This window comes from Vicia villosa, linkage group LG3 (genome assembly GCF_029867415.1).
Source record: "Vicia villosa cultivar HV-30 ecotype Madison, WI linkage group LG3, Vvil1.0, whole genome shotgun sequence".
In the NCBI taxonomy this organism is placed as follows: Eukaryota; Viridiplantae; Streptophyta; class Magnoliopsida; order Fabales; family Fabaceae; genus Vicia; species Vicia villosa.
This window is the reverse complement of record NC_081182.1, coordinates 69,120,495-69,190,889: the sequence shown is the minus strand read 5'-3', so window position 1 is coordinate 69,190,889 and position 70,395 is coordinate 69,120,495. Positions and strand designations below refer to the sequence as shown.

At 36.7% G+C, this 70,395-nt stretch overlaps 2 protein-coding genes across 4 annotated transcripts; one reads left to right on the top strand and one right to left on the bottom strand.

The window, feature by feature from the left end:
• Positions 1 to 31,451: 31,451 nt before the first annotated feature.
• LOC131661793 (E3 ubiquitin-protein ligase RGLG2-like) lies at positions 31,452 to 35,651 on the bottom strand. 3 transcript variants are annotated; one of them, XM_058931427.1, is made up of 12 exons: positions 35,332 to 35,450; positions 34,938 to 35,212; positions 34,589 to 34,673; positions 34,365 to 34,505; positions 34,158 to 34,271; positions 33,967 to 34,064; positions 33,437 to 33,516; positions 33,240 to 33,345; positions 33,010 to 33,137; positions 32,720 to 32,900; positions 32,451 to 32,507; positions 31,452 to 32,361 (listed from the first exon to the last, which is right to left on the bottom strand). In XM_058931427.1, the coding sequence occupies exons 2-12, from the start codon at positions 35,199 to 35,201 to the stop codon at positions 32,281 to 32,283; spliced, it is 1,335 nt and encodes a 444-aa protein (XP_058787410.1). In that variant the 5' UTR covers positions 35,202 to 35,212; positions 35,332 to 35,450; the 3' UTR covers positions 31,452 to 32,280. The 3 variants fall into 3 exon arrangements, with proteins under 3 accessions (XP_058787410.1, XP_058787408.1, XP_058787409.1); XM_058931425.1 differs by lacking the exon at positions 35,332 to 35,450 and adding an exon at positions 35,495 to 35,651 and having other exon boundaries at positions 31,453 to 32,361; XM_058931426.1 differs by lacking the exon at positions 35,332 to 35,450 and having other exon boundaries at positions 31,453 to 32,361; positions 34,938 to 35,322.
• Positions 35,652 to 43,417: 7,766 nt separating this feature from the next.
• On the top strand, positions 43,418 to 43,959 carry LOC131658269 (uncharacterized). The gene is made up of 3 exons (XM_058927581.1): positions 43,418 to 43,597; positions 43,676 to 43,822; positions 43,906 to 43,959. The coding sequence occupies exons 1-3, from the start codon at positions 43,418 to 43,420 to the stop codon at positions 43,957 to 43,959; spliced, it is 381 nt and encodes a 126-aa protein (XP_058783564.1).
• Positions 43,960 to 70,395: the final 26,436 nt, after the last annotated feature.

Sequence of the window (70,395 nt, the reverse complement as noted above, 5' to 3'; positions counted from 1 at the left end):
TAGGGTTTCATCCTCAAAAGTCAATGGACTCTTCCTACACTCACTTTCCTTTGCCTTTGTCAAACTTTTTCAGGGTTAGCAACAGGATTTTGCCTCCGACTACCAACCATATCAGATCAAAGCTAAGTCTTTTTTCAAATTTATTTAATTTCTTTTTTTTCCATTTTTATTAAAATTAGGGATAAAATTAAATATCAATGAACTGCCTGTACACTCACGCCTTATTTGTTTCTTTGCTCATTCCTAATGGTCAGAGTTGATGCTTTTGGCAAACCATTGCCCTCAACCCTGTCAGGCAAATGCCAAGCTAAGTACCTTCTCCCTATGCTATTTTTTTTATTATCCTATTTTCTTTTGTAGTTAATGAGGTTTGCCCTCGAATTTGATAATGCACTCACTATATGTTTTCTGTCTTGTCTTTTTCCTTTTCAGTGTTTATCAATTGCCAAAGCTACGTTGTTGGTAACCCTAAACCTCATTTTATTTTATGCCTCTTATTATTATTACTTGTGTCAAACCCTGATAAGGGATCCGCTGGTTACAATTTCCCGCCCCCTTTATTGCTTTATATTATTGCGTGGTTAGTAATCTTAGGGAGTGCAAGCCTTAAATCAATGTAGATAATTAATTATAAGATAATTTTCTGAATATAATCACGTGATTGTTGCACACACGCACGCTTTTTCTGTAACCTCTCTGTTGCCTTGTTGCCGGTTGCCTTTGTGTTTTTGCAGAATAAGCCAAGTCCCTCGAATTCGAGGATACCTCAGCCTGTTGCCTCGATAATTAAAAGGTCATACGACCCTAAATGATGCTGCCTTCGATACACTAACATGACCTCGACCCTCGGAAGTTGCCTACGGAAAAAGGCTGAGGTATCTTCTGGTTGCCTAACGAAAATGGCTTATTCTGATTCTTGCCTTAGACTACCTGCCCTTCTATGGCATGGGACAGTCTCATGGCAAAGGATGCTTCGACGACCCTTCAACCTCCAAACGAAAGGCTTCCTGCCCTCTTATGGCAAGGATAGACCCTTTCATTCTGAAAGGCTAAAAAGAGACCTATCATCTGAGTTTAAGGTAATTGCCCCCTAATTGCCTTGCAATGCTCATCTTTAATATTCTTTCTCACAATTCTTCGAAAATTGGCTACGCTCATTTACGAGCTAAAGTCCACTTTTTTCTTTCATCTACCTTTTTTAAAAAAAACAAACGAGCAAGCAAAGCAATTAAGAGCCCATGGAAAACCATGGATGCAAAGGGTGCCTTACACCTTCCCTTTGCATAAATTACCCCCCGAACTTAGATTTCTTTAAAAAGGTTTTTTTCTGTTTCTTTTTGCCTTTCCGAATTTGTTTGGATAAAATAAAAGTCGGTGGCGACTCTTGCTTACCGCGACATTTCGGTTATAAAAGTCAGTTCACCGTATTACAGAACTGGCGACTCTGCTGGGGAGAATTTTCTTATAAAAGAGGGGTTACCTTAAAAGCTTAGGATCACTTAATTGTATTCTTTTGTTTGCTTTGCTTGCTTTATTTTTCAGGGCTGTTTTGGGAATTAACTGAAGGACGAATCCTACACCCGGATTCAAGTACATCTAAGATAGGAAGTGGCATAGTCATGGCGACCTCCTTCATGTATGTGGAGGATTGGTCAATATGAGAGTTCACGCTTAAGTTAGGCCTCTATGGGTGTTTGCATGCTTCTCTTGTATGAGGGAGGTTCGTGCGGATGTCCGTGGGTGAGTCGGAGCTTAAGGACCTTTAGTTACCTTTAACCCATCCTGACTTTTAGGAACGTAGTGGGGGGACTACTCTTGATGTATGTTGAGAGCATAGTCGCTACCCGATACTACAACTCAGATAGGCCTTTTCTCAAAGTATCATTGCATGGTATGTATGTATCATGTTCGAGGGTGCTTTAGAGGGGCTGACAATTCTGGGTAACTCGGTAGAACCCGTTGCTGATATCATCCTTATCCATAGAAATACCCTTGGGAAGGACACCTGATCAGACTCCATGCAAGCCTTAAGCCAAAAATTGTGTGACTTGTGTGACTTGCGTGACTTGTGTGACTTGTTTGCGTTTGCTACTAACCTTCGCTCCTTGCAGGTTTTGTTAAAAGGACTTGTTTGCCCTTACTATCTCACACTATGCTTAATGAACTGCATTCGCATAACATTCATGACATCATGACATCATAAGCATAACATGATTTAACTAACCCTTTCAAGGATCTTAGGGATTTAGGGCGCACAATTTCAGGTACTCTTATCAAGGACTAAGTTCTATCAAGGGGCAAGAGGATTTATTTTCCTCTGGCCATTTGTCTTCCAAATCAAAGACACTGTACCTATCAAGGGGAAAGAGGATTTATTTTCCTCTAGCCACATACCTTCCAATCCAAAGGCTTAGCACCTACCTAGTGGCAAGAGGATTTATTTTCCTCTAGCCAAATACCTTCAAATTCAGAGAAATCTTGAATCAGAGGCGATGACCCACTCGATATGGTGAGCTTGATTCTAAAAGAAGGACTTCCAAAGACAAAGACCAAGATTCTTCAGACGAAGCGGTGACCAATCATTTCCTAATGTCGCAAACTAAATTTCCTAACGATCCTTGAACATTGCATCTACATTCATAAACATCGCATAAAACTAACTTTTCCTTTCAGGTCGACCAACCAGTCAGACAAATACCATCAACAAATCAATCCTAATCAGACGAACATTCCGGAAGCTCGAACCCCGGACATTCTGAAAGTTCCAATCAGATGAACATTCTGGAAGCTTGACCCCTAGGCTTCTGAAACATTCCAATCAGATATACATTCCGGAAGCTCGAACCCCGGACATTCTGAAACATTTTTTTCAGATACACATTCCGGAAGCTCGAACCCCGGATACTCTGAATCTCTACACCAGTTCCACAATAACAACGCAAGTCAGATGCACCTAAGTGTCAATTCACCAAAATCAATATATCGTCGGCTCAAGCATTACAACATCTGTTGAAGATCAGATTGATTACTCTGAGGGATGCTCCTAAGAATTCTAACACCTCCACTCCTGGCTATAAACTCAATGCGAGGTGCGCGTACCATCCCAACATTCCTGGACATTACACAAACAATTGTTGGACATTGAGGAATAAGATTCAAGATCTAATCAATAACGTGGAAGTCAAATTCAACATTCCCGAAACTCCTGTGGTGATCACCGCTCCTATGCCTAGTCATGACAAGACTGATTGACGTCTAGAAGGACGAACTTTTGGATCATTAGATCTACTTTCATTTGCAAGTTTCTTTTCTGTTTGTTTAAACATTTGACTCATGATAGACATTTTGTGTTTTAATAATCATCATCAGTGCATTGCATATGTTTGTCTTGAATTAATTATTTCGTTATCACTCATTTTAAATTATGTCTTTACTCTGCATATGTTTTGTGATACTCAACTCCTGCTAAGCTGTAAGCCTTTTAAGGGAGGATGACGAGAACGATACCGCAACCTCATATAGTATGCTTTTGAACAGACTATGCTGACGATGTACAGGCATTGTTTCAATTCCTAAACAGTGGAGATATAAGGATGTTAATCCCTCGTTAACCCCTTTGAGCCTAAGAAGTAGAAGTTTTCTTTCTTGTACTAATTAAAACCCTTGATCATAACCTGGGGCAGGGTAGTTCTCAGTTAATTTGGCTGTGCATTCTATTTTAAGAGAATCATTCAGTACACCTTTCAACAAAGGTTTCAATCATAAACGTTCAACCATACACATCAAAGAAGTGTTGGAGATGTCAATCAAAAGACAATGATGGTTCATCAATCATTAAGCAACGCAGTCAATATCTTTCAAAAGGAAAAACAATGAAAAAACATATATACAAAGAAAAGCCTGCTAAGTCAAAAATCAAAAAGGTGACTTAGGCAAAAATCAAGGCATCCCGCTGACTGTAAACTCAAAATAAACAGTTCAGGCAAAAGTTAGGGATATCAAAAAGACGAAAAAAGAGAAGTCAATAAATCCCTGAACAACACAATGCTGTGACTACTAAAAGAAGGAAGTGACTGCCGTCTCAAAAGTTCTCTTTGCTCGTGAACCATCGTCATTACCAAAGGTGTAAATCCAAAAGTCCCTTGGAATCTGAATGCATAAGACAAATCAACTGAGCTTAGGACTGAAGAACATCACGAAGAAGGGAATGGGTATAATTAAATTTTGAGCCATTATCCCTTGCTTCTTAAACCGTGAACCAAGCCACGTTACAACCCTTGAAAGTCCTAACTGAAGCATGGTTAGTTCGAAAGCATACTGTTACCAAAAAGGTATCCCGACTCCTTAAGGTTTACCTAAAATGCTGAGTTGATATTTCTCTTTTACAAACATCACATTGTTACAAATAGCATGTTTTTACAAATATCACGCTTATACATCTTCGGTTTTAATGTTTTTTCAAAAAAACTCGAGACAAACGTATGCATTGCATCTCACGAATACATTATTAAACATATCCTGCTACATAATTTCAAATGTTAGCATCAGAAAGAACTTGCACAGAGTACAACTAATGACTGAAAGTTATCCCGACAAAACAAAATTACTCCAAGAAGCCATGTCTCTTACGTATACAAGGGGCATGACGCGTTTGGCCCAATCAATCTGAGGCAATCAAGTCAAGATTCCGAGACTCTCTCATGGATGGTCGAACAATCAGAGGCATGCATCCAAGCAACGCGAGACATTGTCATGAGCCTATGATTACTGGGGGCATATTGCCCATAGTGTACATCTCACAAAGACCTCGTAAGGCGAATTTTCCCAAAGTTCCTGTTAACTGGGGCAAATCTATGCAAGTCCAGTTCAACATTTCGATCAATACTCAGTAGCGTGTCCTGAATCGAGTAGTAAATAACTATGATACTGGGGGCAACTTTCAAGACATCCACATCTCCCCACAGAGCCAAAAGATCATATCCCCTCAGAGTAATCATTAAGAAGATATCTTCAAATGTGCTCGTCCCGACAAAGACATGACTCCCCAACAGAGTTTACATCTTCGACACTATTATTTCTCCAACAAGTTGCTCTTCTTCAACATGGTCCATTTTGAAGGATAGAAAAACACTTAGAAAGGGGGGGTTTGAATAAGTGTAGCTTTAAAAACTTGACAGATAAAAATAAATTGCACAGTTATTTTTATCTTGGTTCGTTGTTAACTAAACTACTCCAGTCCACCCCCGCAGAGATGATTTACCTCAACTGAGGATTTAATCCACTAATCGCACGGATTACAATGGTTCTCCACTTAGTCAGCAACTAAGTCTTCCAGAGTCTTCTGATCACACACTGATCACTCCAGGAACAACTGCTTAGATACCCTCTAAGACTTTCTAGAGTATTCTGATCCACACGATCACTCTAGTTACAACCTGCTTAGATAACCTCTAAGACTTCCTAGAGTATTCTGATCCACACGATCACTCTAGTTCCTTACAACTTAATGTAATCAATTCTAAGAGTATTACAATTGCTTCTTAAAAGCTATAATCACAAACTGTGATATTTCTCTTAACGTTTAAGCTTAATCTCACTAATATATTACAACAGCAATGTAGTGAGCTTTGATGAAGATGAAGATTCTGAGCTTTGAATAGAACAGAGTTTCAGCAAGTTAATATGAGTTGTTTTGTTCAGGATCGTTAGAATCATTGACCTTGCTTCTCATCAGAACTTCATATTTATAGGCGTTGGAGAAGATGACCGTTGAGTGCATTTAATGCTTTGCGTGTTCCGTACAGCATCGCATTTAATGTTATACGCTTTTGTCAACTACCTCGAGCCTTGTTCACGCTGTGTCTACTGACGTTGCCTATAATAGCTTTTAACGTTCCTTTTGTCAGTCAGCGTAGCTTGCCACTTGTACTTCCTTCTGATCTAATGTTTGTGAATATAACGTTTGAATATCATCAGAGTCAAACAGCTTGGTGCAAAGCATCTTCTGATCTTCTGACCTTGAAGTGCTTCTGAGCGTGATACCATCAGAACTTCAGTGCTTCTGATCTCATGTTCTTCTGATGCTTCCATAGACCCATGTTCTGATTCTGCTTCGACCATCTTCTGATGTCTTGCCAGACCATGTTCTGATGTTGCATGCTGAACCCTTTGAGACAAAGCTTCTGAGCGCTGAATTATGCATACTCTTTATATATTTCCTGAAAAGGAAATTGCATTGGATTAGAGTACCATATTATCTTAAGCAAAATTCATATTATTGTTATCATCAAAACTAAGATAATTGATCAGAACAAATCTTGTTCTAACAATCTCCCCCTTTTTGATGATGACAAAAACATATATAAATGATATGAATTTGCGATCAGAAAGAGCAGACGGCAAAAGACAAATTACACAGCTATAGCGTAAGCATATGAATATGTCTCCCCCTGAGATTAACAATCTCCCCCTGAGATAAATAATCTCCCCCTGAAATAAATACTCGAAGAACTTTAATAAAAGACTTCCCTGATTATTTCGGTAGAGACGATCATATAAGCTTCTGTCTTTAGAGAATTCATAGCTTCTGACTTCTGCTTCCATTGGACAGCTTCAGAACTAGAATTTCTTTAGATCCTTAGAACACTCACAGCTTCTGATTCCTGCTTCCATTTAGGACAGCTTCAGAACTTGAATTTCTTTGATCTTCAGAACATTCACAGCTTCTGATTTCTGCTTCCATTTAGGACAGCTTCAGAACTTGAGTTTTCTGGATCTTTAGAACATTCACAGCTTCTGATTTCTGCTTCCCTCGAATAGCTTCAGAGCTTTGAATTTCTACCAACATCACTTCATGCTAGATTTGTATCAGAACATTGTTGAATGTACCAGAGCATCATCAGAGCATCTCTACATCCTGAAATGTTACAGAACAAAAACTAAACGACAAAAGTCAGCATGAACGAGTCAGAACATAAAATGTATATTCGAACACATGATATGTATTAGAGCCATATAGGCTAAAATAATGTATCAGAGCAAATAGAATTTTGTCAGAGCAAATAGACAATTATGGATCAAATTCTATTATCAGTGCTTCTGATTCATTCTTCTTTCTTGCTTCTGATTTCTGAAGCTTGACAGCACTCAGCTTGCTTCAGTTTCCATGAGTTTATTCTTTTTACAGAATAACACTTCTTATGGTTTTGCTTCTGTGTTTGCTTTGAAGATTCTCTTCACTTCTTTATACCTGCAAAACACTTAAACCATATAGAACTTGCAGTTCTTGTTAGTAAATGTGTGGGAGCTATACCCAGCAACTGATAGATTAATCAAATCATTTATCATTTATCTTCTCCCCCTTTTTGTCATAACATCAAAAAGAATGTTTCAAAAGATTCTTTTGAAGATAGAGAAGGAAAACAAAGACAGAGTGTAATAGAGAAAATATAAGAGGGAAGGAGAAGCGTTTGAAGAGTATTTAAAAGAAAATAAAATGAAACAAATGATGGATAGCATTTAATGTTACGTGACATGAGGAGAGATAATAAAGACAAATGAGGTGACTAGCACAGTTACCTATGGTCGGCGTCCCTTCAACAGTAACGTTACAGCTGTTTTGCTTTAAAAGAGGTTCTGAATCAACTTAGACAATGAAACGTTAGTAATAACCGAATCATAATTTCTAAAAGATTTCAATCAGAACTTCTGATTTAAAAAAAAATCCACATTCATTTCAGAAGATACTCATACGTAAGAACTTCTCATCTTCTCATTCTGGGCATAAATCCATACTGATGTTCTTCAGAATGAACTTAAACCTATCTTCAGCCAGGGGTTTTGTAAAGATATCAGCCCATTGATGGTCTGTATCCACAAAGTTTAAAGATATAACACCCTTCTGAACATAGTCCCTTATGAAATGATGTTTAATCTCAATATGTTTAGCCTTTGAATGAAGAATAGGATTCTTAGATAAACATATAGCAGAAGTATTATCACAGAATATAGGAATGTTACTCTCATATATCTGATAATCTTCTAACTGACTCTTCATCCAGAGCATCTGTGTACTGCAACCAGCAGCAGCGACATATTCTGCTTCTGTTGTTGATAGAGCAATAGTTGCTTGCTTCTTGCTATACCAGGAGATCAAATGACTTCCAAGAAATTGGCAACTTCCTGAAGTACTCTTTCTTTCAATTCTGTCTCCAGCATAGTCAGCATCGCAGAATCCTACTAAGTTGTATTCTTTAGATTTTCTGTAAACTAAGCCAACATTAGTAGTACCTTTCAGATACCTTAGAATTCTCTTAACAGCAGTTAAATGAGATTCTCTAGGATCTGATTGGAATCTAGCACACAAACAAACACTGAACAGAATGTCAGGTCTAGAAGCAGTCAAATATATAAGAGATCCAATCATACCTCTGTATAACTTCTGATCTACCTTCTTACTTACCTCATCCTTACCTAGGATGCATGTTGGATGCATAGGAGTTTTGGCTTCTTTGCAGTCTAGAAGATTAAACTTCTTCGGAAGTTCCTTCACATACTTGGTTTGGTGAACATACGTTCCTTCTGATGTTTGATTTATTTGTATTCCAAGGAAATACTTGAGTTCTCCCATCATGCTCATTTCAAACTCAGCCTGCATAGACTCAGCAAACTCCTTTCCAAGTGTAGCATTAGATGTTCCAAAAATAATATCATCTACATATATTTGACAAATTAAAATATCCCTTTTAAAGGTTTTACAAAAGAGAGTAGTGTCCACTTTTCCTCTAGTGAAACCATTATCCAGAAGGAAAGAACTTAAGCGTTCATACCAAGCTCTGGGAGCTTGTTTCAATCCATACAACGATTTCTTTAGTTTAAAAACATGATTAGGAGACATAGAGTCTTCAAAACCAGGAGGTTGATGGACATAAACTTCTTCATCTATATAACCATTTAAGAAGGCACTCTTAACATCCATCTGATAGAGAGTGATGTTATGTTGAGTGGCAAATGAAATTAATAGACGAATAGATTCTAACCTGGCCACTGGTGCAAAGGTTTCTGTATAGTCAATCCCTTCTTGCTGACTATAACCCTGAGCCACCAGTCTGGCTTTGTTCCTTACCACTTCACCTTTCTCACTGAGCTTGTTTCTGAAGACCCATTTTGTACCGATTATATTGAATCCATCTGGTCTAGGAACAAGATCCCAAACATCATTCCTTGTAAACTGATTCAGTTCTTCTTGCATAGCAATTATCCAGTCTGGATCTTCTAGAGCATGATCAACAGAAGTTGGCTCGATCAAAGATACAAGGCCTAATTGACAGTCTGCATTGTTCTTAAGGAATGCTCTTGTTCTGATTGGATCATCCTTCTTTCCAAGAATGACATCTTCTGAATGATCAGAGATGAGTCTGGATGATCTTCTGACAGATGGTTCTTCAGAAATGCTTAGATTCTCCAGAGAAGCTGATACTTGATCTTCAGATTCTTTGCTTCTGAGAAGCTCTGCTTCTGATGCGTTGCTTCTTGGCTCAACAACTTCTGATATATCAATATCCCAATCTGCAAAATTATCAAACTGCTTTGGTTTTTCAGAACCAAGCTTATCATCAAACCTGATATTGATTGATTCTTCTACAATCAATGTTTCAGTATTGTATACTCTGTAGCCTTTTGAGCGTTCAGAATATCCAAGAAGGAAACATTTTTGTGCTTTGGAATCAAACTTACCAAGATGATCTTTAGTGTTCAGAATAAAGCATACACATCCAAAAGGATGGAAATATGAAATGTTGGGCTTTTTATTCTTCCACAATTCATAAGGAGTCTTATTTAGAATAGGTCTGATAGAGATTCTATTCTGAATATAGCATGCAGTGTTTATTGCTTCTGCCCAGAAATGCTTAGCCATATTGGTTTCATTGATCATGGTTCTGGCCATTTCTTGCAGAGTCCTATTCTTTCGTTCTACAACTCCATTTTGCTGTGGAGTTCTAGGACAAGAGAAATCATGGGCAATACCATTTTCTTTGAAGAATTCTTCAAAGGATCTGTTCTCAAATTCACCACCATGATCACTTCTGACCTTTATGATTTTACACTCTTTTTCAGATTGAATCTGAATGCAGAAATCAAAGAACACTGAATGAGACTCATCCTTGTGTTTCAAGAATTTTACCCACGTCCAGCGGCTATAATCATCTACGATGACTAATCCATATTTCTTCCCTCTGACAGATGCTGTTTTGACTGGGCCAAACAGATCAATGTGCAAGAGTTCTAATGGCCTTGAGGTAGAAACAACATTCTTGGACTTGAATGCAGGTTTGGAGAACTTGCCCTTCTGACATGCTTCACAAAGAGCATCTGATTTGAATTTCAGATTAGGGAGTCCTCTGACAAGATCCAGTTTGTTAATCTGAGAAATCTTTCTCAAACTAGCATGACCTAATCTTCTGTGCCAGACCCACTGCTCTTCAGAAACAGACATAAGACAAGTCACCTTCTGACTCATAAGATCTTGCAGATCTGTCTTATAAATGTTGTTCTTCCTCTTGCCTGTAAATAGGATTGAGCCATCCTTCTGATTTACAGCCTTGCAAGACTTTTGATTAAAGATTATATCATAACCATTGTCACTCAATTGACTGATAGATAAGAGGTTATGTGTTAATCCTTCTACAAGAAGTACATTAGAAATGGAAGGAGAGTTACCAGACTTTATAGTTCCAGAGCCAATTATCTTGCCCTTCTGATCTCCTCCAAACTTGACTTCTCCTCCAGATTTAAGCACCAGAACTTGGAAGACAGTCCTTCTTCCCTTCAAGTGTTGAGACCAACTTGAGTCCAGGTGACATGACATGTTGATTTTTATCTTCTTTGTCGCCAAGAGAATCTGCAAAAGAAATAGTCTTTTTCTTTGGTACCCACATCTTCTTGGGTCCTTTCTTGTTAGATTTTCTCAAGTTCTGATTGAACTTGGGTTTAACATTGTAAGCAATAGGAGGAACAGCATGATAATTTTTAATGTGAGTTTCATGATATTTCCTAGGTTGTGTCACAAGCCTTTTGGTGTGTGTTATGTGAAAACTTTGAGCATGTGAAGTGTGCCTAATATCATGGGAGTGGCCATACTTGAACTGATCATACAATGGCTTGTATGTGAATTTCATTTCATCAACAGGTTCAAGTTTGTATGGGGTTTCACCCTCAAAACCAATGCCGACTCTTTTGTTTCCAGACACAGCATATATCATAGAAGCTAGCTGACTTCTGCCAATACTTCTAGATAAGAACTTCCTGAAACTTAAATCATATTCTTTCAGAATATGGTTTAGACTAGGAGTGGATTTTTCTGAATCAGAAGGAGATCCAACATTATTGGATAATTTTAAAAGTTTTTCTTTTAATTCAGAATTCTCCAACTCAAGCTTCTTTGTTTCAAATTCAAATAGCTTTTTCAGCTTTTTGTATTTGAGACTAATCTGAGACTAGAATTCCAGAAGTTCTGTTAGACCGGAAACTAACTCATCTCTAGTAAGTTCAGAAAATACCTCTTCAGAATCTGATTCTGATGTAGATTCTGATCCGTCATCTTCTGTCGCCATCAGCGCACAGTTAGCCTGCTCATCTTCAGAGTCTGAATCATTTTCTGACTCATCCCAGGTTGCCATAAGACCTTTCTTCTTATGAAACTTCTTCTTGGGATTTTCCTTCTGAAGTTTTGGACATTCATTCTTGAAGTGTCCAGGCTCATTGCATTCATAGCACATGACCTTCTTCTTGTCAAATCTTCTGTCATCAGAAGATTCTCCACGTTCAAATTTCTTTGAACTTCTGACGCCTCTGAACTTCCTTTGCTTGTTCTTCCAGAGTTGATTTAGCCTTCTGGAGATCAAGGACAGTTCATCTTCTTCTTCAGATTCTGATTCTTCAGGATCTTCTTCTCTAGCCTGAAAAGCGTTAGTGTATTTCTTGATATTGGATTTTAATGCAATAGACTTACCTTTCTTTTGAGGCTCGTTTGCATCCAGTTCAATTTCATGACTCCTCAGGGCACTGATAAGCTCTTCCAGAGAAACTTCATTCAGATTCTTTGCAATCTTGAATGCAGTCACCATAGGACCCCATCTTCTGGGTAAGCTTCTGATGATCTTCTTTACGTGATCAGCCTTGGTGTATCCCTTGTCAAGAACTCTCAATCTAGCAGTAAGAGTTTGAAATCTTGAAAACATCTTTTCAATGTCTTCATCATCCTCCATCTTGAAGGCTTCATACTTCTGGATTAAAGCGAGAGCTTTAGTCTCCTTGACTTGAGCATTTCCTTCATGAGTCATTTTCAAGGACTCATATATGTCATAGGCCGTTTCCCTGTTAGATATCTTCTCATACTCAGCATGAGAGATAGCATTCAGCAAAACAGTTCTGCATTTATGATGATTCCTGAAAAGCTTCTTCTGATCATCGTTCATTTCTTGCCTTGTCAGCTTTACGCCACTGGCATTTACTGGATGTTTGTAACCATCCATCAGAAGATCCCATAGATCACCATCTAGACCAAGAAAGTAACTTTCCAGTTTATCTTTCCAGTATTCAAAGTTTTCACCATCAAATACCGGCGGTCTAGTATAACCATTGTTACCGTTGTGTTGCTCAGCAGAGCCAGATGTAGATGCAGGTGTAGACTTTGCAGTTTCATCAGCCATCTTTTACTGAAGCGTTTTTCTCTTCCTGAATCTTTTCTAAACACGGTTAAGTGCTTGCACCTTAGAACCGGCGCTCTGATGCCAATTGAAGGATAGAAAAACACTTAGAAAGGGGGGGTTTGAATAAGTGTAGCTTTAAAAACTTGACAGATAAAAATAAATTGCACAGTTATTTTTATCCTGGTTCGTTGTTAACTAAACTACTCCAGTCCACCCCCGCAGAGATGATTTACCTCAACTGAGGATTTAATCCACTAATCGCACGGATTACAATGGTTCTCCACTTAGTCAGCAACTAAGTCTTCCAGAGTCTTCTGATCACACACTGATCACTCCAGGAACAACTGCTTAGATACCCTCTAAGACTTTCTAGAGTATTCTGATCCACACGATCACTCTAGTTACAACCTGCTTAGATAACCTCTAAGACTTCCTAGAGTATTCTGATCCACACGATCACTCTAGTTCCTTACAACTTAATGTAATCAATTCTAAGAGTATTACAATTGCTTCTTAAAAGCTATAATCACAAACTGTGATATTTCTCTTAACGTTTAAGCTTAATCTCACTAATATATTACAACAGCAATGTAGTGAGCTTTGATGAAGATGAAGATTCTGAGCTTTGAATAGAACAGAGTTTCAGCAAGTTAATATGAGTTGTTTTGTTCAGGATCGTTAGAATCATTGACCTTGCTTCTCATCAGAACTTCATATTTATAGGCGTTGGAGAAGATGACCGTTGAGTGCATTTAATGCTTTGCGTGTTCCGTACAGCATCGCATTTAATGTTATACGCTTTTGTCAACTACCTCGAGCCTTGTTCACGCTGTGTCTACTGACGTTGCCTATAATAGCTTTTAACGTTCCTTTTGTCAGTCAGCGTAGCTTGCCACTTGTACTTCCTTCTGATATGATGTTTGTGAATATAACGTTTGAATATCATCAGAGTCAAACAGCTTGGTGCAAAGCATCTTCTGATCTTCTGACCTTGAAGTGCTTCTGAGCGTGATACCATCAGAACTTCAGTGCTTCTGATCTCATGTTCTTCTGATGCTTCCATAGACCCATGTTCTGATTCTGCTTCGACCATCTTCTGATGTCTTGCCAGACCATGTTCTGATGTTGCATGCTGAACCCTTTGAGACAAAGCTTCTGAGCGCTGAATTATGCATACTCTTTATATATTTCCTGAAAAGGAAATTGCATTGGATTAGAGTACCATATTATCTTAAGCAAAATTCATATTATTGTTATCATCAAAACTAAGATAATTGATCAGAACAAATCTTGTTCTAACACATTTATATCTCTAAATCAGGGTACATCAAATTATTGATCATCCCCAAGCAGAAACCGTAAATCCCCAGCTGAACATCTTCAAAGATACAGAGATTTATTTTCTCAATCAAGACAACATGAATCATATTCACATATCACATGTCATAAACATATTCATACAATTGCATACACGTTCATACATAATACATAAAACAGCGCGACAATTGCATACATAACATACGAGGTCCTCATTTATTTTGAGAATCCCGTCACACAAACACATTGCATGCATCATGACATGGCATAGAGAAAACTAACCTCTACTTTTCAGGATACCACTATCTCCATTTACAAGAGTTAAGTCGACACCTTTGACGGTTCCTTTGTTAGAACAAGATTTGTTCTTATCAATTATCTTAGTTTTGATGATAACAATAATATGAATTTTGCTTAAGATAATATGGTACTCTAATCCAATGCAATTTCCCTTTCAGGAAATATATAAAGAGTACGCATAATTCAGCGCTCAGAAGTTGTATCTCAAATGGTTCAGTATGCTACATCAGAACATGGTCTGGCAAGACATCAGAAGATGGTCGAAGCAGAATCAGAACATGGGTCTATGGAAGCATCAGAAGAACATGAGATCAGAAGCACTGAAGATCAGAAGATGGTATCACGCTCAGAAGCACTTCAAGGTCAGAAGATCAGAAGATGCTATGCACCAAGCTGTTTGACTCTGATGATATTCAAACGTCGTATTCACAAACATCAGATCAGAAGGAAGTACACGTGGCAGACTACGCTGACTGACAAAAGGAACGTTAAAAGCTACTAAAGGCTACGTCAGTAGACACAGCGTGAACAAGGCTCGAGGTAGTTGACAAAAGCGTATAACATTAAATGCAAAGCTGTACGGAACACGCAAAGCATTAAATGCATTCAACGGTCATCTTCTCAACGCCTATAAATATGAAGTTCTGATGAGAAGCAAGGTTAACGATTCTGCACCAAAACAACTTATATCAAACTTGCTGAAACGCTGTTCAAATCTAAACTCAGAATCTTCATCTTCATCAAAGCTCACTACATTGCTTTTGTAATATCTTAGTGAGATTAAGCTTAAACGATTAAGAGAAATATCACAGTTGTGATTATCGCTTTTAAGAAGCATTTGTAAACTCTTAGAATTGATTACATTAAGTTGTAAGGAACTAGAGTGATCGGTTGATCAGTATACTCTAGGAAGTCTTAGCAGTTGGCTGAGCAGAAAGTCTTAGGAGTGAACTAAGCCTAGAGTGATCGTGTTGATCAGTAGACTCTAGAAAAAGTCTTAGGAGTGAACTAAGCAGTTGTTCCTGGAGTGATCAAGTTGTGATCAGAAGACTCTGGAAGACTTAGTTGCGGCTAAGTGGAAAACCATTGTAATCCGTGCGATTAGTGGATTAAATCCTCAGTTGAGGTAAATCATCTCTGCGGGGGTGGACTGGAGTAGCTTCGTTAACAGCGAACCAGGATAAAAATAATTGTGCAATTTTTTTTATCGTCCAAGATTTAAAGTTACACTTATTCAATCCCCCCCTTTCTAAGTGTTTTTCTATCCTTCAATTGGCATCAGAGCGCCGGTTCTAAGGTGCAAGCACTTAACCGTGTTTAGAAAAGATTCAGGAAGAGAAAAACGCTTCATTTAAAAGATGGTTGATGAAAGTGAAAAGACTACATCTACATCTGGCTCTGCTGAGCAATACAACGGTAACAATGGTTATACTAGACCGCCGGTATTTGATGGTGAAAACTTTGAATACTGGAAAGATAAACTGGAAAGTTACTTTCTGGGTCTAGATGGTGATCTATGGGATCTTCTGATGGATGGTTACAAACATCCAGTAAATGCCAGAGGCGTGAAGCTGTCAAGGCAAGAAATGAATGATGATCAAAAGAAGCTTTTCAGAAATCATCATAAATGTAGAACTGTTTTGCTGAATGCTATCTCTCATGCTGAGTATGAGAAGATATCTAACAGGGAAACGGCCTATGACATATATGAGTCCTTGAAAATGACTCATGAAGGAAATGCTCAAGTCAAGGAGACAAAAGCTCTTGCCTTAATCCAGAAGTATGAAGCCTTCAAGATGGAGGATGATGAAGACATTGAAAAGATGTTTTCGAGATTTCAAACTCTGACTGCTGGATTGAGAGTTCTTGACAAGGGATACACCAAGGCGGATCACGTAAAGAAGATCATCAGAAGCTTGCCCAGAAGATGGGGTCCTATGGTGACTGCATTCAAGATTGCAAAGAATCTGAATGAAGTTTCTCTGGAAGAGCTTATCAGCGCCTTGAGAAGTCATGAGATTGAGCTGGACGCAAATGAGCCTCAAAAGAAAGGTAAGTCTATTGCATTAAAATCAAATATCAAGAAATGCACTAACGCTTTCCAGGCTAGAGAAGAAGATCCTGAAGAATCAGAATCTGAAGAAGAAGATGAACTGTCCATGATCTCCAGAAGGCTAAATCAACTCTGGAAGACCAAGCAAAGGAAGTTCAGAGGCTTCAGAAGTTCAAGAAAATTTGAACGTGGAGAATCTTCTGATGAAAGAAGATTTGACAAGAAGAAGGTCATGTGCTATGAATGCAATGAGCCTGGACACTACAAGAATGAATGTCCAAATCTTCAGAAGGAAAGTCCCAAGAAAAAGTTTCATAAGAAGAAAGGTCTTATGGCAACCTGGGATGAGTCAGAAGATGATTCAGAAGATGAGCAGGCCAACTGTGCGCTGATGGCGACAGAAGATGATGGATCAGAATCTACATCAGAATCAGATTCTGAAGAGGTATTTTCTGAACTTACTAGAGATGAGTTAGTTTCCGGTCTAACTGAACTTCTGGAACTCAAGTCTCAGATTAGTCTCAAATACAAAAAGCTGAAAAAGCAATTTGAATTTGAAACAAAGAAGCTTGAGTTGGAGAATTCTGAATTAAAAGAAAAACTTTTAAAATTATCCAATAATGTTGGATCTCCTTCTGATTCAGAAAAATCCACTCCTAGTCTAAACCATATTCTGAAAGAATATGATTTAAGTTTCAGGAAGTTCTTATCTAGAAGTATTGGCAGAAGTTAGCTAGCTTCTATGATATATGCCGTATCTGGAAACAAAAGAGTTGGCATTGGTTATGAGGGTGAAACCCCATACAAACTTGAACCTGTTGATGAGATGAAAATCACATACAAGCCATTGTATGATCAGTTCAAGTATGGCCACTCACATGATATTAGGCACACTTCACATGCACAAAGTTTTCACATTACACACACCAAAAAGCATGTGACACAACCTAGGAAATATCATGAAACTCATATTAAAAATTATCATGTTGTTCCTCTTATTGCTTATAATGTTAAATCCAAGTTCAATCAGAACTTGAGAAAATCTAACAAGAAAGGACCCAAAAAGATGTGGGTACCTAAGGATAAGATTATTCCTATTGCAGATATCCTTGGCTGCAAGAAGGACAAAGCACAACATGTCATGGTACCTGGACTCTGGATGCTCGCGACACATGACAGGAAGAAGGTCTATGTTCCAAGACCTGGTGCTTAAGTCTGGAGGAGAAGTCAAGTTCGGAGGAGATCAGAAGGGCAAGATAATTGGCTCTGGAACTATAAAGTCTGGTAACTCTCCTTCCATTTCTAATGTACTTCTTGTAGAAGGATTAACTCATAACCTCTTATCTATTAGTCAATTAAGTGACAATGGTTATGATATAATCTTCAATCAAAAGTCTTGCAAGGCTGTAAATCAGAAGGATGGCTCAATCCTATTTACAGGCAAGAGGAAGAACAACATTTATAAGACAGATCTGCAAGATCTTATGAGTCAGAAGGTGACTTGTCTTATGTCTGTTTCTGAAGAGCAGTGGGTCTGGCACAGAAGACTAGGTCATGCTAGTTTGAGAAAGATTTCTCAGATTAACAAACTGAATCTGGTCAGAGGACTCCCTAATCTGAAATTCAAATCATATGCTCTTTGTGAAGCATGTCAGAAGGGCAAGTTCTCCAAACCTGCATTCAAGTCTAAGAATGTTGTTTCTACCTCAAGGCCATTAGAACTCTTGCACATTGATCTGTTTGGACCAGTCAAAACAGCATCTGTCAGAGGAAAGAAATATGGATTAGTCATCGTAGATGATTATAGTCGCTGGACATGGGTAAAATTCTTAAAACACAAGGATGAGACTCATTCAGTGTTCTTTGATTTCTGCATTCAGATTCAATCTGAAAAAGAGTGTAAAATCATAAAGGTCAGAAGTGATCATGGTGGTGAATTTGAGAACAAATCCTTTGAAGAATTCTTCAAAGAAAATGGTATTGCCCTTGATTTCTCTTGTCCTAGAACTCCACAGCAAAATGGGGTTGTAGAACGAAAGAATAGGACCCTTCAAGAAATGGCCAGAACCATGATCAATGAAACCAATATGGCTAAGCATTTCTGGGCAGAAGCAATAAACACTGCATGTTATATTCAGAATAGAATCTCTATCAGACCTATTCTAAATAAGACTCCCTATGAATTGTGGAAGAATAGAAAGCCCAACATTTCATATTTCCATCCTTTTGGATGTGTATGCTTTATTCTGAACACTAAAGATCATCTTGGTAAGTTTGATTCCAAAGCTCAAAAGTGTTTCCTTCTTGGATATTCTGAACGCTCAAAAGGCTACAGAGTATACAATACTGAAACATTGGTTGTAGAAGAATCAATCAATATCAGGTTTGATGATAAGCTTGGTTCTGAAAAACCAAAGCAGTTTGATAATTTTGCAGGTTATGATATTGACATATCAGAAGTTGTTGAGCCAAGAAGCAACGCATCAGAAGCAGAGCTCCTCAGAAGCAAAGAACCAGAAGATCAAGTATCAGCTTCTCTGGAGGATCTAAGTATTTCTGAAGAACCATCTGTCAGAAGATCATCCAGACTCATTTCTGGTCATTCAGAAGATGTCATTCTTGGAAAGAAGGATGATCCAATCAGAACAAGAGCATTCCTTAAGAACAATGCAGATTGTCAATTAGGTCTTGTATCTTTGATCGAGCCAACTTCTGTTGATCATGCTCTAGAAGATCCAGACTGGATAATTGCTATGCAAGAAGAACTAAATCAGTTTACAAGGAATGATGTTTGGGATCTTGTTCCTAGACCAGATGGATTCAATATAATTGGTACAAATTGGGTCTTCAGAAACAAGCTCAGAATGAGAAGATGAGAAATTCTTACGTATGAGTATCCCTTGATATGAAATTTTTTTGTTAAGAAGTTCTGATAGAAATCAATTAGAAATTATGATTCGGTTATTACTAACGTTTCATTGTCTAAGTTGATTCAGAACCTCTTTTAAAGCAAAACAGCTGTTACGTTTTATCTCGGGATGGTAAACCTGTCGTTACTATTCATGGATAAGCGCGCGTGCAGTTGAAGGGACGCCGACCATAGGTAACTGTGCCAGTCACCTCATTTGTCTTTATTATCTCTCCTCTTTTCACGTAACATTAAATGCTAGTCATCATTCGTTTCATTTCATTTTCTTTTAAATACTCTTTAAACTCTTCTCGTTCCCTCTCAACTTTTTCTATCTCGTTGCATTCCTCATAAAGTTTGTCTCTCTCTCTCTCTTCCATATCAAACTCTACCTGTTCTTTTTTCTGCAAACCCATCATGAATTCTTCATCAAGCCCAGGAAATAATGAATATGATAAAAACAACAAACGAAAAGCTGTTGAAACATCACCTTCCAAACCCAAAAAGATCAAAATCACCTATGATCCTCTCAAGGTGAATCCTTTCGAAGCAATGTTGTCTGGAAACTATTCTAGACGTGTGTTTCATCCTCCTGGTGAAAGCCCTCCATCATCTCCATCTTCTTCCTCATCTTTCGACCTTCAAGACTCAGCTTCCTCTGATCTTTCCTCTCCCTTAATCTCTTCTGAAGACATCTCTTCATCTTCACCCGCTGAGGATGTTGTCTCTGGTAAAGGTGGTGGAAGATCTGCTGCAGGACCAAGTCTCCCTGATCCCTCGCCTGAAAGCCCTAGAAGCAGTCAATGAGGCGTTTCACTCCTTCATGGCATGCTGGCACAGACGTTGTCTTAGCTAGGGTCCTAGGATTTGGTCTTAGTCGTTTTATTTTTCTTTGTTGCACATCTTCTTGTAATCCTCTTTTGCTTATCAATGAAAAAGTTTCTTTGTGTTTTACATTCCAGTAAATTTTTTTTGTCGTTTTATACATCTGAATCTTTTTAAATAATTCTTTTTGATGTTATGACAAAAAGGGGGAGAAAGATAAATGATAAATGATTTGATTAAATCTATCAGTTGCTGGGTAACAAGGCTCCCACACATTCACTAACAAGAACTGCAAGTTCTATATGGTTTAAGTGTTTTGCAGGTACAGAGAAGTGAAGAAAATCTTCAAAGCAAACACTAGAAGCAAAACCATGGAAACTGAAGCAAGCTGAGTGCTGTCAAGCTTCAGAGATCAGAAGCAAGAAAGAAGAATGAATCAGAAGCACTGATAATAGAATTTGAATATCATTGTCTATCCTGTTATGACAAAATTCTATTTGCTCTGATACATATAATGTTATGGCTCTGATACATTATTTGCTCTGATACACGTTTTTAGCCTAAATGCTCTGATACATTTGGCTCTGATACATATCATGTATTTGAATATACATTTTATGTTCTAACTCGTTCATGCTGACTTTTGTCGTTTAGTTTTTGTTCTGTAACATTTCAGGATGTAGAGATGCTCAGATGATGCTCTGGTACATTCAACAATGTTCTGATACAAATCTAGCATGAAGTGATGTTGGTAGACATTCAAAGTTCTGAAGCTATCCGAGGGAAGCAGAAATCAGAAGATGTGAATGTCCCAAAAGATCCAGAAAATTCAAGTTCTGAAGCTGTCCTGAATGGAAGCAGAAATCAGAAGCTGTGAATGTTCTGAAGATCAAAGAAATTCAAGTTCTGAAGCTGTCCTGAATGGAAGCAGAAGTCAGAAGCTGTGAGTGTTCTAAGGATCTAAAGAAATTCAAGTTCTGAAGCTGTCCAATGGAAGCAGAAGTCAGAAGCTATGAATTCTCTGAAGGCAGAAGCTTATATGATCGTCTCTACCGAAATAATCAGGGAAGTCTTTTATCAAAGTTCTTCGAGTATTTATTTCAGGGGGAGATTGTTAATCTCAGGGGGAGACATATTCATATGCTTATGCTATAGCTGTGTAATTTGTCTTTTGCCGTCTACTCTTTCTGATCGCAAATTCATATCATTTATATATGTTTTTGTCATCATCAAAAAGGGGGAGATTGTTAGAACAAGATTTGTTCTTATCAATTATCTTAGTTTTGATGATAACAATAATATGAATTTTGCTTAAGATAATATGGTACTCTAATCCAATGCAATTTCCCTTTCAGGAAATATATAAAGAGTACGCATAATTCAGCGCTCAGAAGTTGTATCTCAAATGGTTCAGTATGCAACATCAGAACATGGTCTGGCAAGACATCAGAAGATGGTCGAAGCAGAATCAGAACATGGGTCTATGGAAGCATCAGAAGAACATGAGATCAGAAGCACTGAAGATCAGAAGATGGTATCACGCTCAGAAGCACTTCAAGGTCAGAAGATCAGAAGATGCTATGCACCAAGCTGTTTGACTCTGATGATATTCAAACGTCGTATTCACAAACATCAGATCAGAAGGAAGTACACGTGGCAGACTACGCTGACTGACAAAAGGAACGTTAAAAGCTACTAAAGGCTACGTCAGTAGACACAGCGTGAACAAGGCTCGAGGTAGTTGACAAAAGCGTATAACATTAAATGCAAAGCTGTACGGAACACGCAAAGCATTAAATGCATTCAACGGTCATCTTCTCAACGCCTATAAATATGAAGTTCTGATGAGAAGCAAGGTTAACGATTCTGCACCAAAACAACTTATATCAAACTTGCTGAAACGCTGTTCAAATCTAAACTCAGAATCTTCATCTTCATCAAAGCTCACTACATTGCTTTTGTAATATCTTAGTGAGATTAAGCTTAAACGATTAAGAGAAATATCACAGTTGTGATTATCGCTTTTAAGAAGCATTTGTAAACTCTTAGAATTGATTACATTAAGTTGTAAGGAACTAGAGTGATCGGTTGATCAGTATACTCTAGGAAGTCTTAGCAGTTGGCTGAGCAGAAAGTCTTAGGAGTGAACTAAGCCTAGAGTGATCGTGTTGATCAGTAGACTCTAGAAAAAGTCTTAGGAGTGAACTAAGCAGTTGTTCCTGGAGTGATCAAGTTGTGATCAGAAGACTCTGGAAGACTTAGTTGCGGCTAAGTGGAAAACCATTGTAATCCGTGCGATTAGTGGATTAAATCCTCAGTTGAGGTAAATCATCTCTGCGGGGGTGGACTGGAGTAGCTTCGTTAACAGCGAACCAGGATAAAAATAATTGTGCAATTTTTTTTATCGTCCAAGATTTAAAGTTACACTTATTCAATCCCCCCCTTTCTAAGTGTTTTTCTATCCTTCATCCTTAACAATCTATTTTCAAGTATTAAGTCGATACCTTTGACGGTTCCTTAATATATCAAGAGTTAAGTCGACACCTTTGACGGTTCCTTAACGACACACTTCAGATATAAGTCGACACCTTTGACGGTTCCTTATACAATCTATCTACATATCTGAGTCGATACCTTTGACGGTGCCTCAATGATATGCTTCAGATATAAGTCGACACCTTTGACGGTTCCTTATACAATCTATCTACATATCTGAGTCGATACCTTTGACGGTGCCTCAATGATATGCTTCAAAGTTAAGTCGACACCTTTGACGGTTCCTTAACAACCCACATCAAGAGTTAAGTCGACACCTTTGACGGTTCCTTAACGACCTTTCAGAATTAAGTCGATACCTTTGACGGTTCCTTAATAAGTTAAGTCGACACCTTTGACGGTTCCTTAACGACATACTTCAGATATAAGTCGACACCTTTGACGGTTCCTTATACAATCTATCCGCATATCTGAGTCGATACCTTTGACGGTGCCTCAACAATATGCTTCGAATTTAAGTCGATACCTTTGACGGTTCCTTAAATAACCCAACACAGATTTGAGTCGATACCTTTGACGGTTCCTCAACATTCAAAAAAGGGAAGACAACAAAAGCAGAAATTTCGCAACAATCCATACTCCAACAACTACCAGATGGCATCTACAAGCCCATCTCCGACAAAAAGTCCCTACTGCAAACAGGGCAAATTTCTTGGTATTCTAGTGTTCAATCATCTTCCACCTTCAGATACCGACTGGCACACAAACCACTCTACATCTTCAGGTTTAAGATAATTGAACAGGGGCAGCTGTCATACCCCAAAATTTGCCCTCATATATTTGCAAATGTCATTTTATATCAAATATGTGACATAGCACAATTGGTAAGAATGTGGGCGTAAAAGATACAAGAGCGAAAGGTCCCGAGTTCGAATCTCACTTCTAACTTTTTCTTTTCATCTGTGTATAACTTAGTTTTAATTTCATTTTCTATTTATGTAAAAAAAAACACAAAAAATAAGTCTTTTAATTATTTAATCTTTAATTTTCGTTTTTTATTTATTTAGTAATTTAAAAAATATTTTCTTTTATTTTAAGTCATAAATTTATGCATTTTATAGTTCAAAAATCAAAAAAGAAAGTTTTAATTTTAATTTGTTATTTCATGTGTTTTTTGTGTCTTATTAATGAAGCGATAATAAACCGAAAAAATTAATATAATTTGATCAATATAGTAAGATTCTAAATCAAATTACATTTTGATTTAAGATTTTAATTATATTGATTGGAGAAATTAATTTTATTCTATTTTTCTTCTGACCTAATTTATTAGTATAAATAGGTGCATTTTCTACACTATGAGGACGAGAATCCTAACCTATTCCTCTCGTACAAAACTTTTTACAAGTCACGGTGGAAAATCGAAAATAAAAAAAGGAGAAGCTTCATAAAGTTCTGAGAAACCAAACGAAGTCCCTGCTGCAAACGAATCGACGGACAGCCTTCGCCCATCCATCGCACAACCGCTTCCGTCAACAGACATCACATCAGAATCGCGATCAGCACCGCCCTCTCCGATTCGCGCAGCACCCAGCACCGCCGCAAGGGGCGAATCACTCCGACGGAACAAAGCCAGCACGCACCACAAACCGCCGGAAATCTCGCTGTCGACGGTTGTAACTACTGCCTGATCTGCGTGTTATTCGGTAACATTTCCCTTTGATTCACATTTATTTGTGTTGTTCTTGATTCATTAATGTTGTATGATAGAATGTTTAAGAGAGAAAGAGATGTTATGTTCCTGAGTTGTATTATTGCTACTGATTTTTATATTGGTTTTGTTTTGTGTTTGCCGCATGTCCTCTTTAAGTGGTTTATTTATAAAGATTTGAAGATGTTAAGAGAGATGAGAGTGGCTGTGTGGTTCATGTGTCTTTTATTTAACTAATTTAAATATTTAATATAGTTTATTAGGATCATCATTTATAAATAAAAGTATAAAAAAACATGATTTCTAAATAGTTTTGATAATTAAAAATACAAAAAATATGTCATTCATTCTTAATTTCTTTTTTAGATCTAAACATGTTTAGTGTTATATTTTTTTAGTTAATCTTAATTAATAATTATTAGTATTTTTTTTATGTGTCATTACTAACACTTTCTTGTTTTTGCGAGGTACATTCGAGCTGTTCATATATTCTCGTGGATATTTGCAAATCCATCCTCAATCTCCTCCACTAGTCTCGCTAATTCCAAATCTAAGGATTCAGAGAATGCAGTTTTGTAATCAAACATTGAATTTCTTCATTGCGATTCTCTTCTCTCCTTTGCGCAAATTTTCAGGGTTATCATCAGACATCTTCCGACTATGCGCCTCGCCTATTACGAAGCTAAGTCCCGACCCTATTATTTTATTTAAATATGTGTTTGCCTTATAAAATATTATTAGGGTTTCATCCTCAAAAGTCAATGGACTCTTCCTACACTCACTTTCCTTTGCCTTTGTCAAACTTTTTCAGGGTTAGCAACAGGATTTTGCCTCCGACTACCAACCATATCAGATCAAAGCTAAGTCTTTTTTCAAATTTATTTAATTTCTTTTTTTTCCATTTTTATTAAAATTAGGGATAAAATTAAATATCAATGAACTGCCTGTACACTCACGCCTTATTTGTTTCTTTGCTCATTCCTAATGGTCAGAGTTGATGCTTTTGGCAAACCATTGCCCTCAACCCTGTCAGGCAAATGCCAAGCTAAGTACCTTCTCCCTATGCTATTTTTTTTATTATCCTATTTTCTTTTGTAGTTAATGAGGTTTGCCCTCGAATTTGATAATGCACTCACTATATGTTTTCTGTCTTGTCTTTTTCCTTTTCAGTGTTTATCAATTGCCAAAGCTACGTTGTTGGTAACCCTAAACCTCATTTTATTTTATGCCTCTTATTATTATTACTTGTGTCAAACCCTGATAAGGGATCCGCTGGTTACAATTTCCCGCCCCCTTTATTGCTTTATATTATTGCGTGGTTAGTAATCTTAGGGAGTGCAAGCCTTAAATCAATGTAGATAATTAATTATAAGATAATTTTCTGAATATAATCACGTGATTGTTGCACACACGCACGCTTTTCGGTAACCTCTCTGTTGCCTTGTTGCCGGTTGCCTTTGTGTTTTTGCAGAATAAGCCAAGTCCCTCGAATTCGAGGATACCTCAGCCTGTTGCCTCGATAATTAAAAGGTCATACGACCCTAAATGATGCTGCCTTCGATACACTAACATGACCTCGACCCTCGGAAGTTGCCTACGGAAAAAGGCTAAGGTATCTTCTGGTTGCCTAACGAAAATGGCTTATTCTGATTCTTGCCTTAGACTACCTGCCCTTCTATGGCATGGGACAGTCTCATGGCAAAGGATGCTTCGACGACCCTTCAACCTCCAAACGAAAGGCTTCCTGCCCTCTTATGGCAAGGATAGACCCTTTCATTCTGAAAGGCTAAAAAGAGACCTATCATCTGAGTTTAAGGTAATTTCCCCCTAATTGCCTTGCAATGCTCATCTTTAATATTCTTTCTCACAATTCTTCGAAAATTGGCTACGCTCATTTACGAGCTAAAGTCCACTTTTTTCTTTCATCTACCTTTTTTAAAAAAAACAAACGAGCAAGCAAAGCAATTAAGAGCCCATGGAAAACCATGGATGCAAAGGGTGCCTTACACCTTCCCTTTGCATAAATTACCCCCCGAACTTAGAATTCTTTAAAAAGGTTTTTTTCTGTTTCTTTTTGCCTTTCCGAATTTGTTTGGATAAAATAAAAGTCGGTGGCGACTCTTGCTTACCGCGACATTTCGGTTATAAAAGTCAGTTCACCGTATTACACTTCAACAAGAAGTACATTAGTTATGGAAGGAGAGTTACCAAGACTTATGGTTCCAGAGCCAATGATTTTGCCCTTCTGATCTCCTCCAAACTTGACTTCTCCACCTGGTTTAAGCACCAGGTCTTGGAATGTAGACCTTCTTCCCATCACGTGTCGCGAGCACCCAGAGTCCAGGTACCATGACATTTTGCTTTCTGTCCTCTTTGCCGCCAAGGATATCTGCAACAGAAATTATCTTCTCCTTAGGTACCCACAATTTCTTGGGTCCTTTCTTGTTAGTTCTCCTCAAGTTCTGATTGAACTTGGGTTTAGCAAAATATTTAACAGGAGGAACAGTATGATACTTCTTATTCTGAGTTCCATGATATTTCTTAGGTTGTGTCACATGCTTCTTGGTGTGTGTTATGTGAAAACTTTGTGCATGTGATGTGTGCTTAATATCATGGGAGTGGCCAAATTTAAATTGGTTATACAGAGGCTTGTATGATATTTTCATATCATCCACAGATTCAAGCTTGTATGGGATTTCACCCTCATAACCAATGCCAACTCTCTTGTTCCCAGACACAGCATATATCATAGAAGCTAGCTGACTTCTGCCAATACTTCTAGATAAGAACTTCCTGAAACTTAAATCATATTCTTTCAGAATATGATTCAGACTGGGAGTGGATTTTTCTGAATCAGAAGGAGATCCAACATTATTGGATAATTTTAAAACTTTTTCTTTTAATTCAGAATTTTCCAACTCAAGCTTCTTAGTTTCAAATTCAAATTGCTTTTTCAGCTTTTTGTATTTGATACTAAGATGAGCTTTTAATTCAAGAAGCTCTGTTAGACTGGAAACTAACTCTTCTCTAGATAGTTCAGAAAATACCTCTTCAGAATCTGATTCTGATGTAGATTCTGATCCATCATCTTCTGTCGCCATCAGCGCAAAGTTTGCCTGCTCTCCTTCAGAGTCTGATCCTGATTCTGATTCAGAATCATCCCATGTTTCCATAAGACCTTTCTTCTTATGAAACTTCTTCTTGGGATTCTCCTTCTTAAGTTTCGGACACTCATTCTTGTAATGTCCAGGCTCATTGCACTCATAGCAGACAGCCTTCTTCTTGTCAGATCTTCTGTCACCAGAAGATTCTTCTCGTTCAAATTTCTTTGAACTTCTGAAGCCTCTGAACTTCCTTTGCTTGCTCTTCCAGAGTTGGTTTACCCTTCTGGAGATCATGGACAGTTCATCTTCTTCTTCAGATTCTGATTCTTCAGGATCTTCTTCTCTAGCCTGAAAAGCGTTAGTGCATTTTTAACATTAGATTTTAAAGCAATAGACTTACCTTTCTTCTGAGGTTCATTAGCGTCAAGTTCAATCTCATGACTCCTCAGGGCACTGATCAGCTCTTCCAAAGAAACTTCATTCAGATTCTTCGCAATCTTGAATGCAGTCACCATTGGGCCCCATCTTCTGGGCAAACTTCTGATGATCTTCTTTACATGATCAGCCTTGGTGTAGCCTTTGTCGAGAACTCTCAATCCAGCAGTCAGAGTTTGAAATCTTGAAAACATCTTTTCAACGTCTTCATCATCCTCCATCTTGAAGGCTTCATACTTCTGGATTAGTGCAAGAGCTTTGGTCTCCTTGACTTGAGCATTTCCTTCATGAGTCATTTTCAATGACTCATATATGTCATGGGCCGTTTCCCTGTTAGATATCTTCTCATACTCAGCATGAGAGATAGCATTCAGCAAAACAGTCCTGCATTTGTGATGATTTTTGAAATCTTTCTTTTGATCATCAGTCATTTCGCTTCTCGTGAGCCTTACACCAGTAGCTTTAACAGGATGTTTGTAACCATCCAACAGAAGATCCCATAGATCAGCATCCAGACCAAGAAAGTAACTTTCCAGTTTATCTTTCCAGTATTCAAAGTTTTCACCATCAAATACTGGTGGTCTAGTATAACCATTGTTACCGTTGTATTGCTCAGCAGAGCCAGATGTAGATGCAGTTGGATTTGTATGAACTTCACCAGCCATCTTTTACTGAAGCGTTTTTCTCTTCCTGAATCTTTTCTAAACACGGTTAAGTGCTTGCACCTTAGAACCGGCGCTTTGATACCAATTGAAGGATAGAAAAACACTTAGAAAGGGGGGGTTTGAATAAGTGTAGTCTTAAAAACTTGAACGATAAAAATAAATTTCACAGTTATTTTTATCCTGGTTCGTTGTTAACTAAACTACTCCAGTCCACCCCCACGGAGTGATTTACCTCACCTGAGGATTTAATCCACTAATCGCAACAGATTACAATGGTTTTCCACTTAGTCCGCGACTAAGTCTTCTAGAGTATCCTGATCACAACCTGATCACTCCAGGAACAAATGCTTAGACACAAGCTAAGACTTTCTTAGAGTATCCTGACCACCACGTGATCACTCTAATTACAACTGCTTAGACACAAGCTAAGACTTCCTAGAGTATCCTGATCAACACTTGATCACTCTAGTTACTTACAAATTAATGTAATCAATTCTAAGAGTATTACAAATGCTTCTGAAAAGCTATAATCACAACAGTGATATTTCTCTTAACGTTTAAGCTTAATCTCACTAATATATTACAACAGCAATGTAGTGAGCTTTGATGAAGATGAAGTTTCTGAGCTTTGAATTTGAACAGCGTTTCAGCAAGTCTTTCAGAATAATTTCGTTCAGAATTGTTAACCTTGCTTCTCATCAGAACTTCATATTTATAGGCGTTTGAGAAGATGACCGTTGGGTGCATTTAATGCTTTGCGTATTCCGTACAGCATTGCATTTAATGTTTCACGCTTTTGTCAACTACCTCGAGCCTTGTTCACGCTGTGTCTACTGACGTTGCCTTTAATAGCTTCCAACGTTCCTTTTGTCAGTCAGCGTAGCCTGCCACCTGTACTTTCTTCTGATCTGATGTTTGTGAATAAAATATTTGAATATCATCAGAGTCAAACAGCTTGGTGCATAGCATCTTCTTGTCTTCTGACCTTGAAGTGCTTCTGAGCGTGATACCATGAGAACTTCAGTGCTTCTGCTTCTGATCTCAAGTTCTTCTGATGCTTCCATAGACCCATGTTCTGATTCTGCCTTGACCATCTTCTGATGTCTTGCCAGACCATGTTTTGATGTTGCATGCTGAACCTTCTGAGACAAAACTTCTGAGCGCTGATTTGTGCATACTCTTTATATATTTCCTGAAAGGGAAATTGCAATGTATTAGAGTACCACATTATCTCACACAAAATTCATATCCTTGTTATCATCAAAACTAAGAATATTGATCAGAACAAATCTTGTTCTAACAAGGAACAGTTTGAGGTCCGCATTTTCTACAAAACACAAGTAAACTCAAATCTCTGTGCAATAATGAGTGACGAGTGCAACTTTGGAATGTACGTATGCGTACCAGTGTAATTTATGCAATCATTTTACGTTATATTTCGTTTTCAGTGCACATTTACTGCTTTTTAATTGCTTTTATTTACTTTAAAGCCTTCAATTTCAGTGTTTACTTTTACTTTCAAAGTCACTGTTGCATTTAATACAAACCAGATACACGTAATAAACAAATAAAAGCAATTAGTCCTGGAATATTCTAGTTGATTCCGCAAAAGTAACCTTTAAAAAGGAAACTAGCGCTTGTTTACCATTTTTCTGTGTAAACACACCCTTAGGAGGATCACAATTTTGAAGAAGATCTTGGTGGAGTTCATCAAGGTTGAACACAAAAATAACCTAAATGGCCAAGTTGAGCTAAACACATTGAACATTATTTTTGAGCTAGGTTTGTCCTGCATGGGCAAAGTGTAACTAATGCGGCGTCCATAGTCTGCCAAGCGAAGAATTTAATAAGACATAGCCTATGTTTGGGATTTTTAGCTTTTCACGGTCACACCGCACGTTGTATAAAAGCTGCCCTCTGTAGCTTTTGAAAAGTCACGTTGGAGAAGTTATAAATGTGCGGTAGCAGTGATGTACATTGTTTCCAAACACGCAAATAGACATTTGTTTTTCATCATATTGACTCATGTATGTCATTCCACAATCTACCAAGTGATGGATCTGATAAGACATAGACATTGGTTTCTCACTAGATTGGTTCGTGTATGTCATTCTACATTCCACCAAAAGTCGTGCCCGTAAACATTAGTTTGATTCCAACAAACTTTTCAAACATTTTTCTCTTAATTTAAAAAAAAAATAGTGATTAATTACTTTAGTCTCTTTAGTCTTGTCACGTCAATCACTTTCTTCATCCATTTTTCTTTTCAAGTAGACCCCACTTCAAATGTTTTTCACCATAATTCATTTTTTTATAAGTTTTTATTTACACACAATCAATCATTATTTTTTATTAGTTAAAAAATAAATAAATCATTTTCTCTCTCTTTCATAATCACAACCACCTTATAATTGCAAATATTTCTCTTCACTTTATACCTCTTCACTCGTTATCCCTTTTCTTTCGTTTTAAATGCTCACTTCTATTACTCTTATCATTTATTTTATATTACCATTTCACTTGTATGTGTTCTCTTTTTAGCCTACTCTAACTAGTGATCATCTCTTTATACATTTTCCTTTTTTTATCTAGAGCATTTCGACTCCCTTTCTACTCTAATAAAATGCTTTCAGTCTATTATTTATCTAGAGCATTTCGACTCCCTTTCTGCTCTAATAAAATGCTTTACAGTCTATTATTAAAATGAGTCATGTTAACATGTGTTCTTAAGACACATCTTAAGTATATTATAATTAGAAAATAAAATCATATTTAAAATTTCAAAAAATTGAATACACGCATTTTTAAAAAATATTTCTATAAATAGTGTATTAACTTGTGCCTTTGAAACACGCGTTAGCTTATATAAAACTACTAATGCTTAGATTTTTTATAATTACTATAGTTTATAATGATAATTGTAAGCAAATTGATGAACACTTCTGTGCAAAACTCGCAAGGGTTATTAGAAAATAAGGATAGCGCATCTCAACAGCAGCGATCCTTTGATCAAATTTATTTTCCTCTCTTTTCTTCAACCGGTCTCTTTCCAATGGCAAGAAGGTATTTGCAGTATGACCGAACTGCAAATGGATCTATGCCACACAACCTCTGCTATGCTTTGACATGCAGAACAGGCCTAGCTCAACTCCATCATTAAGTTTAAGTTGTGTATGCTTAACTCCACACTCATGTAGGGATGAGTGATGTGTTTTACCCTATTAGAAGAATTTAGAAATAGGAAAACTCGATGAAAGGAGAGGAAACTCGTATGCTCATGAAACTCATACACTGGATCCTATCTACCTAACTGAATCTGAGCTGGCACAACAGCTCTAACTGTCATAACCGAAGGTTCCGAGCGACGAGTTGGTACATGCTTGGTGGTGTTATCTTCCAGCATCTTTGGCTCCTTTAACAATATCCAAATCCAAACCACTAAAGATTGAATTAATTGAAGTTTATAACAAAACTGATTGCCAGATAAAATAAGGAAAAGCAATAGATTAATTGGGATGATTTTCCTCTTCAAAACCACCCTAATACTTATAAAAATTAAGCATGCAAAATTATATTGATGAATTTCCAAAAAATAAATATATCAATGGAGAACAGTAATATAAAATGCGCTCAAAGCACAGACTTGAGTATGTAATGCCAAAACTATTTACACTTCCCTCTCTGGTCATCAAGAAACTTGCTAGGTTTCATATACTTCAACACCAAAAACCCTGCACATGTTTTCAGAGATATAATCTAATAAAGCTTTATTCTAGTATTAATGCTACTCCTGCAAATGGGGCATAGCTCAAGATCTTGACCGCACTCGCAGCATGTCTGCAAATTAATTAGAAAAACTTGTGTTACTAATTGGCAATCAATCATTTAAAATGTATGAGAAAAATAAAAGTGGTCGGAATCCTAACCTGATGTCCGCAACCAAAGGCCATATCCTTTGGATTGGAAAGGCAAATGGGACAAAACTGCAGGGATGACAAAACAGAATAGTTTATAGGTTTTGAATTTGTATTAAACCGTTTATGTTTAAGTAAACTTATCATTGCCATTTTGATCCATAAATAGACTTCTATATGAGGATCGAGAATGAAAATAGACAAGTAAAAATGCTATTGCAGTGACAGTACGATTTAGAAGGAAAAAGCCAAGAGTAAGAGAAAGCATAGAGATGAAGTACCTGATTATCAGAAGCAGAACTTGCATGGGGGTTCACGCCAACACTGGGTTTGTTGTGACTGTGAGATGGTGCGCTGGGGCGAAAATTATTTTGAATGGAAGATTTTGGGGTGTTGAAAGATGATGTGCCATATTGAGGTGGTGGTAGAGGAATCCTATGTATATCATTCCTTCTACGATTGCTGTTTGAAAAAACAATGCATCTCAACTTAATCGGGGACTTCGTATGCAGATGTTATATTCAAGTCCAATACAGCAAAAGCTTAAAAAGAAAAGATTCAACATTGTTACCTCAATATATTAAGTTCTAGTGTTGCCTTGTACTGCGAAGGTATTTCCATTAACGCAGAAAGTGCAAACTCGGCTTCCTTTCTAGACCGATCCATATTCTTTGACATTATTTCGGTGAAATTCACAAACTACACAATACAAAGCAAATAAGAAAATAAATATAAAGTTTAGCATTGCTGAAAGTAGAAACAACGAAATTGATTTTTTTTCTCTGAATATGAGATACATGCCTGGAAATTATCAAATGCTCGAGCAGGTATGTTATCGTCAAATTCTTTCATCATGTCCCATGGCCCGTCTCCAACTCCGACTAGTATAATTGACAGGGGATATTCACTGCAAGTAAACACGTAATTATTTGTTAAGAGTTGTATACACATTATTATAACCACGAAAAATAATAAAGAACCACAAGCAGATAAACTACCTAGCTTTCACAATTGCTTCTACAGTTTTTCTTTCTTGTGTACTCAATTGCCCACGCTCTGTGTCAACACTTCTTGTTACCTGTGAAAAGTTGACAATCTTCAACATCAATCCATTTATCATACTTAGTTTCGAATTGCTAATTGATGGCCAATGGTAAGCATAACCATATAGTGACAGAATGATGTTTGGCTAATAGCGCTTTCTCTACGTTTCGTGCTAGTTCCATTTGAAAACTATAGCTAATTCTTACTTCACATAGCAAGTTATTGTATAATCTCTTTATCCCTTTTAACAAAAAATAACTACTTTTACCAACAGATGTTACATTCATTTGATTATATGAAGGAAGGTCTTAATTTCAGCATCAATAACAATTCCAACTTTCTACCCCTTGAAAGAAAAGAAAATCATCAATTAAAAAAACTCATGTGCAAGCTACTTATACCACTTAAATTATATGATTTTGATATCCATTCGATTAAATAACAATAAAATCTATTGTGACTTTCAACTCTGGTAATTCTCTACCTGCCCATCAGCTATAATCAATAAAACATGGTATTGGCCTTCACTTTGCTCAACTATGGTGATTGCCATCTCAATGACCGGAGCAAATGACGTGGGTCCTGCCATGAATTGGGGGTGATAAATAGCATAAGTAAAGAGCTGAATGAAATGCATATAAAGAATGAGATGAAGTTTAACCAATGTCCAAATACCTGCAAGCCTTAATTGAGGGACCAATTCCCTATAACGTGACAAAACTTCTTCAAACCCATGACAAAATCTATCCTCGGCATTGAAACTAAAAACTTCTTGGTCATGTGTTGAAGCTGTCAATGTAAACCAACACACAATATAACTCATCCAAACAGTAAATTATATCCTTGCGAATGAATGTAATTCATAAAAATTAAATAATTTACCATCTCCGAATCCAAAACAAGGAATCAAGTTATCCTCATCAAAGGAGGACAGTGTTTTCCCAATGATAGATATAGCTTGTTCATACGGATTTTGTTCATTCCCGATATGATGAAGGCATCTCCTTTGAAATGACCTTGCGCCTAAAAATACAAAGGTAAGAGGCATTGCAAATTGACACAATGAAAAGAAGGAGAAAATGAAGATTAGTCAAATGAGACTAAACCTGTCCACTCATTGCTTTTCGTAAAATCAATACCAACAATGAGATTAGAAGACTCTAGGCCAGCACTTGCTAGAGCCTCAGTTACCTTCCAAAAATTGAAAAGAAAAATACTTCAGAGTGTCACAAAAAAAAAAACAAAAAAAATAATAACATCGTTATAGTGACACATTGATCTGACTTTTACATTCTCCAAATACAGAAACGCGTTGAAACTAATCATTGCTCAATAGGTCAAAATGATGATGCAAGTATGTATAAGCATCAAACAGGTCCAAATGATTAAGACCTAAACACAATTATTTGTCAAACATTAGAACTTAAAGTCAAAAAATGGGACCTGAAAAATTACCTGTTCCAAACTACTATAATTATCACCAATCCTTGTAAACTTTTTATCCGAACTCTTACTTTGTTGAGGAGCATGAGCAACACTACCACCATAGCTTTGAGGTGGAGGTTGAACTCCATAATTATACCCCATTGTTCCATGATCCTGTGGTTGTGGCAAATAAGGAGATTGATATTGAGGAAACATAGGATTTGACCTTGAAGATGATGAAGAACGCTGCCTAGAGCTTCTAGAGCCCCTTCGTTTCGAATGTGATCCACCCATGAATTCTTATCCTAGAGAAATTGAAATTCAGCAGCACAATTCAAACATTGAAATCAAATCTCTAACAAACTTAACTTCATTATGTTAAAATCACATTCTTAATCATTTTACAATAATTAATTAACATTACTTGCATGAATTTCATTTACAATTCAAGTAAAACACACAATCCCAAAAACAAAACTGAATTATAATAATCCACTCAGCAAATTGAAGGTAATGCGTAAGAATTAAGAAAGAAACAATTTAAAAAAATGGAAGTTTTGAATCTTGAAGAAAAGAAATACTACTACCTCGAAGAGGTTGATTGAGAGAGAGTGAATGAGTGGAAATGGATGAGCGTGTGGGTGTCAGTATCAGTGGAATATTGATGAACGGTGTGAAGGTTGCTTCCACGAACTTTCTCTCTCTATAAGTGTGGTTTCACCCACTTTTCTTTTTGTGCAGTAAACAAGGTTTAGTGTTAATCATAATTGTAAATAGGGTTTTTCTTTCTTTTATTAGTCAACAATAATACTCATTAAGACTTTCTTAATTGGGTTTTGAAAATAGTCCATGCTAGTTTAATTTAATTAATTACGCAAGTTTTTACCAAAAAAAAAAAAAAATTAATTACGCAAGTTAATGGTGAAAGCTCTCTTACCTTATAGGTTGGTCGGGTATATATATTATACACGTCATCAATGATTAAGTCGTATATTTTTGTATAAAAATTAGTAATATTTAAGTTTTTGTTATTTTTAAATGGTTTTAGATATTTGTTTTTGTTATTTTTTAATGGTTTTAGATTTTTGTTTTTGTTTTTAAGTATATAAGTTTGGTCTTCGATATTACTGATTTATAAAATTAAATTATTTATTTTTAACAATTTAAAACTATATTCCCATATTATTATAAGAATAATAATACGTATCTCCATGTTATCGAAAAGTTAGACAAAATTAATTTTTTAATGGTGAGTGTGAACTTTTTGAAAGATACTTTTGTTGCTCTAAAAGAGTAATTGCTTTATCTTTTGTAATGTTTAAATAATAATACATGACTTTTCACATAAGGGTTATTGTACTAGTAGAAGTGAAGAGATTGTTAAGTTTGATGATTATATTATAAAATTATAATTAATAATAGTATAACAAATTATTTTTAATATAAATTGGGTATCATCTATAAACAATTGCATAGATTAATTTTTTAAGTTGAAGTGTACTACAATAAACAATAAAATTATTTCTTAAAAAATGTAAATTCAAATTTAAGACCTTGATTAAGTTTGAAAAAACATAAATGTCCAAAATAAACATTATATAATTGAATTCATATTATGTTTTAGTCCTTCATCTTATTTTTTTTTAATAAAAACACATTTTGATTAAACAATATATATAATCAATTTTTAAAATTGAATACTCTATGATCAAATTCATAAACTTTCATGTTCAAACATCATAAATTTCTTTAAAATGATATCACAATTTTCATCTTTTCGTGTAACAATATTGTCATTTAATGTTCAAAATAATTAAAATCATATACACCACCATAATTATATACCTTGAAAATAGAAAGAAAAAAATCATAATCAATGAGGATTTAAGTCTTAGTTCATGAATATTTTTTTTTTTTTATCAAAAGTCTTAGTTCATGAATATTTAAATTCATGTATTTAGGATGTTGGATAATTATTTATTTATTTTTAAATATAATATGTAATTAATTATACAGTGTGAATAAATATCATAGCTTTATGTTTTACTCATTTAAATACATTAAAAAATATATATTTTTATTTTTCACATGGCATCAAAGCTCCTACTCTATGGAACTTTATTTCTTCTAATCATTATTTAAAATTTTGAATGGACATGTTTATGATGTCATAATAATCCTTAAATTTTGACTAGGCAATGATGTCAAGTTTTTCCAATTAAACATTGTTTGTTCTTTTTGTTCGCCATTTGCATAATTTTGTACTTCTTCCAGTAGATGTTTGTCCAACCGTTGTTTGTATACTTTCCAAAAGTCGCTCGTACAGTTTTCTGCACTACCGGTATAACTCTGCACATTTTATGAGCAACCGTCTTCACCGTACCAGACGTTGTCCCTACATTTTCTGGGCTGATTTCTTTATCGAATCTTGTTTTTCTTTGATATCTTATACATAAATATTTTATGGTTGGTTTTGTTTCCTTTATGACCAATAGTATGGAAAAGTCATCAGGTAATTGCAGTGTGGCGTATTCTAGTAAGCTTCCACTCTTATTTGGATTTCATGTCTTAGAAACACCTTTCTACTTATTTTGGATATTAGATTCAAGAGCCACGGACCACATGACACCCTCTTCGAAACAATTCTCCACATATTTCCGTTGTCCTAGTAATAAAAAATTTCTACTGCAGATGGTACTCTTGTAATTGTAGTTAGCATTGGAGAAATCCAAATAAATCATTATATAACCTTAAAAAGGATTCTCCATGTTCCAAGACTATCCAAGAACCTTGCCTCAATACAAAAACTTACAAATAATTTATCTTGTAGTGTGACTTTTCATTATGATTGTTATTTATTTCAGGATAAGGAGTCGGGAAAGACGATTGGACGTGCTAGAGAAAGGAATGGCCTTTACTATTTTGAAGAACCAGATCAATGTACAAAATTCCACTTGTCCTACTCATTTATGTTAGAGTTAGTACTCTCTAAAAAGAAAGAAAAAAATCTTTCTTTTTCATTGTTGATTTGGTCACCCTTCTCTTGGAGTCATTAAAGTTTTATTTCCATCTTTATTCAATAAGTTAGATATTCAAAGTAGTCATTGTGAGTTTTTTAAACATAAGTGTTTACCTTTTGTATTAAAATACAAAAGAAGATTTTCCCTCTTCTATCTTATTCATTCAGATGTTTGGGATCCCTCTACCAATATAAATGTAACAAGTGCTAGGTGGTTTGTTACTTTTATAGATGATTGTACTCGAGTTACTTGGGAGTTTTTACTCCAAAACAAGTCTAACGCCAGTACTGTTTTCCCAAAGTTTTTCTACATGATTAAAATCAATTTGGAGTAAACATCAAAAGGCTTAGGTCTGATAATGGAAAAGATTAATTCAATTGTGTTCTTACTTCTTTCTGTCAAAAAGAGGGAATTGTCCATGAGTCTTCTTGTGTTAAAACACCACAACAAAATGGAATCGTAGAAAGAAAAAATGGGCATCTATTAGACCAAATTTGAGCACTGTTGTTTCATCAAAATGTTCCAAAATATTTATGGGGGGAGGTCATTCTCACTAACACATATCTTATTAATCGATTACCCTCTAGAGAATTAGGGTTTAATAGTTCTATGGATGTTCTTTCTTTCTTCTATCCAAATTTGTCAGTAAGTAGTAATTTTAAACCTAGAATCTTTGGGTGTGTCTCATTTGTCGATGTACATAGTCAAGATAGAAAAAACTCGACCCTAGAGCCCTAAGATGTGTTTTTGACAAGTATTCCTCTACTTAAAAGGGATATAAGTGTTTCCATTATCCATCTAAAAAGTTTTTTGTGTCGTGGGATGTTACCTTTCACGAGGAGGAATCGTACTTCACTTAACATTATCTTTAGGGGGATAATTTTAAGGAAGATAAACTTGAAAGTCTCTATCTTTCTAGTCTTGAGTTAAATACACTCAATCTATATAGTATTAAGTCATATACATCTGGTCATTTTGGACATGACTCATATACATTCAATATCTCCGGTCTCGAGTCAAATCCACCTAATTCTTCTAGTTTTGAGTCAAATAGACCCAATCTTTCTGGTCTTGAGTTAAACACACTTGTACCAGACCTATTTGAGACTGGAGAACTAGGAGTTCATTCAAATTAATTTGTATTGTCCAAACAAGGTACATGTGTGTGTGTGTATGTGTCCCCTTACAAGGGCAGGGAGACTCAAAGGTCTTAGTAGGTATATTACACGAAATTGGTGAGGGTTAGACCATGGCGGCGAGTAGACCTTTTTATGGTGATTTTTTAGATTATTGAGGGAGCCAACTCACGTGAGGTGAGTGGTCCTAATGGTGGCTAGCGCTGCTAGGTTGCATGCGGACGGTTATAGTGGTGTATTGGATGGTAATAAGTGATTTTTACTTAACTGAATGAGCATTTTTTATCCCTTTGAGGGAGGGGTATATATATGGATTCCTGGTTCTTAGGATTTTCTCGGAAAAGTTCACTGCCCACTCAATCAAAAAGTGGACTGTTTAACTCATAGTTCTAAAGGAAACATGGAACAATAAGTATATTGACTTTCCTAGTATCCAAGACATGTCCTATTGAATTTTTCCTCATTTGGGGGCAAGGTAATGCCTCTCTTTGGTCGACCCCGTGTCGTCGTCCTTTCCTAGGGCGGTCCCGAAGATATTTCCCTAGGCAAGGTTATGTACAAATATAACACTATACAATCAAATACACTAGTAGCTGAACTTAGACCTAGAGTGGATGTAAGATATGGAAAGAATCTGGTTTACATGAGGAAGTCAAAGGTCATTCCTGAATCGACACAAGTTTAAGAGTCTGACTCGACTCCTTTAAATGAGGTAATTAATTTTCTGAATTACAAGATAAAATGATGACCTAAATAATAGATGATGACTAGACCTTCCAATTGCTATTAGAAAAGGTACCAGAAAATGCACCAAGCAGCTTTTAAATCCCCTTTCAAACTATCTTTCTTTAAAAAAAATTAGCACCTATCCATATAGCCTTCCTTACAAGCCTAAATGCTTCTTTCATACCTACTAATGTTTCTGAGGCACTGTCTGATGAAAAATGGAAGCAAGCCATGAATATCGAGATGGACGCATTGAAAAAGAATGGAACTTGGGAGTTAGTAACTTTACTAGAAGGAAAGAGGTCAATTCGATACAAATGGGTGTACACAATAAAATATAAGGCTGGTGGATCAATCAAAAGATATAAATCCAGGCTGGTTGCCAAAGGGTTTATACAAACCTATGGAATTGACTATTCAAAGACATTTACTCCGGTTACGAAGATGGATACAGTGAGAGTAATTTTGTCACTTGCTGCCAATTATGGTTGATGTGAAGAATGTCTTCTTACATGGGGAACTTGAGGAGGAGATTTATATGCAGGTACCACTGGAGTATGAAAAACAGGTGCCTGACAATTTAGTTTGCAGGTTGAAAAAGGCGTTATATGGACTAAAACAATCACCTCGAGCATGGTTTGGAAGATTCACTTAGGTTATGACATCGTTGGGCTACAAGCAAAGTCAAGGGAATCACACCTTATTCATCAAACACTCACCACAAGGGGGAGTAACAATTATGTTAGTATATGTGGATGACATTATAATGACAGGAGATGATTGGAAGGAGCAACAAATCTTGATTCATTGTTTGGCTAAGGAGTTTGTAATAAAAACTCTTGGAAAATTAAATTACTTCTTAGGAATCGACTTGGCACATTTCCGAAAAGGCATTTTTATATCTCAACAAAAATACATTACAGATTTACTTGAAGAGACATGAAAAATAGCGTGTAAACCTGTAAGCGTTCCTATGGATCCAAATCTTAAATTGGGTAATACATAAGAAGATGTTGCAGTAGATAAAGAAATGTATCAATGGCTAGTTGAGAGATTAATTTATTTGTCTCACACTAGACCCGATGTTGCATTTGATGTAAGTATGGTTAGTTAGTTCATGCACTATCTTAAAGAAATCCATTTACAAGCAATTCATAGAATCCTACAGTATCTCAAGGGAACTCTAGGAAGAGGAATTTTGTTCAAAATAAATGGAAATACAACCCTTGAGGCCTATACTAATGCAGACTATGCAAGTTCAGTTGTTGATAGAAGATCCACTATATGGTACTGTTCCTTTCTTGTAGGAAATCTTGTGACATTGAGAAGTAAGAAGAAAAATGTAGTAGCATGTTCTATTGCTGGAGCTGAATTTTGAGCCATGGCATAAGGAATTTGTGAATTACTTTGGCCCAAAATTATTTTAGAAAATTTAAAAATCAAATGGAAAGGACCCATGAAGCTCTACTGTTATGATAAGTAAACTATTAGTATAACATATAATTTAGTTCAACATAATCAAACTAAGCATATTGAGGTTGATAGACACTTCATTAAGGAGAAGCTTGATAGTGAGCTGATTTACACCTCATATGTGTCCTCACAAGGGCAAATTGCGGATATTCTCACTAAAGGATTGAGTGGCTCAAATTTTGAACGAATTGTATGCAAGCTGGGAATGAAAAATAATTATTCACCGGCTTGAGGGGGAATGTTGAAAATATATATAAAAAAATACATTGTATGTTTCCTATTAAAATGAGCATTTAAGTCTCGGGTTCATGTATATTTAGATTCGTGCATTTAGGGAGTTTAACTATTATTTATTTCTCCTTGTAAAGGTGATATGTAATGAATTATATAGTGTATAAATATTACGATTGTTGAGTGCTTTACTCACTCAAGCACATTTACAAAATTTCTTATTTCTATTTTTCACAATATATAAAAAAGAAAAGTTACAAAAAGAGGAAGAGAAATAAAAAATTCAAGACAAATAAAACAAAACAAAAAAGTAAAAAAAAAAAAATACAAAGAGAGAGGATATTGATGGTCATGAACAACTAGATTTGCACCCTCCAAATCAATCGTCGCTTCATTTTCAACCATATTAGTTCAAAATTTCATATCTCGAAGGACCACGGTAAGAAAATTTGGAACTATAACCAATTATTGCGCATCTTCCTGTGTTGCATCTACAAACTCGAAATCCTAGAAATTTTGAGTATACTCATTTGTGATATTTTCTATGTCATTGTGATGATCATTAAAATGTTGAATTGGAACCATCTGATTTTGAGCCATATTTCCATTAAAATTCATTTGAATAACCTCATTAGCATCTTTAGAGTTGGTTTTAGCATTCTCAAAGACATTAACTTCATTCAAAATAATGTCCACGTGGGATTCTTTGTTATTCACCACTATATTCTTGGCAACATATATAGGATTTTGTTTTTAACAACTTTTATATATTTTTCTAATTTTTTGAACTCCATCTTTTTTTCAACCTTCAGCTTATTACACTGTGAGATATGATGTTATATGCTATGGTAGTGATTGCAAAACTCGATAAGACTATCATATATATATATATATATATATATATATATATATATATATATATATATATATATATATATATATATATATATATATATATATACCTACATGGAAGGCATAACATTTCCCCTCAAATAAGACACACTCGTGTAACATTTTTTATAAATATACATCTATAAGTATTCTAGCGAAATAGCCAAAATTTCTATTTATAGTTGCATCATCAATAGAGATTGGCAATCCAATAAAACTAACAAATTCAACAAAAAAAAAGTGTAAGGGCGTCAATATTCCTAAGAAAGATTAGTAATATGAATCCATATTTAGGCATTTCACAATTTTTAAAAACTTGGATAGAAATGTGGTATCCACCGTGATAGTCGAAGAGCCCTAATTTTAATATTCCAAGTACGAGCAGCTCAAATTGATTGTAAATCCTCTGACAATGAGAACATGTATTCAAATAATCCTTTTCCAATTGAAATCAATTTATACTTCAAAATTGATTTAGAAAATGACTTTAGATTGTCTTGCAACTCATTGGCATTCAGTGCATTCTATTTTTTTTTCAAAATCAACTTTCCATATAAGTTTTTCTCAATCCTCCAATCCCTTAGACTGTGTTTGGATGAAGTATTTTCATGAAGTAATGTAATATTTTGAGGGAATTTAAAATGATTTGCACAAAATTTATTGTTTGGATATAAAAATGAAGAATTATTAAAATGATGGCAAAATACCCTGTTTGGTCCCTTAAGTTTACCCTCTGGTTCACTTTGGTCCCTCAATTAATTTTCGTGCCAATTTGGTCCTTTAAGTTTCTAAATGTAATCACGTCAGTCCTGTCCGTCAAGTTGGCTATAACGTCCGTTTGTTTAGTCTAGCTGGCAGGTGATGTGTCATAGTATATTAGGTTTTCCTTCTCCCCAATTCAATTTCACGTTCTCCTTCTCCCCCAATTCAATTTCACGTTCTCCTTCTCCCCATCTCTGCACTTCTTGTTCTATTCTCCTTCTCCTTCGTGTTCATCACTTTTCTCCCATCTCCATTCTGATAATCACCAACCATGAAGGAAAAACATTGTTCTGAGTTCTTCAAAGAGACAAAATCAGAAAGCAACGAGTCTTGCGTTCTTAGTAAGGCTCGTGCTATGCCAATTTGTTACTGTGGTGATGCTGCTGTGATTCGTAGGGCAAACACTGACAAGAATTTCGGAAAGAAATTTTGGGGATGTATCAATTACAAGGTAAGCCCTAATTTTTGGTTTGGTATGTTAAAGCAATGTGAAGAGGTTGTGTTGTTGATACAAATTTGTTATTTACAGGGGTCTGAGCAAAGAGGTTGCGGTTTTTTCAAGTGGTTCAATGAGGAAGTGGTGGAAGACAAATGTGAAGATTTGATACATAAGTTTGAAATCTTATCCAAGGAATTTGAAAAACTGAAGTGCAGAAATGAGGATTTAGGGAATAGGGTGACTGAAATTCAAGGCCAATTGAAGAAGTTTCAAAAGTGGAAGTTTATATGTTGTGTAATGTTATGTTTTTGGTTTTATAGGATGTTTTAGTATTGGCAATTAGGATGTTTCTGGTTTTTGAATGTGTAGTTTGAATGTGTAATTGTAACACAATTGTGAAATGAAATGAGTTTTAGTATTGGCATATTTGGTGTATAATGCATTTGACAGACCAAAACAAACATGACATTAACACATTTCATGATATTTCCCAAATGCATACAAACAGAACCAAAACAACAAACATAATTGTTGATAACAAACATAATTGTTCAAATTGTCTTCAAAATACATTAACCATAAACATGTTGATAACAAACATGATTGTTCAAATTGTCTTCAAAATACAAACATGACATAAACATGTTGATAATAGACTTCTCCAACATGCCTACAAACAGAACCTAAACAACAACCATAATTGTTCAAAATGACTTCAAAATACATTAACCATTACCCTAATTGTTCAAACAGAATTCAAATTACATTAATACTAATTGTAAGACTAAGTAAATTTCTTTGATGGGAGCCTCTTTGTTGGGGTAGTCCTTCTAGTTGTAGGTCCAATCACATTCTTTGCTGCAGATAATCTTGTTGTTGGTCCTGGGGCTACAAATGGCCTTCGTACACCAAGCTTTTGTAACTTCCCATCCACTTTTGAAGACTGGTTGTTACCTACATTTCCTCTTGAACATTGTCCTTTCACTTGCTTTCCTCTAGAAGATTGTGTTGCACTCATGTAAGCCTGTGTAGATGCTGAGGACTGAGTTACAGGCACCTGGGTACTAGTTGGCTGACTTGTATTAGTAACTGTTGCTTGACTTGGCTGACTTGTATTTGTAACTGTTGCTTGACTTGGCTGAGATGCATCAATAACTGTTGCTTGACTTGGCTGAGCTGGTGGTGTCACCTTGCAAGTTAACTTGTTATGGCCAACCTTCTTGCACCTAGAACACTTAATAATAAAACCTGTCCTTCTCATCTTTTTGTCACTCCCATCAATCTCTCCTTGCTCAAGATTTCTTCTCTTCTTTGGTCTACCAGGCATCTTCCTATATTTAGGTGGCTGAACATCAGGATATGGAGTCCTAACCCACAAATTAGACCCATTCACCGGATAGAGGACATGCTTGTATACTGCCTTGTAAGCAGAAACCCTATAGTAGTCAGGAATGTAATCATCAGCCTTGGTCTTGTTTATCCCCACATTCTACTTTCTCAAAGCCTTCTCTTTTATATCCTTAACCTTCAACCTAGGATTGTTTTTCAATGAGTTCTGAATTCTCTTACTCAACCACTTTGTAGATAGCAACTTCACATTGTACTCCCTACTACAATTATGTTCATCAATTATCTTTCTTACTTGCCAAGAATCCTCATCTGGTAACTTGCTACAGTAGAGCTCCCATTGACAGCCATCCTTACATCTTACCCTTACTCTTTTCTTGTCATTCTTTAAGAACTTCAGATCTCTACCATTCTGCACAGCATATGATATCACTGCATCCTTAATGTCACTCTTGGAAGTGAAATACATACCAAGCTCCCATTTGTAGTTGGACATATCTTTCTTTTCTTTGTAAAGTGGGTACTTCTTCCTATTAATTCCACTACTGTCATCACTATCACAGCCACTTTGAAGATCATCACTGTCATTATCACTCCCTTTACACTCTCCTGTATCTTTCATGTGCTTCTTTTTCCCACTAGACTTTCCATCACTTTCATGTGAAATGAGATCAGCAAGTTCATCCTCATCTATGTCATCATAATCATCAGATTCATCCTCAAATGATACCTCAAGGGCACTATCATACTGAAAGTTCTCATCCTCACTATCATCATCACTTTCATCATGAACCTCACCCATGTTGTTTGACTGACCATCAATATTTCCTCCAGTTATATTAGCAACTCCTTCTTCAACAGCAACATTTCCACCATTCAAACCAACTGCAACTCCTTCTTCAACAGCAACATTTCCACCATTCAAACCAACTGCAACTCCTTCTTCAACAGCAACATTTCCACCATTCAAACCAACTGCAACTCCTTCTTCAACAGCAACATTTCCACCATTCAAACCAACTGCAACTCCTTCTTCAACAGCAACATTTTTACCATTCAAACCAACTTCTCCTTCTTCTACAACATTATCACCATTCAACCCAACTTCCTCTTCTTCTACAACATTATCACCATTCAACCCTACTTCCCCTTCTTCCACACCAACATTGTCAGCATTCATCTGATCCAATTTATCAGCTATTTCATCATGTAACTGATTAAGAAACTTTTCAACCTCATCTACAGGCTCAACAACAACATCATCCACTGGTCCATCATAAAAATCAGGTTGAGACAGTGTGTGTTCAATGTAAATGTCAACACTTTGGTGCACCCTGTAAAGGTCTGCAATTTCTAAAGCACCTGTGTCATCAACTAGCAAATTCATACCTAATTGTGGATCCTTGTAATACATTTTCTCAAAGTCCCTATAACCTAAGTCTTTCAAAACACCCACTAACTCAAAATAACTCCACTTATCAGCATCTACTTTCAAATTATCAACCACACCTCCCTCGTACACACTAAAATCAGAGTTAACGAAATGACCACCATGGTAAATTTTCAGTTCCAGAATTTCGTCCATGCTCACCTAACACAGTTCATTAACAATATTTCAACCCTAAATCTACAGAAACCCCTAAATAAACAAAACCCTAAATCTAGTTAAACCCTAAATTATAACAATACCTAATATAGTGCAGAAAATACTTACCTGGTATAGTGCCTTCGTCTTCAATCGTATGTGCTTCCTCTTCGTTGCAATCGCTCCTTCTCCTTCTTCGTATTCAGCTTCTCTTGTTCGCAGTCCACTTCTCCTTCTTCGTTTTGCTACTACTGAATGAGGGTTGATTGAAGGACTATAATATCATTATGTGTACACGTAACCATTTTTATGCCATCTGGAATCACGTCATCACACATTTTGCCATCTGGACGCTTTTTCTGACCTTTGGCTAACGTTTCAGTAACGGAAGGACAAACGTGATTACATTTAGAAACTTAAAGGACCAAATTGGCACGAAAATTAATTGAGGGACCAAAGTGAACCAGAGGGTAAACTTAAGGGACCAAATAGGGTATTTTGCCTTAAAATGATTGAAATTTATGGAGTATTTTATCTAAGTTAAATTTAATGACACCAAAAATCAAAGAATTTGAAATTCCTCTCATACTCTATAGAATATATTTGTTACTATTATTTTTTTAAATTTTACAAATTAGTCCTCATATTTTTCAAAATTACAAAATTGATCCCAAAAATTTTCAAAAAATTGCAAATTGATCCTTAATAATTTTTAAATTTTACAAATTGGTCCTTCAAATTTTTTAAAATTGCAAATTAGTCCCTACTTTTAATGAGGTAATGTAATGTTTTGAGGGAAATTAAAATGATTTACACAAAATTTATTGTTTGGATACAAAAATGAAGAATTGTTAAAATGACGGAAATTTATGGAGTATTTTATCTAAGTTAAATTTAATCATTTTGAAATGATACAAAAAACCAAAGAATTTGAAATTTCTCTCATACTTCATAGAATGTATTTGTTACTATTATTTCTTCAAATTTTGCAAATTAGTCCTCATATTTTTCAAAATTACAAATTTGACCAAAAATAATTTCAAAAAATTATAATTGGTCCTTAATAATTTTTAAATTTTACAATTTGGTCATTCAAATTTTTAAAAATTGCACATTGGTCCATACTTTTCAATTTTTTATTTGGTCCAAAAAATTTAAATTTTATAAAAAATGACCCCAAAATTCTAACAATGAATTATCTTAATACTTCATCCAAACAAAATAATTTAAAAATGAATCAATTGAATAATTTAAATTGCTTTGAATTTTAAATTCCTTTAAAATTTCCAATTACCTCATCCAAACACACTCTTAATAAAATAATGTAATGTTTTGAGGGAATTTAAAATGATTTGCACAAAATTTATTGTTTGGATACAAAAATGAAGAATTGTTAAAATGACGGAAATTTATGTAATATTTTATCTAAGTTAAATTTAATCATTTTGAAATGACACCAAAAAGCAAAGAATTTTAAATTTCTCTCATACTTCATAGAATATATTTGTTACTATTATTTCTTCAAATTTTGCAAATTGGTCCTCATATTTTTCAAAATTACAAATTTGACCAAAAATAATTTCAAAAAATTATAATTGGTCCTTAATAATTTTTAAATTTTACAATTTGGTCATTCAAATTTTTAAAAATTGCACATTGGTCCATACTTTTCAATTTTTTATTTGGTCCAAAAAATTTAAATTTTATAAAAAATGACCCCAAAATTCTAACAATGAATTATCTTAATACTTCATCCAAACAAAATAAATTTAAAATGAATGGATTTCAATTGAATTATTTAAATTGCTTTGAATTTTAAATTCCTTTGAATTTTAAATTCCTTTAAAATTTTCAATTACCTCATCCAAACACACTCTTAAGATATTATTGTTTGGAAGTTTTGATGGAGATTGAATTGTCCTTCTAACAAGATTAAGAGAGATTTGAAATATAAAAATTGTTGGAGTTATTCAGGGCTTGAGCGAATGATTTCTTCGACATTGTGGTAGAAACACCTTGAGGTAGAGATGTCTTTTGCATCAGTTGTGACTTTTCTAGCAGAACAAAATAAAGAAAACTCCAAGGACAAATCAAAGCAATCGACATGAAGGCAATACAACGGAACCAAGAGAAAAGTCGTAGCTTCTTTGAATCGCGACTTAATCTATCAACTGCGACATTCTATTTCTTTCCAAAGTGGCAGTGTGACCTAATCCATCAGCAACAATGTTCTGTTTCTTTCTTTGCGATGAAGTGACCTAATCCATCAGCGACGACTTGACCTCTTGTGAGATATTAATTTTATTTTTAAAATTAAATAAAAAGATGAGTTTAAAAATCTCATGATCAATAAACTTATCTTAAAAATATCATAAACTTAGAGATCAAATCTTGTCATAAAATCCACTATATAAGTTGTAAGGTGTAAAGAATTTGAAATTCACTACTCCATAGTGTATTTAATAAACACATTGTATGTGATTTTAACATCTCCAGAAAAGATTTGAAGATTAGGAGAATAAATCAGATGAAAACACTCAAATAATTAAAAGTAAACAATTTAAAAAACAGTAAGAAAAGCTATTAAAATTGAGATTAATGAATTAAATATAATCATGATATTTAATAGAATCAAATTAGAATAAAATCAATTAAAAATAATTTTAAATCTTAAAAATTTAAAAATTATATATTAAGATTTATTTAAATTCTTCCTTAAGCTGTAATATGCATCGGACTGATTTTACATAGAACATTATAATTATAATGGAATTTGATACATATTCCACTCACTCACTTTCTATAATTATAAAGGAATATAGCATATTCCACTTAATATGATAAGGATTAAATTGTTGATGTTGATAATTTGATACACAATCCATGTACTAAAAAAGCCATAAGGTATAGAGAATTTGAAATTTTGATAATATAAACGTGTTGAGGTAGAGTTTCTCATGATGCGATTTTATCTAACTTGAGATATATACATTATCCTATTTGAAGGAAATATAAAGCATCATCAACTTTTTATGTCTTATTTGTTGTTCGGTTTGTTGAATACCATGTGCCAAATTGATTGTTTTATATTTGTCGTCTAGTGTTAATTGAAGTTTGAGTGTGTGAGTGGTTCAACTGCGGCTTCACGGGACACTAGGGCTGGACAAACGTAACCGGCCCGACCCGGAACCGACAAAACCGCAAAAAAAAAAGGAAATGGATTGGGCTGGATCGGTTGGGCGGTTCCATCGGTTGGCTTAAGTAGTTTAATGTGGGTAATTCTGGATCGGTTCGGACCAACATAATTGAACCAAAAAAAACCGAAACCGAACCGAGCCAACACCTATTTTTTCCATACGATGCCGTTTTGACCAATTTACTTACTAACACTCTCTCAGTTTCTCACCACTCACTCAGACCTAACTTCACTCACATACCCATTTCTCTCATTTCTTCCATTCATCGCTATCTTCTCAAACTCAAACCCTAGGTCATCGCCGCCGCTGAAAAACTCAAAAATGTCATAGATCTTTCATCCTCACCGTGTTTCTTTCTCATCTAAGTCTCCTTCATCTTCTTTTTCGGCTTATCATTTTTATTTCAAAAGGTAATTTCACTTTCTTCTCTCTTATTGTCTTCTTCTCATTTTTTTCAATCTTTTGTTTCATGTATACTTGAAATAGCTAATATCTATTAAAAAGTTTTCTCTTTTTAAACTATTTGTTCAAGAGTTGTTGATTCTGTAACTCAGTGTTTATGGTTGACCCTGTTCATGAGTTTTTGAAATGAAATTTTTGAGTTTTAAAGTTTCTAAGTTTTATATTAACTCAGTTTACATGTTTATTCTTGATATATTTTTTATTTATTTGTATTAATTTTTTTTTTGGATTTTGTTTTGACATGTTGAATCTCTGATTTGTCTAAAATTGACTCAAGTAATCAGGTATGTTTACTTTTATATTTTCCAGGCCTTGTGATGAAAGAATTATAGTCCAGGCCTTGTGATTAATGAAAAAAAAATTATAGTATAGGCCTTATGATGAAAGAATTATAGTACAAGCCTTATAATATTTAATTGATCAATGAAAGATAAAATAGATTAAAATATATCAAAAATTATTATTTTTGTTATAATTGGGCTATTATTTTTTGAAGGCCCAAACCGTTTGAAACCAACCGACAAACCGGCCAAACCGAAAAAACCGAAACCGAACTAACCGAAATTAGGTTCAGTCGAAATTGGGCCTTGTTTCACCACCCGCGGTTAAGTCTGGTTTATAACTTTGGGCCCGAAACCGACCGGGCCCGACCGTTTGTCCACCCCTACGGAACACCACTCTCATTGTTGTTGTATTCCTTTTTTGGTTTGGTTTGCGGTAATGAGATTTATTTTTATATATTAAAACTGATATTATGTTTGTATCTAAATATCAAATATAAATATTTTTTTTCTCTTTTATGATCTAAGCCCAAGGAGGAAAAAAAATTTTACATAACTAGGTTTAATAAAAAAAATTTAAAAAAAAAAATTTAAAATATTTACCAAAATGTCTAAGTTTAGGTACCCGGTTAAGTGGATGCGCCATTTCAAATGGCGCATAAGTGTAAGTTTTGGATGCATGCGCCATTTCAAATGGCTAATCATTTTTTTTAAGTCTTGGCGCCAAATGGAATGGCGCATTAGGTCAAATTTTTCCTAATTGCCAAACCATTTGGCGCATTAGGGTAAGTGCTTTTTTTTTTCTTTTTTTTTTTAAGTTTTTATAATTTAATTTAGAAAACGTATATTGACATTTGTTATTCGAAATCGAAACAACGGGCTATATATAAAAACCGGAAGTAACAAATTTCATTAATTTAAGAGAAACGACACATCGACAACAATTGATTAAAGAAAACATAACAAAATGCCTAATGGTGTCCATCACCAAGATAATCATCTGTCCCGCACGAAGGTCTTGTTATCGGACGTCTAGCGCGTTCGTTGACGCCGCCGCGAAGCCTAGCACCACCCCTACCCCTACCCCTTCGTGCTTCTTGCTGGGTCTGTGTAACTGGGCCTGGAAGTGGATTGTTCTGTTGGTCGCTGTCTATGAATTCGTCCACGCCACCATAATTTTCCGGAAATTGACTGTGGTAAAGTCGGTTACCCAAGCCCTCATAAGTGTTAAATTGTGGTGGGGGAGTGGGTAGGGGCACGACTTCAGGTTGGTAGCACCCAGCAGCACTAGAACTACCTTGATAAAAGCCAAATTGGTTCGACGGTGTTGCATAGCCAGAAGGGGTGCCACGGTGAGAGGATTCATCATGAGGACCATCGTCGGGACTTAGATGTAGGCTTGACGAACCGGGCGTTAAGTTTTGGCCGAACAACCTTGTGGACCCTGCGTACGCTGCAAATCCAAGTGGTTGTGATTAGGTCTGATATTGGCTAGCGGAATGGTGTTGGTCTTTAGCTTCTTGGAAAGGTTGAGACTGTGATTGGAACAAATTTGGTTGCCGATAGTTGCGGGCAGAACGGGATGGAGTATGGAACAAATGTTGTTGTTGGTTGGTGTACTGAATTTGTTCTTGTTCTCGTTGTTGTTGTTGTTGTTGCTGTAGTTGTCGTTGTTGCAGTTATTGTCGTTGTTGTTGCCGTTGTTGTTGTTGTTGTTCCTCTTCAGGTTGTTGTTGGGGTAGGATGTAGTTGTGAGCACGGGGGTCTATTAAGTAGAACGGATCTGCAATAAATAAGTTAGGGGTGGTAACCGTACGGTAGCAACTCATGTACTCGGCGGACGGTTTCATCTCATGATCATGTGGTGTCGTTTTTTTTACCTCCCCGTTTTACTTGGGAGGACGGCACGCTAGACCCTTCACGCGAAATTTGGAAGGAGAATGCGCCCGGGGCGGGATGAATTTTGTTTCAGTTCTTCCTACGATATCACACGAACTTTCTTATTGTCCTACGAGTAGGAAAGGGGAAAAAAGATCTCAACTAAACCCTAGGAGTTGGCTAAGTGTGGGGATTCACCTAGACTAGAAATTCTGGAGTTCGGGGGGTCGGTTATACATAGGGAAGAGTTTAAGCACCCTACATATCCGTAGTACTCTACGGGAACCTTCTCTGTGTCATTGTGATTGTGTTTATTGCTAATGATTGGGAAAGTTTCTCCTTTGTGTTAGGAGAAGGAATTGAATTGAATAAGAAAAAGACAGACAGACTGACTGACTATTTTTGGTATTTTATTAGCTCGCTGAGATTCCTTGTGAACCTCATGCCTACATATCCCTAGTGGAAGTCAGAGCCTAATGTAGTTCGGGGAACTAATTAGGGAAATTAATTATTTTTGGTGCCTTGCTTGAAGCTCAAGGTTGAGGCTTTGAATTAAATCTCTGTTTACAGTAAAGAGACATGAAGTCATCTTTATAGAGAGATATTTCTACTATTCCACCATAAACATTTTAAAGTGACAGAAATGCTGAATTCATTTAATTAAGATAGGGTCCTTACTTGTATGTTTGCAAGTATGCCAGTCGCGTTCTCTTAAATGAAAGAAAGATTCTCATCCAAATTAGGGAAAGTGTACAAGTCTGGGTTTGTTTGCCTCAGAGCATGCCTTTCAGAGTCCTAAATGGGAGAATGTTTGAAATTGAAATTGAAATTGAAATTGAAATGTTTGTTTGAATGTGGTGAGATAGGAGAAAGATCTCTTTATAGAGATAAGTTATGTCTATCTACTGTTTGAAAGATTTGATTTTTTAGCTGGCTTGCATGAGGCCCAAGCTTGAGGCTTTTTGATTGTTTTTATTGACTCTGGGAGATAACTCTACTGGGGGTTAATTTACAAGGAATTTGTGTTCTGTACAAAGCCCAGAATTGAGGCTGACTCTAGTTGGAGAGTGTTTATTTGATGGATTTTATTTGGTGTTCTGTACAAAGCCCAGAATTATGGCTGACTCTTTTTAGGGAGACTCTATTTGTGTGTGCCTTGTACAAAGCCCAAGGTTGTGGCTAACTGCTGAGGATAACTGAGTTTTTTAAAACTATGGATGACTCTATTTTTGTGTGCCTTGTACAAAGCCCAAGGTTGTGGCTACTCTATCTAGAGGAAAGATTATTTTCTGCCTTGTACAAAGCCCAAGGTTGTGGCGGACTCTTAAAGAAACTGGTTATGGAAGACTCTATGGGGAAAAGATCCTTGAGATTAGGAATCTTTGACACAGGGAAATATGGTTTATCTGCCTTGTACAAAGCCCAAGGTTGTGGCTACTAAAAATGAAAGACTCACTGGGGGAGTTTTATTTTGCTAGAGGTTTTAACAAACTAATTTATTTTTATGTTTTTTTTGGAAGCTAACCCTTTCCAGGGATTTTGACTCAGCTGGAGAAATAGTCTATTAAAAGACTGAACTTTTGGAGGCTAACCCTTTCCAGGGATTTTGATTCTTTTGGGGAATTTATCTTTTAAAAGAGTGAATCTTGGGATTTGAAGGAGTGATTTTGGAGGCTGACCCTTTCCAGGGTTTTTTGTTAAAATGAAGGAATGTGTGGAGGCTAACCCTTTCCAAGGGTTTTTATTAAAAATGGCAGAAAGATTATCTAGTGGAGACTTCTTGTTTTAAAGCCCAAGATTAAGGCTGACACTGACTGAGAATAAGCAAATAAAGATCCTAGACTCTGCTAAGGAAGATTGATGAAGATAAGGGTGACAGAGACTGTCCATGTCTCTCATTCCAAAAAGTGTACTCAATATGAGATTGAGACAATCTTAGCTTGTTTAAAGTCTGGTTTAAAGAATGGAAGAAACTCACCAGGATAGGCTAAAAGGTAACTAAAGACCTGTTCCTATGTTTATAAGAAACCTGATGGGTCCTTGTATACAAGCTCAAGAGGAAGCTGGAAATGCTTTTAAGAAGCCTGTGGGTCCTTGTACAAAGCCCAAGAGGAGGCTAATCGAGGGTCATCGAGGGTCCTTGTTATAGCACAAGAGAAAGCTATGTGGTTTTGAACTTATTTTGGCTCTAAGCAAATGGGTAAGAGGTTTCACCGGGAATAATTCCTCTTTGGGTGGATGTGTCCTATTTTGGGTTCTAAGGCTTTTACCAAGATGTTTCACCGGGAATAATTCATCTTGGTGGTTTGAACTACAGATCTCTAATTAGGAAAGAGCCTTCACCGGGAAGACATTCTCAATCCTAGGCCATATTCCTATAATATATATATAGTTTAACTGTCCTAGGGTTTACACTCAAACGTAGTTCTAAACAATATATAAACAGTTCTATAATTGACAGTAATTTAAATAAAGACTGTAAATTGAAAGCTTGTAAAGCCTAACCTGGATGGAGTGGAGGCCTTTGAAGATGTATGTACAAAGCCTTACCAGCAATTTTATTGATGACAGTTGATTATTTATGATAAACAGTTAAGGGTTTTTGAAAACAGAAGAAGTGAAGATGGACAAAGGTCACATAGGTATCTGAAGAGTTTCACCGGGAATAATGCCCTTCAAATACCAGAAGAATGTTTTGAAAACAGAAAGAAGATTTTGTAAATACAGTTTTTGAAAACAAACTAAGAAAATAAAAAGGTATTGGGACTTACACTCTATTAGAGGCCCATTGAAAATGATTTACTGTTTATGAGAAACAGTTGAATGATATATTGTTGTGAAAACAGTTTTGAATTTTGACAAAAAGTCAATTTAATTAGGGTAAAGATGAAATCTAAACCCAATTGAGACCTAAATGGCTTAGGGTTTTATCACAAAATATTTATGAGGTATTAGGTTTTTGAAAAGTTAAATGAAAATATATATTAAAACATATTTTAGACACTAAAACAACACCATTTTCAACCTAATAAAAATGTACAAAATAAATAATATTTTTTGTGATTTTTTGATTTATTCATGAAGTATATATATTAATCAACAAGTGTGTGAAAAATGAAGTGAAAATGAATTAATTTGATAGGTTAAATAATTGGTTAAAGTTGTGAAGAAATTAAGTGGAAAAAGTGATAAAAAATAAGGTTTTGTCACCTAGAGGGCTTGAACTCACGCCCTCCAAGTCACTAACTAAAACTCCCACCATCTGGGCTACGCGCGCAGTTTGTTATTCACATGCATCCATCATAATATATTTTAGAACAAGCCAGAAGTTTCAAATTTGCGCGCGCCATGTTCATCTTCTTCCTCGAGCTCAAAGATTTTTCAAATTTCTAACTCTCTGGTTTCTCAACTAAATGGCATGATGTAAACATCAATCTTGCTCCAAATTTCCTCACGAATTCAAATATGTAACTAACATCTATTTATATTAGCTATAACTATCTAATTTCTCAGAGAACACTAAGAACATATGAACCCTAAATTTGAAATTAAATGACAAACAAGATGAATAAATGAATGATGATAGAGGGTTTTCAATCCTCTGATGATGCTGAACAAGATAGTATCGAGCTTTATCACAAAGAGTACTTAAATTAAAGAGGTGGAGTTCAAAAACTTACCTCTGAAAATGGAGGTCGTGAGGATGATGAGGAACACCTGGGCTTGTGTGAGTGATCCTAAAAGCTTCCTTGGGACTCAGTGATGCTAACTGAATGCTTATTGTGACTTCAATCCTTCTGAATTGCTCTACCCGACACCTTCGATTTGAGCTTCAAGTGGACATGGAGGATGATGAATCTTCAGTAACAGATGAGCTGCAGCCATCTGAACAGCTTCACTATGCCCTAAGGAACGTGTCTGGATGCTTGGCTTTGCTTGAAACCTTCTGAATTGCTCTATGGACCTCCAACTGCAACAGCTCCAAAGTGAAAGCAACAATGGTGTTCCTCCACCTACAGAAGTGATCCAGGTGCTTGGATCACCTCAAATGAGCCCCCTTGAGATGTTAGAATGCTTACTTTCCAAAGAGAAGCTCTAGTTTGAAGAAAACGATTCTTCTTGCCAAAGAACTTTGAAAAACCATAAGCATGAGAAGAGAAAGAGAAAGCAAGGAATAGAGTTGCTTTGGTGTCAATTGTATGAAGGATAGCACTTGTATTTATAGGCAAATGGTTCAGTATAGTTGCAGAGGAGTGTGGTTACTTAGTGAGGTTGATTTGGTTTCTTGGCTATGAAGGAATTCAAAAATATCCAAAATGCAATGATGGGAATTTTGATTCCATTTGATCAATCCCCTAGCCCTCGATTTTTCTTGATCTTAGGGGAAAAATCTGAGACAGAAATGAGCTCCAATTGGTTGGGAAGAGATTCCTTTGGTGATTCATCATCTTGCCATAAATTCTCAAATGTAATCATTACATAATCACATGCCTTTGTTTTTGGGAATATTCTCTAATCCTTATGCAATGATGAAAATGGATGTATGGTGTGCTTGCAGATGTATTAGAGGTCGGGTAGCATCATTTAGAGAAGTCATTTGCACAAAATTGCAAAGTTCCAAATTGCACATGACCTATAATTTTCAATTCAAGTGCCTAACTTTGATCAATCATATCTCTTAGCTCAAAATGAATTTGGAGAAGGTTGAGCACAATTTGGAAAGCCCTTAATATGTACTTCAATTCATTAGTTTGGTGTTTGCCCAAATTCTTTAGGGAAATTAGTGAAAAAGTCCCATAAAGTTTGAAGAAAACTAGGGTTTTCTTGCATGTTTTGTGAAGGCAGCCACTTTGAAGCTCCATAACTCTTCAATGGTTGATTTTTAGCCAAAAAATTATATGTGTCAAAGTTGTTTATTGGATCAAAATCTACAACTTTCATGTTGGAAGTTATTTTCAGTTTGTAGGTGAAATTTTGAGAAAATCCCTTCCAAAGTTTGGCAAAAATCACTTGAAAACACTTAGAAAATTTCATATATTGATGATTTAAAACTTCAAAAGTCATGGTTGACCAAAATTTCCAAAAAGTCAAAGATGATCTTGTTCAGTTGACTTTTTTCCAGATGAAGTGAATTCTTGGACTTTTGTGATGAATCAAACTTTCCTCCTCAAATGAGTGATGTGAATGGATTATATTGAGGTAATATAAGCTCTTGAGTCATGCTTTGAGTTTTGGATCCATGTCCTGATTAAAAGTCAACTATCTTGGTGAATTAGGTCAAAAACCCTAATTGTCGACCAGATGAAATTGATGACTGTAGGCCATGAATTGAAGTGTAATGCCATATGAATATTGTCATATGAACTATTTGAGAATGATTGAAGTCTTTGAGTGATACCTTTGAGCTTTCTAGGGTTTCCCAAATGTGACCCCTGATTTTAGTCCTTGATGGGGCTCAAAACCCTAGACTGGTGAGGTAAACAATCCTTAGTCTAGGTGATGGGTATCTAATCAATCATAGGTGGATAGAATGAAGCTTTTGAGTCCTATGATTGTGTTAGAGACTAATTCTTCTATTGATTGATCTTTTGCCTGAGTTCTTTTACTTCTGACCATCCTCGACTAAATGCCAAATGAAGAAGTGACTGCTCTTGGGTATTTGTTTTGATCTGATGAAAAGCCTGAAGATATGACATCTCAGGGGGGTCAAAAATTAGGGTATGACAGATCACTCACGGGGAAGTTGAGGATAAATTGGCGACGGTCCTTCCACATCTGGCGCCATTCGGGTGCGTAATCCTTCCAGTTTTGGTGATTCCACTGATGGTTGACTCGTCTGAGGTGCCACACTCCCAAGTCAACTGGAGGGTCGGGTATACCTTGAAGCATTCCGAATTGTAGCTTGACCCGGTCACTATGATGCATTTCGATGATGTTGTACCGGATCAGGCAACATGTTGTAGTCCAAATGGCTGCATCTGCACCTCTAGGCTCATGGTCGCAATCGAGATATGGTCTCCATATAAACTGCATGCATAAGAGTTATACATTATTTCGGGAAAATATTTATAAAAAATACACTTATAAAAGAGCAAAAGATTAGAGATAATACATCCTCGGGTCGTAAGTGATCAATCAGCTGGCGGTACATTGTGATATTTGACCGCAGATTTTTTGTGAAGTCCATTTTTTTCACGTAAAATCTAAAACGTAAATTAAATATGTTAGTTAGAGTAAATCATAATCCACTAATTCTGCATGAAAGATAAGGTAGCACCTGGTTTTCTGAAGTATGGTCTCTTGGGGAGACTCATCATTCAACCGAAAATTATCATAATATTCCTTTAACCTCTTAAGGTTAATACCTTGTCCCCTAGCACCAACTTGTCCCTCTATTAAGTCTATGCCCAATGCCTGAAAGCATAGGGAATTTGCCTGCATTACACAGCCATTAATTGCCTTACCGTTGTCATACCCCAAATTTGTCCTACCCTTTTACTTTCATCTGGTTTAGGCTTTTCATTCATGTACATATCTCCATTAGGTCATTAACACATCATGCATTCATTAAGAATAATGTTGGTTCATTAAATTAGTGGTAGTGGATCAAAGACATCGACTGAATCAGGGTTTATTTCCCTATGAACGCATCCATCAAAGTTTCTATTGAGATCAACTGGATTAGGTGTTTCACTATTCATTTATTAATCAAGGAGATCTTTTTTATGGAACTTGGACGTAATTATTTGGTGCACTGCTTGATTTATAGGTTATGGTACAATATTGAGTGAATTCATTTGGATAAAGATGTTAACCTACCACGAGCCTTTTGGGAATAAGATTCTTATGGTGATTTCTAAAGAAAGATTTATCTTAGGCCAAGACTTGGAAAAAGAGGTCATTCAAATTTCATTTGAGAATGTGAAGAGAAAAAGTCCGATTCTCATTGCATAATCCATATTCAAATGCATCATCAAGAGGGCTACAAGAAAAATTAAGTTTAGACCAAAGTCACACTTGTTTGTCTTTGGACTTATCTCATGCCATCATTCAAGAAACTACTTGGAAATTTAAATCCAAATAAGGAGGGAAATGGTACTACTTGAAAAATTCAGCACACAACATTCAAGTCAAGGCATATTCAAATGGGTCAGAAAAAAAGAGCACTACAAAAAGCCATCGTCCATTTCCACACAGTCTCATCCCTAATTCCATTACAAGTCATTACAAGTTCTCCTCAATTCAACAAAAAGGATCATTTGCAAGCTCCATTACAATTTCATTCACTGTTTAATTCAAGCTTTGTCCATTACAAAATCCAAGAGTGCATTACAAATAAAATACAAAGTTTATTACAATATCATTATTACATTGCGTTGAGGAGTTTACATCTAAAGTTATACGCAGAACCTAACATCTAAGTCTCTCCTCATTGCCGTATACTATTGAAGCTTCACGACATACCACCTCGTTACAGCCATGCTCTTCATATCCTCCTTCACCTCCTGTAATACCAGAAGCTGCATTAGTATAGCAACATCAGAAAGAAATTCTATTAGGTCACTTGTTCTAAATTATTCGTCGGCACTTCAAAACAACAAGACATTCCAGCCAAATGCATTCGGAACCATCAATTTAAACTGCATAAATACCAAAAAACGGACCCTGCATCACCATTAAAGCACAGAAAAATAAACAAGTTCAATTCTGTACCTCATGCACTCACTAAACAAAAATCAAGCTATGCCTACACTAAACCGGCCATACGCACATTCATCAACTCATGTTCAGATTCATCCACCAAACAGTTTCATCCAAACAGTTCAAATCAAAAGCCTAAGCTACGACCCACGTTGTACTTCACGCCATAAGTACTCCTGCAGCAACCCGAGCCAATTCAACTAAGACACATTTTGACATTTCAAGATAAGACATCATTCAATACAGCCTTGAGAACTTGTGCACATATGTCGGTCATTGTGGATTCAACCTGCAGAGAGTAATCAGCAAGACTAGACACTTATTCGGTCTGAAGCCAATATCCACCAACGCGTATTTGTTCGAGCTAACGTATGTTGGGATCTCTACAAAAGAAAGAAAAGAAAGAGAGCAGAAATTCAGAATGAAATTCCAGTAGTATTGATAACCAACAGGCTCACATTTAACATAATTTGGGAACCAACTTTCAGTTTCAGCTATTCTCGTTTACCTCAATCAACTCTCACAGATTTCTAACAACACAGCAGCCAAGCAAACCAAAACCTGCCACACATCAAAACCGGGTTCAGCAAAGAGTCTAACAATAAAAAAACCAATAAGTTCTCAGAGTTGATAACCTATAACTAACTGTTTTTATTTCATTTACCTCATAAACAGCCCAATTAAGTTTGTAACAGTCCCCCAAACCAAACTTTCAACTGACTGTTAACAGAATTGTAACCTCCCACTAACAGTCTTCATAACTAACCCCAACAGTTTGTGTAACAGAAAACTAACAAACTCTCAAATCTATAACTAACTTCTAGCATCCAAAACAGAAAAAACCAACTTCAATCCTCACCCTCCATCTCATAACCGAATTTCAGATCCTAGGGCTCTAATCTCTCTTCCCTCTAACTGAACTCACCCTCTCAATCTATATAACAGATCCACCATCTTCACCTCTTCTCGGTCCACGCTCATTTCCATTTCACCATTCATCCCTCATCATCATCTTCACCTCACTCTCCTCGCCATCACCCTCATCTCTCTCCCTCATCTTCTTCCCATTCACCTTCCATTCTCTCTGCAACACAAACCTTCTTCACCTCTCCCTTACTAGAGCACAACCACAAGCATTCCTCAGGGTTCCTCCATTGAACTCTGAGTGAAGGTGTGCTAAACCTCTCACCTTCATCTCTCCGCTCACACGACTCAGAAATCAACAACACAACATCGCAATACAGAGCAAGATTCAGAGAACAAACAAAAAAGAAGAACAAAGAAGGATAAGAAGATAGCGGAAGAAATTAGAGAGGGAGAGAAGCATATCTTACGCGAAGTCTTCCCTGCGTTTATTTCGCCAGAATCTTCAATCTTCAGAATATCAACACAAGAACTCGTCGGAAGCTTCATACTATCTCCAACAACAATTGGCAATCGACGTCGTCCTCGTGCCGATCTTCATGCTTTCTGCAACGCCGCAATCAATCATCAATAACTCTACGCCGTCGCTTCAATTGTAAATTTGCGGACAACACGTCAATCATCATCACATCGCCACCGCAACAACTTCGCTCAACTTCCATCATTGTAACAACCGCAACATCACCATCAACGGAGATAAATTTGAACGAGAGTGTGACGAGAGTGAGTCAAAGAGAAGAGGAACGGTGCAATATGTAGCGACCGGAGAGAGTTCACCGGAGTATCGAGGGGAGAACTTCGCCGCCATCGCTTGAGAGAGGGAGAGAAAAGTTCTGAAAGGAGCGTGAAGGTCACAACTAAAACCCTAATTTCCTCTTTTAATTATTTTCAATTAACATTAGTGCTAACCACATTTAATTAGGATTAATTAGGTCTAATTACACTGATAGAAACCATAAGTCTGATTTAATGGAATTAATGGACCATAAAGATTGATTAGGTTAATTGATGTCAAGGAAGTAATCTGAATACTGTACAATCCTTTGGGCCTTATTGCGAAATTAATATTCACACCCTTACTGAGCCCACAACACTTTTTTGACAAACCTGAAAACTCAACAAAAACGCCCTTGGGCCTGTCCACCTGGCCCTGCGCCCCATTGCTATTCACCATCCTTAATTCAACTTGCACCCCCCTCTGACTCACAAAATTATTAGGATTTTAGATCTTTTTACTTAGATTTCTCCCACTCTCTTTAGGTAATAAAATTTCTAATTTTCTTTTAGACATTAGTACTAATTTTTTACATAAAAATAATTCATAAAAAATAGTAACTTTAGGCTATTTTTTTTTTAGTCTTTTTACTTGATTTGTAATTCAATTTCTCTCATAATAACTCATAAAAAATAATAGTACTTTTAATTCACCTTTGTGCTATATTTTTGACTCATTCGATTTCATGCTTTTATGCTATTTTCAATATTCCACTTTTTGCTTTATTTTCCATGTGTCTTTTATTCCTAACCATAGGTAGAAACCATGATAACATTAGGTAGAAATTCCCTTCATACTTAGGCTAGTTTCTTTTTCTTTTACAACCATAAAACACCTAAAAATACTTGAATAAACTCCCATTAAAAAATACAAAGAAAACACTTAAAACATTAATAATCAAAGTGAAAATCTTAAAAAGGGAATGGAAGCTTGAACATCCCTTGCTTTAGGGAATGTTCGAGTGCTTGGATCTCCCTTGCTTTAGGGAACCATTCGAGCGTAAGTTCCCACTTCTAAAAAACACAAACCATAGAGCAACTCGAGTTTCCCTTGCTTTAGGGATTTCCTCGAAACGCTCAAACTCTCTCTCTTCTCTCTCCTTTCTTAAGGGCATTGTTATCTCCGCTCTATTGCATCCTAGGTCGATCCCTTATGCAAGAGCGCGAGCGTTAACTCCGCCCAACTAAAAAACACAAAAACAAACAAAAAACTTGAGCCGAACTACGGCGCTCTGATTCCTGAAAAGGATACGTAGGCATCAAGTCGCGGGGCTTGAACGAGCACACTTGTAAATATTCCTTCTTTTCCCCGTATTTCTTTTGCATGCATTCACATTTAGGTTTTAGACATTAGACACCCTTTAGATAGAAACAAACATAGGTGGATACCTTCGAGTACGATGGGCGTGAGGGGTGCTAATACCTTCCCCTTGCGTAACCGACTCTCGTACCTTGATCCTCTGGTCGCAAGACCCTGTTCCTTCCTTAGTTAGGTTTCCTGGTATTCCTTTCCCTTATGGGATAAATATATTGGTGGCGACTCTGTTCATTTTTCGCGAGCGTGCGACAACCGTCTACTGGAAGGCCTAGTAACATGTGAACATCCTCCAGGGTTATGGTGCACTCCCCTGTTGGAAGATGGAAAGTGTGTGTCTCCGACCTCCAGCGTTCTAACAAGGCCAGAACAAATTCGTGATCAATGGAAGCCTCAGCGATGGTGCTAATGGGACCGAAACCAGCAACTTCCAAGTAGGGTCTTATGCGGTCGTCCGGAGCGATGATCGAGTGACTACGAGTCTGGAAACGGGAAGCGTCCTGAAAATAATTATGTATGCATAAGTATTCAATTATTTCATAATAGACAGATGCATGTTATTAACGTAATAGTAAAATACTTACATAGGATGCGATGTTCTTGGGGGTTCCTCGGTGCGTATCACCCATTGTTAAGAGAGACATGGTTGAACACTGGAAATTTGGAATTTGAAAGCAAAATGATTATTGTGAGAGTAAATGAGTGATGGCGATGAGAAATCTGCAGAGCCCTAGGTTGTATATATAGTGATGAGGCTGGAACGGTAACAAGCTGCATGCTGGACATGTCAACACATTAAAAGTTTCTAGGTGTTGCTTGTGCAGAAGTGGTTGGCATGCATGCATCATAACTTTCGGTGACAAGACATGGTGACATGCATGTAGAGCAGAAATAGGTGCCAGATAGGGTTGCATGTATGCAGTATTAGGAGGAATCTTTTCAGGAATCGTTTCAGGAATCTTTTCAGACACATGCGTACTTCTAAGAATCGTTCCAGGCGCATGCGAAACACAGAAATTATTAAGACGGTAACAGGTGGGGACCACATATTCAATACATATCCGCCAAATGGAATGGCACATTCTTTAAAATGTTACACTAATGCGCCAAACCATTTGGCGCCTTCCAGGAGACACAAATAACATATGTGCCATTCCATTTGGCGCATTAGTACAAACCCTAATTTTTTTTGAAAATTAGAGTTTCTGTTTTGTCTTGAAGTGGAAACCCTAGTTGTTCAAACCTTGCGTACGAGGGTTTGCAGATTGTAAACCCATACTTCAAATTGGTGGAACATGGTTATACGGCAAATACAAAGGAACCATGCTTATGGCGGTTGCACAGGACGGGAACATCAACATATTTCCAGTGGTGTTCGCAATTGTTGAAGGTGAAACTGCCGCGGCTTGGAGTTTATTTCTAAGGAACCTCCGAGAACATGTTGCTCCTCAGCCTGACATCTGTTTAATCTCTGATAGGCACGCTTCCATTGAGAGTGCTTATAATAATTCACCAAACGGGTGGCTTGACCCACCATCAAAACACGTCTATTGTATTCGCCACATCGCCCAGAACTTCATGCGGGAGATCAAGGATAGGCATCTCAGGAAGGCCCTGGTCAATGCTGGTTATGCATTAACCCAACCCACATTCCAGCATTATCGGAGTGAGATTGTACTGACAAATCCAGATGCAGGAAGTTGGATAGATAACCTTTCTAGGGAGAAATGGACAAGGGCTTATGACAAAGGCGTACGATGGGGCCATATGACGACAAATCTGGTGGAATCCATGAATGGAGTTTTCAAAGGCATTCGTAACCTTCCTATCACAGCACTAGTGGAGGAAACCTACTTTAGGATGGCTTCGCTATTCTCAAAGAGAGGCAGGAAGTGGAGTGATGTTAGACAATCTGGTCAACTGTTAAGTGATAGTTGCATGAAATTTATTCAACAGCAATCGATAAAAGCAAACACTCATCAAGTAACTTCTTTCGATCGATTCAACCGCACGTTCAGTGTGCGCAAAACAATTGACCACAATGAGGGTTTGCCAAGACAACAATATAGGGTTCTGCTAGACGAAGATTGGTGCGACTGTGGAAGGTTTCAAGCTTTTCGTATGCCTTGCTCGTAGGGGTGGGAATAGGCCAGGCCGGCCTACAGGGGCCTATGGCCCAGCCTACATAGGCCTAGGCCAGGCCAGGCCTATTTAATAAAGAGGTCAGGCTTAGGCTTTTTTAAAAGCCTATTTTATTTAATAGGCCAGGCTTAGGCTATTAAAAAAGCCTATGAAGCCTTATAGGTCGGCCTATATTTTCATATATATTAGAGATATGTTAAATAAGTTGGTTCATGTATGCATATATATTAGAAAAAAAAAGTTAAATAGGCTACCCTATATATATATATATATATATATATATATATATATATATATATATATATATATATATATATATATATATATATATATATATATAACAAATGCTAAATAGGTTCACTTATATATGTATATATAGGCCGACCTACAAGACTTCTTAAGTTATATAGATTAATTGAAAACTTTAATGAGATACAGGCTTTTTAAATAGGCTTTCAGGCCGGGCCAGGCTTTTAAAAAGGCCAGGCCAGACCAAAAAACTGAGCCTATGATAGGCCTTAGGGCAGGCTTAGGCCTTTTAAATTTATCGTAGGCCAGGCTCAGGCCTTCTAAAGCCTAGCCTAGCCTAGCCTATTTCCACCCCTACTTGCTCACATGTCATAGCTGCATGTGCATTTGCGCACCGTGACGCAAAATCACTACTGTCTCCAATTTACAAGGCTCAGACATTGCTCCGAGTTTACAGTGCTGCGTTTCCAGTGGTAGCCAAGGAGGATTACTGGCCTGAGTATGATGGAGAGGTAGTTTGGCATAACGATGCAATATGGCGAAAGAAAAAGGGTCGCCCCAATAGTACGCGGATTAGAACCGAAATGGACGTCCACGACAAAATGGAAAGAAAATGCAGATTTGTCGTCAGGTGGGGCACAATAAAAAAAGATGCCCTAATCGTGGCTCGACCTCGTCGCAAGTTTAATCTACTCTGTATTTTTTTTACGACAATGTATCAATTTCGCTTGCCACCTATTGTAACATTTTCTTACTCCTTCATCAATTAAGTGTGCTTTAGTAAAAAATCGAAATCAACAACGCAAACATTAATTAGGGTTACTAGGCATTTTCTAAAATCGATTTATCAGACATTTTTCCGAAAGAAAATTTCTTTACCCACCTCCCTATGGGGGTCACCCCCAGCGAAAACCCAAAACTGCCCCTGCTTCGGAGATGCATCTCCGAAGTTATTTTTTTTTGAATTTTTTTTTACTTCGGAGATGCATCTCCGAAAACACCAAAAAAGTGGTGTTTTCGGAGATACATTTCCGAAGTCAAAAAAATTCAAAACCGTGAATATTTTCGGAAGTTCATTTCCGAAAATATTGCTGCATATACAAATTTCCCTCCTTCACTATTTCATCATTTTTCTCCAAAACTTCCCCAAACCCTCTCCAAAACCCAATCAATCTCCATCCATTTTTCGTCCTAAAATCAAGTTTCAAACCGTTGATCACGTTAAAGGGAGCATAGAAAGCTACAATTTCAGGTAAACATCACTCATTTATTCCCCTATTTCACTACATTGATTGATGAATTTTATGCTGAAACTGATATGGTTCGGAAGTTCATTTCCGAAATATATTACCTAACAAATTTCGGAAATGAACTTCTGAAATATGCCCTGGCAGTAAAAAAAACTGTTTTGGCCAACTTTTGCTAATTTTTTCATTTGTTAGGTATGGTGCATCCGGACAACATTGTGCAAGACGATGACGCAGTAGTTCCAGTAGTTGTCAGCATTAATAACGATCCGGTTATCGATGTTAATCCTATGATCAATGCGGTTGATGTTCGGCAAGAATTTACAAATGATCGGAGCTTTGGTAGTCGCGAACAATTGATTGAGTGGGTTCGGAACGAAGCTAGTAAACTTGGATTTGGAATTGTTATTTTAAGGTCGGACAACGGAAATAGTAGGCGGAAAGCTTTCGTTGTTTTGAATTGCGAACGAGGTGGGAGTTATGTACAATCAAACCGGGTGCTAAATCACGACGACACGGGATCGAGAAAGTGCGGGTGTCCTTTTAAGTTGCGTGCTACTTGGAGGGTTGATGATTTGTGGTGGTTAACCGTAATTTGTGGAATTCATAATCATGCCTTGGATGTCAAGTTACACAGACATCCAATGGCGTGTCGTTTGTCCCGCGAAGAGAGGAATGTGATATCGGACTTAACGATAGTCAAAGAGGCGCCTCGCAACATACTTGCCGATTTGAAGCGTAAGAAACCGGATAGCGTTTCAAATATCAAACAAGTTTACAATGAACGACACAATCTCAAAGTTTTGAATATGGGCCCTCGGTCGGAAACGCAACAACTTTTGAAACTACTAGGCGATAACAAATATGTTTCAAGCTTCCGAACCTCTGAGTACAAAGTTACGGTGCGTGATATTTTTTGGACTCATCCCGAAAGTATCAAATTATTCAACACATTTCCAACCGTTCTAGTCATGGATTCGACGTACAAGACAAACAAATATAGGCTTCCTCTTCTAGAGATAGTCGGTGTGACCTCGACGGACAAGACTTATTCGGTCGGGTTTGCTTTTTTGGAGTGTGAAAAAGAAGACAACTTTACATGGGCCTTGGGAATTTGCAAGTCTTTGTTAGTTGATCAAGAGGTTATGCCAAACGTCATTGTCACCGACCGGGACAATGCTTTGATGAATGCGGTCGATACCGTCTTCCCGACATCTACCGCGTTACTTTGTCGGTATCACATAACTTGCAACGTGAGAAGCAAGTTGAAACCCGCGGTTGGGACAAAAGATAGGCCGGATGAAAATGGTAAAGTTATCAAAGCTGGTGTTGTGGTTGATAGGATAATGGTGGCATGGAGGGAAATTTTGGATGCATACTCCGAAGAGGTGTATACCGAGAAATTGGTACACTTTAGGTCTTTGTGTGGTTCCATTAAGACATTTTGTCATTACGTCGAATCCATCATTCTTGACAAAGTTAGAGAAAAAGTCGTGTGCGCTTGGACAAATCGAGTTAGACATCTTGGTTGCACCACGACTAACCGAGTTGAATCCGCACATGCGGTCTTCAAGAGGTGGTTGGGTGATAGCAAGGGAGATTTGTGTCGGGGATGGGACACCGTCAACCAAATGCTCCAAAATCAACACAATGAAATTCAAACATCGTTCGGTCGGAGCAAGACGGTTATGGAACACCGGTATAAGGGCCAAATTCTATTCTCCCAATTGATTTACAACATATCCCGAACGTGTTTGAATTTTTTGTTTCATGAAGCTAAGCGGTCGGAGACCACGGGGCCGGATAGTTCATTATGTGGGTGCACCATTAGAAAGATATACGGCCTTCCATGTGCTTGTATACTTGCAAAAAAGAAGATGTTGAATTCACCAATACGCATGGATGAGGTAGCCGACCATTGGAAGAAGCTTCGTTTTGATGATTTTGACCCGCGGAAAGAAAATGACTCCAAAATCACCATCTCCGACGAGTTGGAAGTGATAATGGAGAAGTTTGCTAAAGCGGGTGACACAACGAAAATGCATACAAAAGAACAATTACGAAAAATCGCATTTCCGGAGACCACCGATTTGAAACCGCCATCTCAACCGGTTAAGACGAAAGGTGCACCGAAAAAGTCCAAAATTACACAAGATGACACGTCAACAAAACGATCTCCTTCCTACTTTGAACATGTTGATGCATCGTTCCCGGATTCACCGACACTGAAGTCCAAGTGTAGTGGTAACAAAGGTGCCCGTATTTCGAAGCCACCTCGCACACCGCCGATAAAAAAATCACCCATTGTCTACATTGATGAGATGCCACTTTTTATGCACAAATATATCGATAACATCGTTGATGTTGGAGGCGACGACAATTGTGGATATCGGGCCGTTGCGGGTTTGCTCGGTAAAGGGGAAAATAATCACACTTTAGTCCGACGGGAACTTATTGTGGAGTTGACTTCGTATCGGGACATCTACGACCGACTATATGAAAATCAAGAAAACTTTGCAAAAATTCATGATTCACTTGTTCCATCACTTACCGGTATCGCTCCGGTTTCGAAGTGGATGTCATTCCCCGATATGGGTCATCTAATAGCAAGTGCATATGATATTATATGCGTTGATTTGACGAGGTTTGGACTAAGTGAGACTTTCTTTCCACTTCATAGTCGACCGCCATTGGACGCGTCGGGCCGGATCATATGCATCGGGTATCTACGATCGCGGCACTTCGTCCAAGTGTTTTTGAAACCGGGGTGTCCTATACCGGCTACTTCTTGTCAATGGAAGACACATCGTTCAAATGAGGCGGAGACTTGGTCGGATCCTTTCGTTTCAAGAATGGCGGAGTTTGAAGAAATGATGAGCCAAGAGCGCGAGCAAAATAGAGAGCGGTCGAAGAACATACCTATTTTGGACTTAGGATCCACCGATTGGTTCGGTGAATTTTAGTTTGTTCCGGATCATTTTTTGTTTGTAATGACCATTTTTGTATGTATTGTTGTTTATCATGTAAAATCGGACCGATTCAATACATATATAATATAAGTATGTTTTATGTCATCTTTGTCTAATTTATGTTTATTGTGAATTCCATTTGTTCAATTTACACAACACACTAAGCAATCAACAAAATGCAAAATTTTGTTCTGTTTCTGCATAATTCGGAAATGAACTTCCGAAATATGCTAGTCTGCCTCCAATTTTTGGAAGTTCATTTCCGAAAAGTCCCCTGAGGCAGGATAAGGTTTGTTGAGCCATCATTCCTCCAATAAGTCTATAAATACAACACACTCTTATTCATCCTCTTCACACCACAAAACACAAATGACACAAACCTACCCCCACCTAGCATTCGTCTAGTTTGAAACCGGCTACCCGATGCCGTTCCAATTTCGCTTCTCGCGCGACACGCCGTTTGCGGAGTTGATAACGTCGCTCAACACGCTTTTGCACTATCCCGAGAATCGAAAGGTTGTCAAGCTCGAGTACCGCTCGCCATCGCTTAACGACGAGGGACACATTAAGTTCACACCTTTTGAGATCAAGAATGACGAAGATTTAGCGGTTTTGTGGACAACGTTCGACCGATTTTCTTCGAAGGGCCCGATCGAGTTGGACGCGAAACTTCAAAGATCGGCGGACGACGTTATCAAAATGTTGACTCATCCCCACCTACCCGTGTTTAACAATATGT

Bases quoted from the DNA above. Each gene is read 5' to 3' on its own strand.
- LOC131658269 (XM_058927581.1), top strand. From the start codon at position 43,418: ATGAAGGAAAAACATTGTTCTGAGTTCTTCAAAGAGACAAAATCAGAA. The intron at 43,598-43,675 runs GTAAGCCCTAAT...TGTTATTTACAG, and splicing joins GGGGATGTATCAATTACAAG to GGGTCTGAGCAAAGAGGTTG. The intron at 43,823-43,905 runs GTGACTGAAATT...TTGGTTTTATAG, and splicing joins ATGAGGATTTAGGGAATAGG to GATGTTTTAGTATTGGCAAT.
- LOC131661793 (XM_058931425.1), bottom strand. From the start codon at position 35,201: ATGGGTGGATCACATTCGAAACGAAGGGGCTCTAGAAGCTCTAGGCAG. The intron at 34,674-34,937 runs GTAATTTTTCAG...AATTTTTGGAAG, and splicing joins ATTATAGTAGTTTGGAACAG to GTAACTGAGGCTCTAGCAAG. The intron at 34,065-34,157 runs GTATTTGGACAT...AATTCATGGCAG, and splicing joins CCCTCAATTAAGGCTTGCAG to GACCCACGTCATTTGCTCCG.